The 72,089-nt window shown below is 39.8% G+C and overlaps 3 protein-coding genes across 4 annotated transcripts; 1 reads left to right on the top strand and 2 right to left on the bottom strand.

The window, feature by feature from the left end:
- Nucleotides 1-5,441: 5,441 nt before the first annotated feature.
- CGA (glycoprotein hormones, alpha polypeptide) lies at nt 5,442-12,475 on the bottom strand. Its single transcript, XM_067463201.1, has 4 exons — nt 12,271-12,475; nt 8,230-8,336; nt 6,860-7,050; nt 5,442-5,722 (listed from the first exon to the last, which is right to left on the bottom strand). The coding sequence occupies exons 2-4, from the start codon at nt 8,327-8,329 to the stop codon at nt 5,639-5,641; spliced, it is 375 nt and encodes a 124-aa protein (XP_067319302.1). The 5' UTR covers nt 8,330-8,336; nt 12,271-12,475; the 3' UTR covers nt 5,442-5,638.
- An 8,251-nt stretch (nt 12,476-20,726) lies between these two features.
- On the top strand, nt 20,727-56,247 carry ZNF292 (zinc finger protein 292). Of its 2 annotated transcripts, XM_060753001.2 has the most exons (8): nt 20,741-20,972; nt 32,815-32,969; nt 33,127-33,205; nt 35,040-35,175; nt 41,097-41,299; nt 45,921-46,057; nt 47,202-47,343; nt 48,124-56,247. In XM_060753001.2, the coding sequence occupies exons 1-8, from the start codon at nt 20,781-20,783 to the stop codon at nt 55,327-55,329; spliced, it is 8,250 nt and encodes a 2,749-aa protein (XP_060608984.2). In that variant the 5' UTR covers nt 20,741-20,780; the 3' UTR covers nt 55,330-56,247. The 2 variants fall into 2 exon arrangements, with proteins under 2 accessions (XP_060608986.2, XP_060608984.2); XM_060753003.2 differs by lacking the exons at nt 45,921-46,057; nt 47,202-47,343; nt 48,124-56,247 and adding an exon at nt 42,058-42,838 and having other exon boundaries at nt 20,727-20,972.
- A 7,168-nt stretch (nt 56,248-63,415) lies between these two features.
- On the bottom strand, nt 63,416-65,180 carry GJB7 (gap junction protein beta 7). Its single transcript, XM_060753004.2, has one exon. It carries the CDS (start codon nt 65,111-65,113, stop codon nt 64,316-64,318), a length of 798 nt encoding a protein of 265 aa, XP_060608987.1. The 5' UTR covers nt 65,114-65,180; the 3' UTR covers nt 63,416-64,315.
- Nucleotides 65,181-72,089: the final 6,909 nt, after the last annotated feature.

Here is a 72,089-nt window from a genome sequence, read left to right as displayed (position 1 = left end):
GTTGGAACATACACTTTTTTTAAAGTGTAACTCCAGTGAAAAATTTATCATTTTCACTTTAGATAGCATAGGAAAGGGTTAACACCCTTGTGGTGTTTGTTCTGCTATCTGGGCCCCTGTTCAGAAGACTTCACCTCATTTTCTATTCTTATGATAATTAGATTTTGAAAAATGTGGCTTGTTATAGAAACAAGGATTGGCGAGAAAACTTCAGTGGAGACCTCTTTTCTCCATTATGACTCTTCCGTGAGTGAATTTCCCATCCTAATGGTAGATTTCTCTCATTTTCTGTTGTCTCACCCCTGTTCTTATCTATGAGTCGCTTGTAATATGTCCTGGCCACTTCTCAATCCTACATTAACAACCATGGGCCACACCATGCAATGGAAGTGTGTACTACCTGTGATCAGGGTGCAGCGAGATGATGTTTCCAATCCCCTCCCACCAGTGATATGTAGAAGGACAATGAATTGTAATGAGGTCCTACTTCTGATGGTCACAGCCTCACTCATAGGTAGGACAGGACAGGAAATAACATCCTGCTGCACCCTGTTGGAGAGCAAAACAGACCTACATTGCACAGGGTACCTACCTGGCTGCTAAGGCAGCTTGGGAACTAGAGGGGCAATTATGAGTTCTTTTACTATGGCTGCATCTATATTGTAAAAGTCATGCAGTTTGACACCACTTGAACTACCCTGACACAATGCTGTGGAATCCTGGACTTTGTAGCCTTTGTAGCCTTCTCTGCTTTTTTTTTTTTTTTTTTTTTTTTTTGGTCGTGTCAGTAATGACTTGAGAAACTGCAAGTATCTTCTGGTGTGAGAGAACTGGCCATCTGCAAGGACATTGCCCAGGGGATGTCTGGATGTTTTGATGTTTTACCACCCTTGTGGGAGGCTTCTCTCATGTCCCCGCATGGAGCTGATGGAGGGAGCTCATCCGCACTCTCCCTGGATTCGAACCTCCGACCTGTCGGTCTTCAGTCCTGCCGGCACAGGGATTTAATCCACTGCGTCACCGGGGACCCCTAGCCTTCTCTGCTAAAAAGGGTGCTAGTGCCTCACCAAACTAGAAATCCCATAGCATTGAGCTAGGGCAGTGAAAACTATGTCAAATTGCATGACTTCTACAATGTAGAGCCAGCCTATTTAAGAAGTTACAATACATGATCCATCATATTTTTCCTATTGACTTTATATTGACTTACTTGAAACCAAATTTCATCTTAAGGGCTATGTTTTAGTATTTCAAATGCTATACGTTTTAGAGAGATGGGAAATCAAGGCTTTCTGTTGAATGTTTTGTTAGTAGGAAAAACACAAGCAACATGTTTCAACACATGGAAATATAACTTGGTGGTTTATGAATCAGAAGGGCAGATTTTCAAGGATGAACATCTGTTGGTTAGGTAGATATCCCGGGAATACTCTGAAAAAGCATGAAACCTACCTCATGAACAAGTCCTCATTTGTTCCTTCTAAAGGTCATTTCTGACGTACTCTGATACCGAGAAATCTCAAGTCACTATTCCGCCCATTAAACCCACTTTATCCCCATCTGTGAGTTATTTTTTGAATGGAACCCAAAATGAGATTATCGGAGCTTTTCTGCCTGTTCCCCACTGTCATTACACATCCACTCGGAAGAGAGTGAAGTCCCTCAAGAAAGACATGAGAAGGGCATAGAGAAGGGCACTATTGAAGTGGGAGTGGGAGACTCTGCAGGGCCACTCTATCCAAACCACTTAGTGGAAGACCCAATGCATCCTATCAGCTGTGGTCATCACTGTTATCCTTTCTACTGAACCATTGGCATCATAATGTCTCAAAGATTACTGTAGGCAAAAAGAAATGTATTCAAAGCCCAGACCTGACAGCCTAATAAATGTTATGAATAGTAATGTTCTTAGTTGATTTGAGGATGGGAAGGTTTGATACAAAAGAGAAGTAGTACACTTTTGAACGAGTAAGTTTGAAAAAGTGATGGGATATCCAGGTAGATATACCTAATGCAGAGCTGGACAAAGAGGAAGACGCCTTGAATCAAGAGAGATCTGAATGTCATCACAAACCAGGACCTAATCCCTCTTCCTAAATCCCTGACTTTTAAATGTGTGTGTATGTGTCAGGAACGACTTGAGATTACTGCAAATTGCTTCTGGTGAGAGAGAATTGGCCGTCTGCAAGGACATTGCCCAGGGGATGCCTGGATGTTTTACCATCCTGTAGGAGGCTTCTCTCATGTCCCCGTATGACAAGCTGGAGCTGACAGATGGGAGCTCATCCCACTCCCCGAATTCGAACTGCTGACCTTTCAGTCAGCAGTCCTACCAGCACAAGGGTTTAACCCACTGTGCTACGGGGGACTCCTAAATCCCTGATTAATCCAGTTAACCTAGAAAATAAAGTGATCAGTTTGTTCCAGGAAAAAAAAATCCTTCTTTTCCATGCACACACACACACACACACACACACATATATGAGTTGTGACACAAAATCAGAAAGAACAGGAACAGAAGTTGGGTTGTCATGGCCTTTAGAGGGATTATACCGGCCTTAACACCATCTTCTTTTGGATGTGGATATGTTTCTTTTCACATACTGACAGTTTTTGTCACGCTGGATGTTTCACCCCAGCACAGTAGTCTAACTGATTATGTTCTGTCTGTTGTGTTTTTAATGTATTTGGTTTTTATAATGTTTTAATGAAAATGAGTGGTTATCTTATTTTATTATTGTTAAAGACTAATCTTTGGTTGTCTTTTAACTGTTATGAGAAGGGCAGAGTAGAAATTTAATAAATAAATATAACTGCTATGTGTACACTTTGCTAGGTTTTATACCCTTCTCATATCCTGCTTTCAGAACTATATCCATTGTGAAGGTTTAGTGGAGATTCTCATGCTACTGTTTCTCTGAATGAGTTAACAAAGCAGAGTAATGATTTCAGTGATTTCTTATATACAGCTTTTTCCACCATCTGATGTTTGCTTTACAGTATCTGTTATCAATGAATTTGATATCCATGGCTTCACTTACCAACACTCCAAAAATATCCCCCCTATCAGGGATGTTGGGGGGAGGGTCGCTCTATGTGTGCTTTCAGTGTGCTTCTATGATACGCTTCTGGTCTAAAAGTTCACAATTATTAATGGTTTCAAGTATTCAGGAGAGTGTGTTAGGAATATACCCCTCATGGATACAGAGGCCAAACTGTACATGACAAATAAGTCATCCAAACAAAGTAGCAGCCATTCCTGGCATCAACAGCATTTTTTTTCATGACGACTCCAAAAAGCTAAGTGTTCCTTGTGTGTTTCCAGCCCACAGTTGTGCAAATTGCAAAATTGTTCCCTCCTTTTTGTCTTGTCTCCCAGATAATTTTCAGTTGCTGAAAGTGACCAAAGCCATTGTGGCAATAAACACCCCTATGGTTCACAATCCATGATGACCCTAAACTTCCTGCAGCCATCTAATTAACAAATGAAGTACTATATATATGTAATCACAAAATATACACATACACAATTCTTTGTGCAGGAAACAAGGTCCATTTTATCACCCTGTTCATAGCAGCATGTTGCAGAACGCATGAAGGAGTAAGATACCATGGCTAGCTGCTTTTTTCCCCTCTCTTTTTTGGAGTTTTGTAAAGATTTAGGGACTTTGTGCAAAATTAGGAGAAGTTAACAACTGCTGTTTGGTGACATTTGAAGGATGACTGGGGTCCAGAAAATCAGTTCAATTTTTTAAATGAGTGTATGGTTTTTGGAGGTTTCTCTCTCGATTCAGGGCCTTTTCATAGAACCTGTATAGCATGCAACACGATTTCAGAGTCAATTGACAGGTGAGAGTGTGACATGAGTCTTTGCTGGCAGTGGGGCAGGAATCTAGCTTTCAGACCCAGGGGTAGGCAGAAGCTAAATCTGGTTTCACTTGGTGATCTGAATTATCTGCAGCAAACTAGCAAGGATTTCTGACAATGAACTGTGCAAAAATAGCATGAACAAATATTCTTTCTTGGCTTGTCCAAGTTCCCAAGTTATGCTGCTGAAATGAGGAAAGCTTGGAGACAATCAGAAATTGAAAGTAGTGTAGACAGGCAGCACCTTCTAGCACTCAATTCCTAGGCTTGCAATTCTTTGATTGCACGTGTATCTTTAAGATTCTTACCAAAATCAATACTCATCGTGCAGACTTGGTCTAGTGTGTTTGAGCCTTCTCTAGAATTTGGGGGGGAGTAATAGGTTATGAACTTTCATGGACTTTATCCCACACTGCCTTCCCCACCCCAGTTTTGAAACACTTAGAATGCATTTATAACAGAGCCCACTTCTGTCTGCTGAAGAAAACACCCAAAAAACATGTAGGATAGGAGCTGTCAAATTTGCCTGGGTTGAATCGCTTCTGTGAGTTGAGTATGTTGAGTAAGGGGCATTGCTATGGGCAGTCTGCTATCAAGCATTGACATTTCTCCCCCAAAATCCTGCTTCATGAGCTTTGCACGGTAATTTTTTAAAGTCAGGTTTCCCCTCAAGTGATGTCTAGTTTAGGATCAGTTTAGGATCAGCTGCTTGGGTCTATTGCAGGGTTGCTGCATTGGAGAGAAAGGTCAGGTTTCCTTCCAAGTGCTGTCTGGTTTAACATCAGCTGCTCAGATCTATTACAGAGTAGCTGGATGGTAGGGAAAAGTCAGATTTCCCCTTAAGTGGGTGTGGTTTAAGATCAGCTGCTTCAGTCTACTCTACAGTAGTGGAATACAAGGGGAAAGTCAACTATCCCATAAGCTTTTCACCCAAAGGTTTTTGCTTGTTAAAATGGAGTGGGTGGGGGGACTAGACTGGCTTGTGTGATAAATCTGAAACCTAAAGAGCAAGCTAAGACAACGTGTGAAGAGGAATGAGAAATGGAAGGATGTCCTTTACAACGCTATAGGACAGTGGTTCTCAACCTGTGGGTGCCCAGGTGTTTTAGCCTACAGCTCCCAGAAATCCCAGCCAGTTTATGAGCTGTTAGGATTTCTGGGATGTGAAGGCCAAAACATCTGGGGACCCACAGGTTGAGAAGCACTGCTATAGGACATAATGCCATGACAATATAATGCTTCCCCACTCTGCCCACCCTCCACCACCACCATCACCACCGTGGGATGGATCAAGAGAAATGTAAAAAAAAATATTAGTTTCATTTAAATTAGTTTTTTTTTTTGTAAAATAAAACGAATTCTTTTCTACACTTATCACTGAAATTGTATTGTCTAATTCATGAACAGAAATAAAAGTGAATACAAACATTCTAATATATATGATTGGTATATTTGAAAGCAATCTTCATATTCCTCCTTGAAGCTGAGCATCATTTCCATCCATTATAGTGTATCTTTTCATGCAGAAGATTTATAAATCCACATCTTAAACACAAAATAAATGAGACAGGTGATTATGCATACTGCTATATTTTGTTCTTAGAAGAAATGTTAAATCATATTTAGCTGATTATCTCTATGGGTGAAGTAAAGAAGACATAAAAGAGCAGAGTATTTTTCTCAGAAAAGTCAAGATTTTACACAGTGTTGCTACAAAATCAGACAAAATAAAACTTCTTTCGGTTCCTTCTGTTGTCCCGTCATTGAGGCCTCAAGATTTATGATAGTAGCAGGTACTGCAGTGGCAATCCGTGTGATTCTCTATTTTTGTGTTTTCATGAGATGGAATAGTAGCCTTAAGGAAAATAAGCAGATATCATAAAATTATGTTCAGCTTTACTGCAACAACAAAAGCAGCACAGAGTAACTCATGCTACGCTCAAGTAGGATTACTACCGAGTACATTTGAAGAGACTTGTTAATGTGAGACAAGCATTTTATGGATAAGTGGTAAAATAGTTCACCTAGGCTAATGGTGGGGCACCTGAGGGTTATGGGCCACATTTCAATCTTCCTCAACCTAGACTCAGGCCATTTTAGCCTCTAGATAGTTAGGCTTGTGGGAATGTAAACTCCATAATCTTATGAAAGACTCTTTAGATGGTAAATGTGTCTTCTTGCTTTTGCTACTGAATGAGATCCTGAACTTCTGCTCAAAAAAGTCCCGAGTAACATCTGATAATTGGCTTTTAAATACACTATCTTAGAAATCATAAGGAAAGAGGATGGTCTCATGTTATGAGATTCAGGTTCAGCTTTTCACCAAATGCCTAAAGTGTTTTAAAGCAAAATAAAATGGAAAGACAAAATGTCTGTTACAAGTAAATAGCAGAGGTAAATCCAGAGGGGAACCAGTTTTCTAAAGCATACTGTGAAAAGAAGTTCCTGAAGATCCTGTCTGTTTATGGTCCCTTCTCTTCCTCTCCTCTCCACTCTTCAAACAGGAGAGAAACCTAGATGTAGGGCAGGCATGGGCAAACTTTGGCCTTCCAGGTGTTTTGGACTTCAACCCTCTACAATTCCTAACAGCCTCAGGCCGCTTTGTTTTACTTTCCTTTTCCGCTTAAGAACTGAGGGGGGGGGGGGGGGAGGGCCTGAGGAACTGTGGGAGTTGGAGGCCAAAACACCTGGAGGGCCAAAGTTTGCCCATGCCTGGTGTAGAGCATCTCACTTGCATTTCTCATTTTTACTGCCTGCATTACATAAAGAGTGTTGTTCTTGGGAGAGAAAGAAAATTAAACATCTAATTTTCAAAATAGTCAATGTTACCTATGTATTGGGGTGTTTGTATGGCTTCTGTAAGTTTGAGGGTTGAGAAAGGTGGGGTAGAAAGAAAGTAAATAAATAAATAAATACATTCTGGGCTAGCAGACAACTCAGTGATTCCGGCTGTGAAAGCCTTCAACAATAGACATATCCATTACCCCATTACCTCTCTGAAAGATCTTGCAACGCAGCACGTTGCTTCCGAGGTAATGTTCTTCGGAACGGGCATTGTCTTCTTTGACCTCATCGGAGTGGGATAAGCCCTTGAGAAACAACATCCTACACACTGGTAAACCGGTCGTCCTTTAAACAGGCTTGTCATACGTATATTCAGGCTTAGTCTACATTCAGGGCAACCTATCAGACAAACAAAGAAAAAAATATGCATACAAGTCCCATTATAAATTCTTGAGTATAGAAAATTTAAAATACATTGCCAGTTTTATGAATTGTTTTCATAACTGACATCGATTAGAAAAAAATGGTTTCCAGGAAATGAGATATGATATTTGATGTCTAAAAAGAGATTCGGAGTGGAGAAATACAGGTGACTATCATCAGCATAAATATTATATTGAAAATCATATGAACTGATAAGATTATAGATACCGTATAAAAGAGAAACAAAGGGATTCGAAACAGAATGATGTGGATCCCCAACCAAAGGAGGAGAAAAGGAGAAGATACATAATTCCCAGCTGCCACATTAAATGCTTGCAGAGAAATCTAGGAAAATAAGGACTGAATATATACCCTTTGAATTAGCCTGAAGGAGATTACCTGTAATTTTTAAGAGATATTTCCATAGAGTGTACTTACTGACTAGTAAGTCCCTTTCAATGTTGTTTATTTCCAAAACTACAGATTATGTCACCCTTGTAAAGTTTTCAATACAGTAGGGCCTGAACACTCTATAAAGTCACCAGACTGCATGTGATCTTGGAAGCTAAGTAGTCCAAGCTCTGGTTAGGAACTGGATGAGAGACTGACAATGAATGCCAGGCTATATTTCAGAGAAAGGAACTGGCAAACTGACCAAAGTATAGTATTCTGACTGAGAAAACCCCATTCATGGGGTTACCATTAAATTGATAGATGACTTGAAAACACATAGACATATAATATGTTCTAGCATACTCCTAAATAGAGTTTACTTGAAAAAGTCATATAGAAACAGTTTAACTTAAAATATGCTTTGCCTCTTATATCAAAGAAAAAATGGCACGTTTATTTTATTCTAATTTTAGTTTACCATGCCATCCCATGTTATCTGACAGAGCAGCTTTAAGATCATAGTATATAGATGGTGATTTCACTGGTATATTTTATTTATGAAGATTTTTTACATCTAAAATATGTATCCACTGCCTTGAAGTGTCAAAGCTCCTTACGACATCTTCTAGCATATGAATTCACTGTATATAAGCAATACTCCATTAAAAACCAGAAAACAAGCACAATCATTTTAATAACACCCTGCAATAATACTGTTCAGACTATTTTCCCCTTTAATTCCAAATATGAAAGGTATCTCACCCTGTGCCATAAAGTCTTCATCTGGCAAAGAATGGAGAATATTCAGAGATATGGACAACACGGCAAAAGTAACGGCTGCATATTTTGCATAGTAATCCATGACTCTTCTGCTAAGGACAGAAAAACAAAAACACAGAGCATGCGTACTTTAACAAAAAGGGCTATTTGTGTTAATCTTCTACAGACTGAATATACTTTACCTGGAATTCTGAAATCCAAAATCTCAAATATTGTTTCTTTGGTTCGCATATACTATTTTTACAGACACACATTTTTTTGGACAATCCAATTCCAATTCTTTTCACCCCTTCCTTTCTAAGGGCGGTTCCAAAATACTAAGGACATTTTACTCTTTCACCAAAACTCAGCTTGAAGGGGAAAATATACAAGATACCAAAGAAATTAACATAGCCAAACAATTTTAACAAAAATAGTATTACCCTTTCTTTTTCTGCGCGAGACCAGTTGATTAAAGGTCTGAAAGAAGGCTGCAGCTTGCCTGTCAGTGCAGAGATGGAATAAACCCTGTGCTTTTCTTTTATATAGGCAAAATCAGCCTATCTTCCACCTGGATTTAAGCCAGTGGATCAAGTGTAATTTCTTCTCATTGGCTAACTATTGCTTGATGTAATTAGTATTCCACCGTACTGATGTTATCTCTTCTTGACTCTTAAACAGATTCACTTTTTGCATTGTAATATTAAAGTAAGGTCAGACTGTAGGCGCATGGATCAGTGATGTTTACCATTTAGTCTTCTCTTGCATTATCAACTATAGTTTATGGCCTTTACCAGTAATTGGGGCCATTCAATAACAACAACAAATACTGGGAACACCACAACCAGATTTTCTGTCGCTTTTAAAATGAGTCAAAATTTCTCTTATTTTTTGTCGTCCTTCTCTTTTTGGTCCCTACAATCTTTCTGGTCCCTTTAATAACAGGTATCATATGAATAGAAAACTGGAAAATACAAAATAGGAAAAATAAATATCAGTAATCCAACTCATCAGCAAACAAATTATTAAAAAAAAAACAGTAGGCAAAAACAAATGGTGGACTTGTATTAGGAAAATTGTGGCACCCAGCAGAACTGATCTTGCAGTCCTCTGTGTATCCCCAAAACTATCTCTGAAGGCTGAAAAAAAAAACAATCCTGTACTTACTTTCTGGGTGATGTGGAATGCTTTGGGGAAGTGGGCTCAAATTTTCTGCCTGAAAAACTTTGGAACTTGCTCAATCGAGGTTCACGCCACTCCTTTCCTACATGCCTTATTTCTGAACCTGCAATTTTTTCTTCTCATGTTTCTTTGTGCTAGACTTTCTTTACTTTGGAATGATCTCAATTCATACCATGCTTCCCGAGGCAGAATCCATATCAAAAGGTGTTCTGCAGCATCCTTGGCACCCCACAAGAGTAAGGTGTTTCTAAATATCCGGTGGGTGATTGGAGTGATCCAATGCCTTCAAGAGCAATATTAGCAGACCCATCACTACCAACAGATCCAGAGAGCTCACCTTCTTTGTCTAGAGATGGAAAGCAAGCCATATTACAGACATAGGGATCCCAAACATCTACCTGGGTATCTACCAGGTAAAGAAGTACCAATCTGATCATGTTACTCACAATTAAAGTTGTCCCACTCAGCTTATAACTTGAAAGTTAAAAGCATCTAGTTCTGAATGAATGTTTATTAGAACACCATTATAAGTGGTTAGTGGTTATGTTCCCCAAATGTTGTTACATATTAACTGGAAGAAAGTATGAATTTATTTTTACATCTTTTATCATTTTCTCCATTTTATTTTAAAAAAAAAACCATCTGTGCGATTTAGGGTTTTATTACATATTTTGTTTCCCATGTGATAGATTTCAGTCTTCCCCTATTTGTGTATATAACATCCTGTACAAATCAGTAACAAGAACTACACAGGTAGTTTCTAATCGGAAACAGAGCAGCATGAGACTCTTCCTTGCTCTCAAGGCTTCTAGCTATTAATGAAGCAGAAAAAGCAATATATAAGGGGTGTGTGTGTCTGCTGAAAAAATAGAACAGCAGACTATGGTATTTATATGTTGTATCTGGATTTTTTGTACTTTTGCTGGATATTATATAGATGCAAGCTATTTGTTTAAAGAAAAAAAGTTAAAGACGCCTGGAAGAAAGAGATTCCATTAAAAGATAGAAGTCTGCTCCAGCTGATCATTTCCTGGCAAGTATTTATTTTAACAGGACATGGAAAACAGTAGTCCAGTAAACACATTTCTGGAATCCGAGCTCAGCATGGTATGCACGGAAGAGTATAACAATGAAAAGTGACAATCTACCCATTTTCTTACTTGATTTAAAAAAAAACCCTCAATTTCTTTCTGTCTTAAAAGTGTCTCTGCATATTTCGTATACTATCTTGTCAAGGATCTAAAGCAAAATCAAATGTGGTGTCCGCACACTGCTGCCTTGCATTCTCTGCATTGATACCGAGACCGAGAGCTGCAGGTTGGGAGAGAGCAAGCTTCACTGAGGACAGGAAAGTAGTCAGAGCAGTCAGGAATGAGGAAGACAACAGAAAAGGCAGACAGTGAGGAACAGGAAAAGATCTAGGGAAAGGAGAAAAAGAAGGAACCACAAGAAGTGAAGAGAAGAATGTTAAAAGGAGAAGCAGGAGGAAGAGAACAATTACAGATACATGCAAGCAGCCATATAAAACAATGGTGGTCGCTGTTAAGAAACCTCCAGATACTTCTCATCTCCTTCTCCATTTCTAGAAACTTTAAGAGTTTTGTTTACTTTGCATATAAAGGCAGTGTGTGCACTGATTCCAAGCCAAAAAATAAAGTGATTCCCCTTCATAAGGTTCCCTACTTCCTTCCTTTAGGCTATTTACTGGTTCTTTGTCCTCCTGTTCTTGGGAATTATTTTGTCTAGGAAATATCTTTTGACCAAAAATGGGCAACAGCAACAGCATTGTCTTTAGCCTCCAACAATTCCTCCTCTGTACATGAGGCAGAGCACAATGGACAAGCATACTGATGCAGAGTTGTCTGTTCTGCTCCACAGTCACACAAGGTATGGGATTCTTTTAGGTAGTGCCATTTTGCCAGGTTGTCTTTTGATCTGCCCACTCCACTTCTGAGTCTGCTCAGGGACTTCCAAGTTGCCCATTCTTGGTTTGCCCCGGGAGGAAGACCCTCGTGGGGGGGCCAACCAGTTTGGATTTCCTGATTTAGCTGCCCAGAGGGATACCCTTGCTGTTGCTGGGGGGATGCCAAGAGGAGTGGTAGTTCTCATAAAGCTTTTCCTTGATGTAAGTCTACTGAGAGGAGGCTGGTAGCCATGTAGTGGGTGGCTTTCACAGTGTTCAACCTTATTTCTCTCACATTTAGCAGCAACTTCCCGTCGCACATTTGGGGGGGGGGGGGGGGGGGGACGGACGCCAGCTAGCTTGTAGAGTTTATCAACAGGTGTAGGCTTAAGACACCCTCTGATGCTTCTGCATGTTTCATTCAATGCTGTGTTCACCTGCTTGTGCCAAAGAGGGCAGGCCTACTCAGCAATTGAGTAAGACCAGGCCATTTGGGGTCTGCCCCCCATGTGCTGCCAGTAAGTTTTCGCAGTGAGGCCCTCGGCTCCCCCCGAGGCAGGGATGAAGGCGGGTGGTGGTCTCCTCCATCTCCTCCTCCTCCCCCTCCTCCTCCTCTCTGCACTTGGGTTCGGAAGCCCCCTCCCTTTCTCCTCCGGCATGTGGCCAAGGCTGGCAGACAGGTAGCCTAACTCTTGCGCGTGTGCCGGGGAGGGGAAGGGAAGGGAGGGGGCGCACTGCCACGATGTCTCCCACCGCCAGCTCGTTGCAGGGGAAGGGGAGGGGGGCAGCAGCGTTGCTGATGGTGGTGGGCTGAGGGGGCGCGCGTATGGGAGGGAGGGAGCGCGCGGGTGCGCCAGTGACTGACAGGCGGGAGGACAGGCATGCGCGCAAGAGAGAGAGAGAGAGATGGCGGGAAGGAAGAAGGGAAGGGAGGGAAAGGCAGGAGGGAGCGTACCTGCCTGCCTGCGGTGCGTGGGGCTCCTTTCCTCTGCCGCCCGGTGCCTTCGCGCTCGTCCCGTTCTAGCCTCCGCACCCGTCACAGGCGTCCCTTTAAAGGAGGGAGTGGGTGGTGTGGGGCTAGGCGGCGATGTGTCCTGGTGTGTGGTTCCTGGGGCACGGGGCCGGCCCACACGTGAAAGGAACGTGCTGCTGGCGTGTGCCTCCGGGAGCTGCTGGGGGGCCCTCCCCCTCCTCCTCCCCACACCTTCTCCCCGTGCCGACCAAGCCTCCCCGCTCCCCTCGCCAAGAAGCAGCGGCAGCGCCGTGGGGACTGCCATGCTTCCTCACTGTGAAGCCACGCGGACCACCACCGGAGCCCCTTCCCACCTCTAGAGCGCCCGGATGGCCTCTCCCCCTCCCTCTCCCTGGCCAGCCAGTTGCAGATGTCATCGCTGTATTCGCACCTCCTCCTCCTCCTCCTCCTCCTCCTTCCCCCGTGGCTGGGGGGCGGGGACCCGCGAAACATCGAGTCCACAATAAGCGAACCGCGAAGTAGCAGGGGAACACTGTATATATAAAGAAAGGTTTTCATGAGATACGGGCCCATAGCCAGGATTTTGATTGGGGGGAGCTGAGTTTGATTCGGGGGGAGGGGCTGAGTCTGAGTGAAAGGGGGTCTACCCTAGCAAACCTTTTGTATTGTTACCCCCATACATATGGGATATATGGAGCATGGTGATCAGATCATGATATGAATAAACATAACAGTTTAAATAATGCACCAGTAAGGCCCTCTCGCGGGCCACCATCAGAATTTCGGGGGAGGGCTGAAGCCCCTCAAGCCCCCCCCCCCCCAAGCTACATGCCTGATGAGATAGGTTGTGTCCCCGTACACCAGTGGTTCTCAACCTTTCTAATGTCCTGACTCCTAAATAAAGTTCCTCATGTTCTGGTGACCCCCAACCATATTTTCGTTGCTACTAAATAAATAATTTTGCTACTCTTATGAATTATAATGTGCATATCTAATGCAGGATGTTTTTTCATTGTTACAAATTGAACATAATTAAAGCATAGTGATAAATCCCAAAAACAATATGTTTGAGGGAGTATGGACAGCAGCTGATGGGATTTGCAGTACCTTCAACCCATTCAGCTCTGACTTCCACAGACCACTGAGATCCCCCGCGAATTACAGACCTGGACCAAACTTGGCACACAGAACTCCCATGACCAACAGAAAATACTGGAAGAGGTTGGGAGGAATTGACAGTGATTTATGGGAGATGTAGTTCACCTACATCCAGAAAGCACTGTGAACCCAAACAACTATGGATCTGGACCAATTGTTGTTTGTTCATTCAGTCGCTTCTGACTCTTCGTGACCTCATGGACCACCATTCTGAACTCCAACAAAAATAGAATTGAACAAGCTTGGCATACAGAACTCCCATAACCACCAGAAATTACTGGAGAATTTTGGGGTTATTTTGCTGAGGGTTGTTGGGATGTATAGTTCCCCTGCCATCAAAGAGCATTCTGAACTCATGCAACCATGGAATTGATTCAAACTTGGCATACAGAACTCCCATGATCAACAGAAAATACTAGAGAGGCTTGGGGAAAATAGACCTTGACATTTGGGAGTTGCTGGGATATATAGTTTCTCTGTATCAAAGAGCATTCTGAACTCATGCAACCATGGAATTGACTCAAAATTGGCACACAGACCCCCATGGCCAGCAAAAAATACTGGAGGTATTTAGGGGAAATTTACCTTGATTTGAAGGAGTTGTAGTTGACCTACATCCAGAGAACATTGTGAACCCAAACACCAATGGATCTGAACAAAACTTGGAACACATACCTGATATGCCAACACTGGCTTACTGGAGAGCTTTGGGATGAACTGACCTTTCTTTCTGGGAGTTGTAGTTCACCCACAAACAGAGAAACTGATCTCCACCGATGATGAAGAGCTCGGCAGGGGGTGAGGGCTGGGCAGCAAAGGTTCCCCAGACTGCCTGGCCATGTGGAGCCCTCTGCCCAGTTCAGAAAGGGGCGAGGGCCAGGCAGAAAATGTCAGAAGGGCACGGGGGCCAGGCGGAGGGCTCCTCACACTGCCTTGCCTTTTGGGCAGCCTTTTCTGTCCGGCCCTCACCCCTTTCCGAGCTTAGAAGGGCACAGTGGCCAGGCGGAGGGCTCCCCACACTGCCTTGCCTTTTGGGCAGCCTTTTCTGCCTGGCCCTCGCCTCTTTCCAAGCTCAGAAGGGCGCGGGGGGCCGGGCAGAAAAGGGTGCCCAAACAGCCAGGCTGTGCAAGGAGCCCTCCGCCTGGCCCCTGTGCCCTTCTGAGCTCGGAGAGGGGCAAGAGCCGGCTGTGCAGGGAGCCTTCCACCTGGCCCCCACACCCTTCAGACTGTCTGGGGAGCCTTCAATGCCCTGCAGACCAGAATAGAAATGGTGAGCCTTCTTCCTGTGCACACCTTTTCCTCCAAGCTCCTCCTCTTGACACCCCACAGCCCTGTGAGAAGAGCAGGAGGAGGAGCTGACCAGGAGTGCAAGCTTTTTGGCTGGCATAGGGGGTCAGCAGCCATTTTGGAGGGGCGGGGCCAACCAAGGCAGCTTTGTGACCCCCAAAAATGGCCTAATGACCTCCTAGGGGTCGCAACCCCCAGGTTGAGAATCACTGCCATAGATGTTGTTTATTTATTTACGTGCCATAACTCTTATAAGGGGTTGCGGCCAAAAAAGAAAAAGTAACTTCAGAACATGGAACGTATGGACACTGATGGACAACACTGACAGTGTATGCCCCAAACGCAGAACTGGCATCATTGCAAGGGAACTGGGACACTTTAACATCTTCAGGAGACCCAGAGAGCCGGAGAGGGTCAGCTGAAGGAAGAAAAAGGAGGCTACATCTTTTTCTGGAAGGGACTGCCTGAAGAAGACCAAAGAATGCATGGAATTGGCTTTGCTATCAGAAATGACCTGGTGAAGCATCTACCAAAGCACCTACTGGCATCAATGCTCTCAACCCTCCAAATTGAACTTGCCAAAAACCAACAGGCAACCATCATAAGTGCCTATGCACCAACACTAGATGGTGACGAAGACATCAAGGAAAATTTTTACTGTCAGCTGGACACCATCCTATCGGAGATACCTAAGGAGGACAAAATCATCCTCTTGGGAGACTTTAATGCAAGAGTCGAACGAGACTTCGACCTGTGGCCAGGGACCATAGGAAAATACGGGGTTGGAAACAGCAACTCGAATGGCATCCTGCTTCTCACCAAATGTGCGGAACACAACCTTGTCATCACCAGCATGCTCTTCCTCCAGAAAAACAAGCTCAAGACATCATGGAAGCACCCCCGGTCAAAGCATAGACTACATAATCACACGTGCCAAAGACCACTGTGACATACTTCTCACAAGAGCCATGACAGGTGCTGACAACTGCTGGACAGACCACAGGCAAATCCGATCCACGATGGCTATCAAGATCGCCCCCAAGCACAGACTCCAAGGAAGAAAGACAAGGCGCAAAATGAACACCCAAGCCCTTCAGGAGCCCTCCAGACGAGCCCATCTCCAAACAGCACTCAAGAACCATCTACCCACAGAACACCCCAAAAATGTTGAGGAACACTGGAACAAACTGAAGACCTCCATCATCACAGCCTGCAAAGAAACAGATATCAAACCAAGAAACATCAAGATTGGTTTGACGAAAATGACATCGAGATCCAACAGCTAATTGACAAGAAAAAGAAAGCCTTCCAAACATGGCAGAGAGACATCAACTGTGCTGCTAAGAAAAAGATCTACGCCAGCACAAAAGCTGAGGTCCAAAGAAGGACAAGACAACTCAAGAACATCTGGTGGACAAAGAAGGCTGTAGAAATCCAACACCTGGCAGATACCCATAATGCTTAGGGATTTTTCAAAGCCACAAAGGTCATCTATAGACCAAGAAACCATGGCATACAGCCTCTACACTCATCAGATGGAACCAAACTTCTGAAGGACAAAAAATCAATTACACTACGTTGGAAAGAACACTACCAAAGCCTCCTGAATGTAGCCGAAGAGGTTCTCTCACAATGTAGCTGAAGAGGTTCTCTCACAAATCCCACAACAACAAATCAGGGATGAGCTTGCAGCACTGCCTAGTTTGAAAGAAGTCAGCAATGCCATCAGCTAACAAGAAAATAACAAAGCCAGTGGACCTGTTGGGATCCCTGCTGAAATCTTTAAAGAGGACCTGAGCTCACACAACAACTTCACCAGCTCATAGAAAAAGTGTGGGTGACCGAGAAAATCCCAGCAGATTTCAAGGATCATCACCCTCTTCAAAAAAGGGGAAAGAACAGACTGTGGAAACTATCGAGGTATCTCCCTTCTAACCTCAGCTGGGAAAATCCTCGCAAGAATCCTTGCAAATCGCCTTCTGTCCTTCTCAGAAGACACCCTCCCAGAATCCCAGAACGGCTTCCGCCCCTCCAGAGGAACTGTGGACATGATCTTCACTGCACGACAGCTCCAAGAAAAATGCAGGGAGTAAAATCAACCTCTGTATATGGCATTCATCGACCTTGCAAAGGCATTCGGCACAGTGAATCGCAGCGCTCTCTGGACCATCCTCCAGAAAATCGGGTGCCCTAACAAATTTGTAAACATCCTGCGGCTCCTCCATGATGACAACTGTCTAGGGCAGCAGTAGCTCCCAAAGTGACCCATTTAAGGTGGAATCAGGTATCAAACAGGGATGTGTTATTGCCCCAACTTTATTCTCCATCTTCATCGCTATGATACTTCACCTTGTTGACAGGAAGCTTCCCACTGGAATGGAAATCATCTATCAGACAGATGGCAAGCTATTTAACCTCAGCAGACTGAAAGCCAAAACCAAGGTCACAACAACATCTGTTATAGAACTCCAGTATGATGATGACAATTGTCGTCTGTGCACATTCAGAAAATCTACAAGCCACTTTAAACACCTTCGCAGAAGCATATGAGAAGCTCGGCCTGTCATTGAACATTGAGAAAACCAAAGTGCTCTTCCAGTGGTCACCAGCCAACTCCTTTCCAATGCCAGAGATACAGCTTAATGGTGTAACATTAGAAAATGTTGAACATTTCCGCTACCTTGGCAGCCACCTCTCCACCAAAGTCAACATTGACACCGAAATACAACACCACCTGAGCTCTGCGAGTGCAGCATTTTTTCCAAATGAATCAGAGAATGTTTGAGGATTGGGACATCCGTAGAGATACCAAGGTGCTTGTTTATAGAGCTATTGTCCTCCCAACCCTGCTATATGCCTGTGAGATGTGGACTGTCTACAGACGTCACATGCAATGCCTTGAACGATTCTATCAGAACTGCTTTCGGAAAATCCTGCAAATCTGTTGGGAAGACAGGCGGACAAATGTCAGCGTGCTGGAAGAAGCAAAGACCACCAGCACTGAAGCGATGGTCCTCCGCCATCAACTCCACTGGACTGGCCATGTTGTCCGGATGCCCGACCACCGTCTCCCGAAGCAGTTGCTCTACTCCGAACTCAAGAACGGAAAACGGAATGTTGGTGGACAGGAAAAGAGATTTAAAGATGGGCTCAAAGCCAACCTTAAAAACTCTGGCATAGACACTGAGAACTGGGAAGCCCTGGCCCTTGAGCGCTCCAGCTGGAGGTCAGCTGTGACCAGCAATGCTGCAGAATTTGAAGAGGCACGAATGGAGGGCGAAAGAGAGAAACGTGCCAAGAGGAAGGCGTATCAAGCCAACACCGACCGGGACCGCCTTCCACCTGGAAACCAATGCCCTCACTGTGAGAAACGATGCTGATCAAGAATAGGGCTCCATAGTCACCTATGGACCCACCCTGAAGGATTATCCTACTCGGATAATGAGGGATCACCTAAGTAAGTAAGTGTTTATTTATTTACTTGCCATATCCCTTATAAGGGGTTGGTTTAACCTCCTGATTTGCAAGAAAACTGAATCCATGTGTCGCAATATGATGCATGTCTAAAAAGTGTGTCACCAACATGAAATGTTTGGAAAGCTCTGGTCTAGATGGCCAGTCTAGACGGTCCATCTACACCAGGCCTTGGTAAACTTGGGCCCTCCCTCCAGATGTTTTGGACTTCAGCTCCCACAATTCCAAACAGCCTCAGGTCCCTTCCTTTCTTTCCGCTTAAGCCAGTAGTTCTCAACTTGTGGGTCCCCGGATGATTTGGCTTTCAACTCCCAGAAATCCTAACAGCTGGTCAACTGGCTGGGATTTCTGGGAGTTGTAGGCCAAATCACTTGGGGACCCACAGCTTGAGAACCATTGGCTTAAGTGGCTGAAGGGGAAAAGAAAAGGGCTTGAGGCCGTTAGGAATGGTGGGAGTTGAAGTCCAAAACACCTGGAGTGAAGGCCCAAGTTGGCCCAGGCTTGATCTGTACTGCAGAATGAATGCAGTTTGGCACCATGGAAATAGTATGATAGCTGGGTCCAGAAGCTCTGAGTGTTACGCTGTTTGCGCTTCGCTCCTTCGGGAGTGCTGTTTGCGCAACGCAAAACGGAAGACAAATATTATGGAAGGAATGTAAGAATTCTTTAATGATTAAACCCTAACCCTTACCACAACCCTAACCCTTACCCTAAGACCAGGCCCGTAGCCAGGATTTTGATTTGGGGGGGGGGGGGGGCGGGGGCTGAGTCTGAGTGAGAGAGGATCTACCCTAGCAAACCTTTTGTATCGTTATCCCAATACCCCCATGCAAATGGGATATATTGTGTTTGATTTTGCTTTATTGTCCTTGCAGTCATATGTTGTATGTATTTTACTGTGTTGTTATTGTGTTTGGTTTTACTTTATTGTAATATGCTGTTGGGCTTCGCCTCCTGTAAGTCACCCCGAGTCTCCATTGGGGAGATGGTGGCAGGGTATTAAATAAAGTTTTTTATTATTATTATTATTATTATTATTATTATTATATTGAGCATGGTGATCAGATCATGATATGAATAAACATAACAGTTTAAATCAGGGGTCCACAAACTTTTTAAACAGAGGGCCAGGTCACAGTTCCTCAAACTGTTGGAGGGACGGATTATAATTTGAAAAAAAAACACGAATGAATTCCTATGGATGCTGCACATATCTTATTTGTAGTGTAAAAACATTTTAAAACAATACAATAATTAAAATGAGGAACAATGTTAACAAATATAAACGTATTAGTATTTCAATGGGAAATGTGGGTCTGCTTTTGGTTGATGAGATAGGATTGTTGTTGTTGTTGTGTGCATTCAAGTCATTTCAGACTTAGGTAGACCCTGAGTGAGGGCCAGGTAAATGACCTTAGAGGGCTGCATCTGGGCCCCGGGCCTTAGTTTGAGGACCCCTGGTTTAAATAATGTACAAGTAAGGACTTCTCCTGGGACAGCCTGATAATTTCGGGGTGGGGGTGGGGGCTGAAGCAGCACTCTATGTGGGGGCTGCCCTTGAAGACGGCTCGGAAATTCCAATTGGTCCAGCGGGCGGCAGCCAGGCTACTTACTGGGGCGACTTACAGGGAGCGGTCAACCCCCTTGTTTAAGGAGCCCCATTGGCTGCCATTCAATTTTCCGATCCCAATTCAAGGTGCAGGTTTTGACCTACAAATCTCTTGGTTTGGGAGCCGCCTACCTGCGTCACCGCATTTCTGTGTCCAGCATTTATTTTAAAGTTTTTAACTATTACATCTGGCCCAGCCATAGGTTTTTAAATCTTTAAAATTTTGTGTGTTATTTTCTACTTGTGAGTTTATTGATTGTATTATCGCTTGTTGTTTTATTATTGCTTGTTGTTTTGATGTGTTCTTGGGCTTGGCCTCATGTAAGCCGCTCCGAGTCCCTTGGGGAGATGGTGGCGGGGTATAAATAAAAAAATATTATTATTATTATTTTTATTATAAACCAGCCCCCCCCCCCCTACATGCCTGCCTAAAACTAACTCTTAACCCAAACCCAAACCCTAACCCTTATCCTATCCCTCCCGTCTTTTCTATCCTTCCACCAAATGCAACAAGGAAGTACATATTCCCGCCCTCAGTGTGCCGCTCTCCCCTTCCCTTATTCACAACCGCCGCTGCGGAAAGTGCGTAACGCTCGGAGCTTCCGGACCAGCAATCCTACTCTCAGGCAGCGCCGATGGCTCCCCGAGCGCGCGCGCAGTATCCCGCTCACGTGACTCGCCCTCCTCCCTCCCATTAGGAGAAGTAAGCAGAAAGAGCGCCCTGTTGTTTTTTTTCCCCTTCCTTCCTTTTCGAACTGCCCTCCCTTAATCCCCCCACGTGACCCCCTCCCCGGAACGTGGCATTGTGTGGTCACGTGACCGACGTACGAGGCAAGGGGGAGGGGGGAGGGAAGTGGGGGAGAGAGAGAGAGAGTGAGCGCGCGAGGGGCACAGCGCGAGCGGGAGGGAGGGGGGCGGGGGGCGCTGCTGCTGCTGCTGCTGTGTACGCGACGGAGCTGGGTGCGAAGATGGCGGACGAGGAGGAGGCGGGCGAGCCGGGCCGCAGGAGCCCCGGCCAGGGCGGCCTTCTGGACACGCCGACCTTGAAGGCGCGGCTGGGGGAACTGGAGCGGAGGCTGGAGGAGGGCGGCAGCGGAGCGGGAGGAGAGCCGCCCCCCGGGGAAGAAGCGGCCACCGAGTACTGCCAGCAGCTCTGCCAGGTCAGGAGGAGGACGGGCCTAGTGGCTTCTCGGGGCGGGAGGGGGAGCCTGCCCTCGCTTGCTTCCTTCCTTCCTCCCTCGCGCTCTCATTGGAACTGTCTCCAGGCAAAAGCAGCCCGTTGGCCCGCCCCCCGCGGCGCCTCGCGCTCCCAGAGAGCCCTCCCTTCACTGGGGGAGGGGAAGGGCCCTCCGCCTCGGCCCCCGCCGCCTCGGGCGCTCGCTTTGTTGTGCTGCCTCCGCTCCGGAGGGGCCTTTGTTGTCTCCTGATGGCGGACCAGGCAGGAGGAGGAGGAGGAGGCGGCTGTGGCGAGGGGGCTTATGGCCTCCTCTCCTCCGGGAGAAGAGGGTGGTGATGGGGGCTACGTGCAGCATCACATCTGCCTCCCCCGCCCCTCCATGGCCGCAGGGATGCCATAGGACACTCCTGGCGGGAGGGGGGCAGGCTCCTCTCCTCACTCTCCTGTGCTTCCTTCACCCCCAAGAAGGAAATAGTACACATCTGCCCAGTAGCAGAGTAAGGGGGAGCAGGGGCTTCCAGGAGACCCCCTATGCAAAACCTCAAAGACGGGAAATCCCTTCATCCATTATACTTCACCTAGACACCTCTTCATAAAACCTCAAAGATGTAAAATCCATTCATCATCATCATTATTATAGTTGTTTACCTGGACAATTCCATGCCACTTCTGAATGGAATAACAGCATATTGAGTAAAGGACGTCATGAACTTCCAGGAGACCCCCTTCTTAAAATCCCAAAGACAGGAAATCCTTTGATCCATTATTGTTATGGTTGTAGTTCACCTAGGCACATTCACGCAACTTCTGAATGGAATAACAGCATATTGAGTAAAGGAGGTCACGAACTTCCAGGAGACCCCCTTCATAAAACCCCCAAAACAGGAAACACTTTGATCCATTATTGTTGTGGTTGTAGTTTACCTGGACAAGTCCATGCCACTTCTGAATAACAGCATATTGAGTAAAGGAGGTCATGAACTTCCAGGAGACCCCCTTCATAAAAACCCCAAAACAGGAAATACTTTGATCCATTATTGTTATGGTTGTAGTTCACCTAGGCACATCCACGCAACTTCTGAATGGAATAACAGCATATTGAGTAAAGGAGGTCATGAACTTCCAGGAGACTCCATCATAAAACCCTAAAGACAGGAAACACTTTGATCCATTATTGTTGTGGTTGTAGTTTACCTGGACAAGTCCATGCCACTTCTGAATGGAATAACAGCATATTGAGTAAAGGAGGTCATGAACTTCCAGGAGACCCCCTTCATAAAACCCCCAAAACAGGAAATACTTCGATCCATTATTGTTGTGCTTGTGGTTTCCCTGGACACGTCCATGCCACTTCTGAATGGAATAACAGCATATTGAGTAAAGGAGGTCATGGACTTCCAGAAGACTCCCCCCCTTAATGAAATCCCAAAGATGTAAAATAAGTTCATTGTTGTTGTTGTTAGTTTGTCTGCACATATATGTCCACAAAACTTCTGAATGGAATAAAAACACGATAGAGTAAAGGAGGACAGCTGCCCACGCACTATTAAACCACACTTACTAGAAACAGTTCAAACCAGGCTGCAGTCCTTATTGTTTTGATTTTAGGTTGCCTGAAAGCAACCATACCATTTCTGAATGGAATAACAGCATGATGGAGTAAACGAGAACCTGGACTTCCAGGAGACCTCCTTCGTATAATCCCAAAAATGTAAAATCAGTTCATTCATTATTGCTATGGTTGTAATTTGCCTGGACACATCCACACAACTTCTGAACACATCCATGCCACTTCTGAATGGCATAATGGAGTAATGGAGCAATGGACTTCCAGGAGAAGCCCTTCATAAAACTCCAAAGATGAAAAATCTGTTCATTCATTATTGTTATTAAGTTGTAGTTCACCTGGACACATCCACTCAACTTCTGAATGGAATAGCAACATAATGGAGTAAAGGAAGACAGGGACTTCCAGGAGACCCCCTTTATAAAATCCCAAAGAAGTAAAATCCATTCATCCATTATTGTTATGGTTACAGTTCGCCTAGATATGTCCACACCACTTCTGAATGAAATAACAACATAATGAAGTAAAAGAGGATATGGACTTCCAGTAGACCCCCTTCAAAAAAACCCCCAAAGATGTAAAATCCAATCAGTATCCTTATAGTTGCAATTTGCTTGGACACATCCACACAACTTCTGAATGGAATAACAGCAAAATTGTGGAAAGGAGGACATGGACTTCCAGGAGCCCCCCCCCCCCCCCCCTTCATTAAACCACACTTACTAGAATCAGTTCAAGTCAGGCTACAGTCCTTATTTTGATTTTAGGTTGCCTGAAAGTGTCCATACAACTTCTGAATGGAATGACCTTTCTTGATTTCTGAACTTAGTTGGATCTATCAATTTGTGTTGTCAAAGAATCAGATCTGTACATGATAACCTGTCAGGGTATATACTAGTGTGCTTTGTGCTGGTTCAGATGTGAGGATTTACACATGGGCACTTTAGCCTCCAATCATAACTCATTTCCTTAAACACTGCAAGACTTCTACCTGTTCACTTTTGTGCAAAAGCAGTTTGCAAAGCTTTCATAAATAACATTTCAGGTTGTACAGATTTGAGCATCCTCTTATTCAAAATGCTTGGGGGAAAGTGTTTTGGATTTTGGGATATCAGTATTTGCATATACATACAAAAACACATACACATGTGTTTGTAAATGAGAAATCTTGAAGTTGGGACCCATGTCTGAACACAAAATGCATTTATATTTTATATATACCTTACACATATAGCCCAAAGATAATTTCATACATTTTTTGCATGGCATAATGTTTATTGAACCATCAGAAAGCAAAAATGTCACTATCTGAGCCAGCCATGTTAACAATTTCTAATTTTAGAGTAGTGATATCTTGGATTTCTGGATAGGGGATGCTCAATCTATATCAATCAAGGTAAATAAAGTGTTGACAAAAATGAGAGTCATGGTTTCTTCATCATCTCATTCCACTGACAATATACAAATGTAGGGTTTATAATATCTGTCATTGCTAAAGAGAGTATGAATTATATTAAATACTTTTGAGCATATGTCCAAACATTTAGCAGGGCAATGTGTTTAAACCTTTAAATTGAAAATTGATACAAATCTGGAACTGAATCTGTTAGATTCAAATTCATAGCCATAAACACACTAAGTATAGGTTGAGCATCCCTTGTCTGGAATATCAGAGATTTTAAGTGGCTATGATAGTGACATCTTTGCATTTCTATGGTTTAGTGTATCGTAGGACAAAATTATTTCAAATATTGTATAGAATTACCTTCTGGTCCTATCTTCGAGTATTTCATTGTGTATTCATATGAACATAAGTGTTTAAAAGAATCCTAGATCCAAAACACTTTTGATTTCAAATAAGGGATACTCAACCTATATTTGTGAAAGATGAATATTTATTTATTTATTTATGACATTTATATGCTGCATTCTCACCCCGAAGGGGAATCTGCTCTGCAAAAATTGTAGAACATGGGCAAATCTCTGGTAACAGATCTGGAAATTCAGATCTTATTTAGCATTGGAGATTTAGAAAACAATAAAAACATAGCACAAAGGTATGATGTTGGGGGAAAGGTCCATGCTTTTTCAAGCAAGGAGGCACATAAAATGCTATAGCTGATTGCAGCGATCAGCATTCAGTGTTAGTTTCAACTAAAGTAACGTTGAAATTAATTTCTTAATCACCATTTATGTATACCCATTGATTTTGTTAGGTCTGCTACAAAGGTAGCTAACATGCTACAATTTAATTTGATAAGTTCCATAGCAAATGGAGCTGAGCCCGTCTTTTGTCCAGGAGACAATATGTCTTTATTTAAAATATTGAACCCTGTATTTTAAAATGTAATGCAAAAATAGTTTTTAAAGGAGAATTTGAATAAATATGTATATTTTGTAGTATTGTCCTTCAGCAATTGTTTTGTTGAATTTTCAGAACATAAATGTTTGCACTGGAAATAAATTGTTTTAAACAAGGATCAGATTGTATGCTTGGAATAAGAGTATTGGTGTATGATTGTGCTAAAAATGATCTATTGGTCCATAGGACTTTATCACACGATAGGTTTGTTGCATGATTGCACTGGCTTAGTTCTGTTTTGATTTCTTGTTGCATGGCATCATGACTCTCCTGTTGTTGCATTGCATTTCTATTGTTATTGGATCACATTTTTTTCATTAGTGGGGAAAAACCCATTCAGGTCTTCAATATTGCTGCTGTTCAGCTATTGTTGACCATTTTGTTCCACTACAGTTCTGATATTGCTGTGATCATATGGTAGGAGTGGCAGTGGTTCTCCTTTCTCCCCTTTCTATCCACAGGCAGGATAAGGTCACTCTACTACCAAGTGTCTGGACAAAGACATTGTGGTACCCAGGAACAGTGTTACCTTTACTCCGTTTCCTGTTTCTTATTCATTTTGTTTTGCTGTAATGTTGTAAATGTAGCATGCCACAATTACAATAGGGGCTTCCATTTGGGAAAAGTGTCATAACAGTGAAGTTGCAGAATTCAAACAGAACTATTCAGTAGGGTGCATGTACTACCTAGGACGAACATTGGCAAGAAGGCAGGTTCAAGGAAGGCAGAACAAGTCTAATTGCAGGAACATTCTTCACCAAAGTGGCACCATAGCAGTCTTAGAGAGAAAGTATGAAAGTGATTATTTCCATACTTAAACATTACAATTGGCATGAGAACAGGCCAGTATGATAAAGCCCATGTCTTAATGTTACTAAAAATGGCACTTTTAATTGCAGATAGTTTGTTTTGAAGGGATACTATGCATTATTTAGCTTCATGATAATGAAATGCGCTGTTCATCATGCACCATGCCACATTGGTGGATTTCAGTAGTGTGATGATTCAACTGACTATATGAACCATAGTAGAATATTGTAACATAAGTGGATTCGTAAAAAAAATAAATCTCCAGACACACATGTAGCATTGAATTTTTGCCATGTTGTATGCTGCTCTGAGTCCCCCCCCCCACGCCCCCCCCACCCCCAGGGGTGAGAAAAGCAGTATAGCAATGCAATGCAATAAATAAATAAATAAATAGTCTTAAGAACTGATGCATATGTTCCATACAATACAGCTCTAGTATCTGTGAGACTGACAATTTCATTTCCCACATCTGACAAATAATGTCACCTCTAAGCATTTCCTAGGTCCTCCAGCATGACTTTAGGGTATCCTTACTCCAGTGGTCCATTATTTCAATATCCATGGTTAATATCCATGAAAAGTCCAGGAATATATCTACCATGCAAATGGGGGTCATACTGTATACCAGTGTTTCTCAACCTGTGGGTCCCCAGGTGTTTTGGCCTACAACTCCCAGGAATCCCAGCCAGTTTACCAGCTGTTAGGATTTCTGGGAGTTGAAGACCAAAACATTTGGGGACCCACAGATTGAGAACCATTGCTGTATACAGACCTCACATTTTCCTGAGTAAAGCATCACTTTAAAAGTAGTGCACTCATTCCTAAAGAGAAAATACCTCAGTGAAGGTTATATTTTATGTTCTATGAAATTTAGAATTTTGCTAATAGAAAAACTGAAAAAATGTTTTAGACTGAAGAAAAATCTCAACCATGAATGATACTACATAGCTCACATGAGACTTCCATAAGTAGGAACAAACTCAAGAATCCAGCCATTGTAGGGAAAATTAATAAGATAAAATAATTTTACTTTACGCATAGAGCAAGAAACATGAAAAGTGATTGGATAGGTCACAAAGGGAAAAAAAAGCTCATGTTTGATTACAGAAAATTCCCCCAAAGCTGAGCCTGCATGTTAAAGTAGATCTCAAGTATCATCCTGAAGTCTCTGAAATAAGGAGTCAATATAAATCAGATATATATATGCCCGTTTTCTCTTAAGAGGCAGCCTGGTCTGGGACGTCTTGGTTTATAAAGCTGAGAACAAGTGTTGGGAGAAAGCAATCCTCATCCCAAGGAAACATCATGCATTTTTCTAATATTTATTTCTTTGCTGGTAAATCCCAAAGAAATCACATCCCAAAGAATTCATTTGAAAAATTAATATAATCACTGTAGCAAGAAAGACAACTTGTGGGGTATTGGGACTCAAGAGATGGGAGGGAGTAATTCTCCAGAAATAAATAAGAAATGACCTCTGCTTAACTTTTTCACAATATTTTACAATCTAGTCCATTGAGGCCTTATCAGACTGTATGGTTTCCAATCCATACGGTTAGAGGATTTCATCTATTTTCACATCTGTCATATTAGTCTGCATAAGCAACTTCAAAGCTACTGAAAGATCCAGTTGGTTTACCAAACATGCCTGGATCAATAGCCTGTTTATGTGGGTGTTTTGGGACACATTTAAGAGGATTATAGTTAATCTCTTTGACAAGTTCAATATGGAGTTGCAGTATATACTCACGTATAAGTCAAGAGCAGGTTTGGGGACCAACATTAAGAATTTTGATATGATCCATAGATTAATCAAAGGAAAAGCACCAATGTTTACTCAGAGGCAGCAACTCCTGGTCACTGCCACCATTCCACACACAGCCCACACTGCCAAGCATTCAAAAAGACTACAGGCAGTGTCAAAGCAGATAGAGTAGAGGGGATTGGTGCTTCTTTAGGTTCTTCCAATGACAGACTAAACTCTTTTGACACTCTATTCAAAGAATGAGAAAAGGTCCTTTTTTACAAGAGTTAAGGTATGGTTCTCACATTGATCTGTGAATAAATTGACCCAGGTTTTGGAGATTGATTTTTTTGACTAACATTTCTAGATCTATACACGAGTTTGTAGGGTAAATGACTCTTTAAACCTAAGCAGTAGAATATTCTGGATTGTTTGGAAACTATAGGGTTTTTTTTCCCCCTGCAAATCGCTATAGCCATAATTGTTTCTCAGATTACCTGATGTAGGGATCTGGCAGTTTTGCCCCCAATGAGACAGGAATTGGTTGGTCTGTTTGTGTTCATTGTTATTGGAAGCTCTCAAAGGTTTTACAGCAGATTGCTTGGGGACAATCACCCAGTCCACAGACCAGCACTTTGGACAGCACTTTGTTCAGTGTTACTGCTAAAGAAAAGAGATCACATCCCATATTTACATGTTGTAGAGCTGCATATTTGTAAGCCCCTTTTTATTTTGCTTAGTTCAGTCCTAGAAACTTCAACATTACATTTCAAAATGTAATCATGGTTTAGTTAATTATACCAAGAGGGAAAGGTCTCAAACACAATTCATACGATACATGTATTTATTACCAGTGGTAATAAATAAACCACAGGAAAAAAATGTTATATATGTACCCGTTGTATGCCTGATGGCAAAATGACTATACTCTGGAACTTGTGGGGTCATTTGATTGATCTGCATGAAATTATTTTCAATACTGAACATTTAAGTTCCCAATAGTGCTAGAACAGTGCTTCCAAAAGTGTGCAGTATTGCTGCCTGAGGGATACTGGAGCAATCCAGGGGAACAGTAGTAACCTGTGAGGCAATAGAGGGGCATTCACCAAAAAAAAAGGGTGGTGGTGAAGAGAACGTTTTGTTTTTTAAAAAAAATCCATACATGTTTTATCTGTTTTGTAACATAAGATTAAAGTTATAGTGATTATAGGCAGTCCCCAAGTTACAAACAAGATAGGTTCTTTAGGTTTGTTCTTAATTTGAATTTGTTAGCATGTCAGAACAGGTTCATTTTTAAATTTAACTCTAGCCAAAAATACATCTTTTTTCCCCTTCGGATGTGATAGTGAAGAGTTAACATCCCTGTGGTGTTGGTTTTTCTGTCTGTGCCACTGTTCAGAAGTTTTTATCTCACTTTTTGTCCCTGTAATAATTGGATTTTGGAAAATTTGGCTTGTTTTGGAAACAATGAAAAGTTTCAGTGGAGATCTCTCTTCGCCATGATAACTTTTTCAGGAGTGAATTTCCCTTCCTAGGGGCAGATTTCTCTCACTTCCCTGTTTTCTCACCCCCATTCTTAACTATGAGTCATGTGTAAGTTGGATGCTTGTAACTTGGGGACCGCCTGTACTTTATTTTCCAAATGGACAAATAAAATGCAGATTATAATTGATCAGTGGCCAAGTCCACCAACAAGTCCTAATAAGCAAGTGTTGGTAGGTGAGCATGTCATACATGGCTGGAAAATCCAGCATGCATTTACAGGAATATGTGTGTGTAATGACTTGTTTACAATGCGATACTTTAAATAGGTGACATGTCTGAAATCTAATTTAGATTGCTTCTTAATTGTGTGACAAATAGTTAATAGTAAGGCAGGTGCAATAAGTATTTTTAAAAATTAATTCATGCTACTGACAAAAATAGAACCAAATATTAATAAATTGATGGCAGCACACCATGTTCATCCTTTTCACTTAGGAGTATTTTTAAAGTTATTCATAATGTTTATTTTAATATTATTGTTTTCTTAATTTTCTTTGTGTAATGAAAATGTTAATATGGTTGGTGTTAATGATTTCATAATTTTAATCTTCAAGGGGTGTCATGTAAAACCACACTTTAATTTTCCATCTTGTAGGACATGTGTAGAAATATAGATTCATAAAAGAATTTGTCACTGCATTTTTATGTTTGTTTGCTTAAAGTAGGTAGGATTCCATGGAGGCACTTAGTACTTTTTTTAAAAGGGGGTGGTATGCCAAATAAGTAACTTCTGTTCTAACGGAACCCAGTACTTTAGTGTGTTTTTAAGGCTAAGTGTAATACTGTGTTGATATCAGACCCTGCTGTTATCACCATTATGGCACCAGTAGACATAAGTCAACTAGGTAGGATGAGAGACCTGCCCCAACCTTTCTGCTCTTCACTCTTCCACTGTAATATGATTGCTGGAGCAGGTCACAGCAATTCCCATAAATGATCTTGTCATTTGCTGTTCAGCTTGCTGTCAGTTGTTTGAATAGAATATTGTTTTTGTTTTGCAAACAAATGTTGCCTTCCACAATGCCTTCCTTGAGACAGAATATTAGATATAGCCATAAAAACTGAAAAGATACAAAAGGGGAAGAATGATTTCAGGCAATTAAATGTTTGGAGGGAGTTTAACTGTCAGAATGCATATGGGCATTTATGTTTAGTTGAAGTTGTGTTGATCTTTCTTCGTTTGTTTTCTTGTATGGATAGAAGTAATGTAGTATCCAGCGGCCACTAGTCCTTTGGGGTGTTGCAAAGTTTAATGGATTCTTCTCTTACAGTGTCAGGGAATCTAGAAATGTATTCAAGGTCCTTATTGTGCATTTGAACTTAGCAGCGTTGGACTAGGTTATTTCTAAGCTCCTGTTTTCTTCCTAATTAAGACCACTGTTGAAAGACACAATTCCCTGTAACAATTTTCATAAGACTTTTGTACCACAGGAAAACGGCAATTCTGTAAAATGAGGCAATTCTGTGAGTTAATTAAGTAACAGAATATTCTAATTTACCTAGTCGAAATTTACATGATAGTTGAATTGACTACATGCAGTACTTTGAGACAAACCTATGTTGCATTATTCTTGTAATAAAAGGCTTCAGAAACCTAGAGTGGTATCCAGTCCATCACTCCTGCCAATAGAACTTGAACAAAGTTTAGCAATGTGAGACTTCATTTTTGTGTCCTTGCGAGTACTCTCCACTGAACTATGTTTACCTATACAAATTTCTCAGTTTTTTTTTAAATATAAGAAGGAAGAGCTTATTTTCATCATTTACTTAATGCCTGGAAAATCTCAGAAACTAGAAAAGGTTGGACAGTCATGGAGTAAAAATCAGTATACAGTATTTATGTTTCATTGTATCCCATTGAGTTAGACTTGGGGTTCACATCCAGACTTTCTTACAGGTACTCAGGCTGCAAAATTTGCACTTCAGTATCACACTTCCAGTTGTCTAACAGAAACCAAATAGGAAAATATTTGGAAAAAAATGTACAGATGTATTTTAAGATAGCATTTACAAATATTGTTTCTCTTTTACATTGACCTGATCAGTGAAACAGACTTTCCTGCAAAAAGAAACAAGGTACTTTGTAGTGTTGCAACTTTCCTCTCTGTTTTTTCATGCAGTTAGCTTATGTGGATCCACAGGAAATTCCTCCACTGAATCTGCACTAGTCTGTTCTTCTTGTCTTATGGAGATCTTAGAAAAGAGGAGTGATCTGACATTGTTTTAGGTGTGAAAGAATATGTACTACTTAGCCTATTCCTCTTTTTCGGGCTAGTTCTGCTTATTAAAGGATTCATATCTCAAAGAAGCTAGGACTTGAATGTTTTATCTTTCATTGTTTAAATCAGGGGTTCTCAAACCTTTTAAACAGAGGGCCAGTTTACAGTCTTCAGATTGTTGGAGGGGGAGGGGCTATGCACACATCTTAATTGTAGTGCAAAAAACATGAAAGATCAATACAGTATTTAAAATGAAGAACAATTTTAACCAACATAAACTTACCAATATTTCAGTGAGAAGTGTGGGCCCTCTTTTGTCTGATGTGATAATCAAGTTAATTTAGGATTGTTGTGTGCCTTTGAGTCATTTCAGACTTAAGGTGGCCCCAAGTCTAAAGTTTAGGACAGGGGCCGGGTAAATTGCCTGGGAGGGCTGCATCCCTCCTGGGGGTCTTAGTTTGGGATCCCCTGGTTTTAATGATCACTTACCTACAAACTGGCATGTCAATATTTCTGAACTTTCAAAAAAGTGTTCTACAAAAATATCTTCCAAACTTTCAATTTTTACTAACCTGTATTATGGCTAATACCACATTTTCATTCTCCTTATCAAGAAATAATAGCTTTGAAGTACTTCACCAAATCCCAATCTTTCAGGTCTTTATATTTTTGTGAATTTTTCAGAGTGCTGTCAGTTCAGTTATTTTGCATAATTCCATAATTTCTTCCAACATCTGGATCCTTTTGCTGCTTTTTCTACTTTTACACATTGAATTTTAACAATAACAGTATAGAATACTCATATTTGCATATAGAATTATTGCTACATTTAGAGTACTTAAATAAAATTATATTCGGCTCCATTGACAAATTAATCTGAATGTTTTAATGTTGTGAAACACTGTTCTCCATTGCCATCTCATATTTCCACTAAATGTAGAAAAATGGAAAAAAAGTTGATCATTTTCTATTCCTCTCCTACTTGCATTTCCCCTCAGTTATTCAGTCAGTATCTTTTTTCATTCTTACATAAAAGTATGGTCCTTTATAGGACAGGCACTATAATTCATTGTTTGAAATTTCTCCTTATATCTTTCTTGCTTGTTAAACATTACATGCAGATGTGCTGTCCTTCAGCACTACAACTATGGCTGGTAATCAAGAAATAGCACAGTCCAACCGTGGTGGAGCAATTGACACAGCTACCTAACAGGAAACTACATACATGCATGCAGCTTTTTCTTTTGGCTGTTCAGACTGCTTCTCTTGGTTACTATAGCATTTGTGATTGCTGCACAGCTGCTCCATTGTGTGGTGTCACAACCACATGTATGTTTGAATACATTTTCTTGTTTCATTGGAATACTACTTAACAGTTACACAGAATTGCATCATCAAAACATGTTATCTCCAGATATCTACACAGTTTGCTACAACTATAGAGGAAAAGTGCCAGACTATATCATTCTCATAAAATAATGTCTGGTGTGCTGTATCTTGTATCATTACATTAAATGGAAAAGCAGAAATACAGTTTACATTTACTTTAGTAATCTATATTTTGTGTTTACTAAACAGACACTTCTTGAATATGCAGAAAAGTGGAAGGCATCTGAAGATCCCCTACCTTTGTTGGAAGTATATACAGAGGCTATCCAGAGTTACATTAAAGCACAACCATACCTTACCTCTGAGAGTGAAAATGTAGCCCTTGTGCTTGAACGCTTAGCCCTGTGAGTGTTTTTTTATAAGTTTTACATACATTTGATTTTTATTTTAAAGATACTTATTTTGTGTGTGTGTGTGTTTTAATTATTTTACTGGCAAAGCAATTGTTTATGGAACCTTTGACTTCCTTGTTGATGTTTGTAATATTTTTTGCATTTCCAGAAGCTATGTTGAAATTCTGCTGTGTTTGCCTCTTGAACTACCTGAAAATAAATGGAAAGAGATTCAGTCTTTTATTCAGGTAGGTGTCTGATTTTGTAACTACCCTACACATTTAAGGTCATAGTTGATCCTAAATGATACAAAAATGTACATAATGTGTGTACTATCTTGTGCTGTTTAGTACTCAGTGTATTCTGTTGCATCTCAGTGCCTCCTTGGATATGTATTTGTGTAATGTGTACCAGAGTTTTCTAAATCCATAAAATCCAGAATGTTCATATTTGGCTTTTGGTGAAGTATTTCCTCTATTTCGATATTAGATAAATTCGAAAAAGAAAAATCTATGCTATCAGTCATCTGTGAGTGCTATTTCTGGTTTCTTGAGGGGAAAATAATTAAGCCTAGAGCTGTAGAAGCTTTTGCATGGCTTAAAAGCCTTCCAGTATATATGAATATATAGACGAGCAGGGATTCAGCCAGTGCTGGATGGGGTTACACTTTCCCTGAATCTCAGATTCGCAATTCAGGTGTAGTCCTGGATTTGGAATAGAGCCTGGATGCTCAAGTTTCAGCAGTGGCCAGGATAGCTTTTAAACCGTTAAAACTAGCATACCACCTGTGTCTTTTTCCTGAAAAGTCTTATCTGGCTACAATTATACATGCCTTGATTACATTCTCTTTGGACTAATGTAACATGCTATAGATGGAGCTGCCTTTGAAAACTTTAGTAAGTCCAAAATGCAGCAGCCAGGCAATTGACTAGTTGATTATGGGGATTATGTAACTCCCCAGTTGAAACGGCATTACTGACTATTGATCTGTTTCTGGGCAGAATTCAAAGTACTGTTTTTGACTTTGAAGCTCCACACAACTTGGATCCAGATTATCTGAAAGACCAGATTTTCTTAAACAACACAGTTTGAATTTTAAGATCTTCAGAAGAGAGCTTTCTCTCTTTCCCACAACCTTTGCAGGCCTGTTTGGTGAGGAGTTAGGAGAGAGCCTTCCCAGTGACTGTTCCCAAGTTGTGGAACTCCTGTGGGAGTTTCGGTAATGTTTTTGACGGTTTTTCAGCATGTTTTAAAAATAATATTATGACTGAATTTCTTTTTATTTTTTCTAAATTAATATTATAGCTTGATCTTATTAAAACCATCATATACCACCTTGAATCCCAACTTAGGAAAAAGGCAAGATATATATTTATTAAGTAAATAGGTTGTTGTCCATATTTCATCTCCCCACCTTAGGCACATATGGAGACCTTTAAGTAGAAATATTGCATCAAGGAGATATTTGAAAAGTTCCATACAAACCTGACTTGTATTTCTAACCAGAATTGTCCACATTTGGAGCAAGACTCCTGGAAATATATAGAAATTGGAAATACCTGCAAGTTCTTGTGTCCTCAAAACTACAAATGGATCCTACAAAAGGATTGTTAAAGGACACTAAATAAACAAAATACTTAAAAAGCTAGTAACTAACTATCGGTTCCCAAAGAAATTGGGAACTGAGGGCTCCTTGAAGGTGAAGATACTCTAAGACGATGACTTGGGAAACAGCCTAATTATTTGAAAATTTGGAATTCAAAAACTAATTCAAAGATTGGATATTTCCCTTCAATTTTAATTAAGTTCTGCTATATGAGTGTCACAATGATTTCTAATATCCATCTTAATTTCTAATGATATTTTTGATAAATTTTATTTTTCTCTTCACATAGCAGTGTAGATGGCTTTCTTTGTCTTCCCCACTTCACTGTTCTGGCTATAGTCTGTTTACTGGTGCTGCCATATGTGCCAATACAGTTAAATTAGCCAACAGGACTTCAGTCTTAGTGTTGGCAAAGCTAGTATGACAAAAAAAATCATAAACATATCTGCTATAATTGTTTCTTTACTTTCCCCCAGACAGCACATGAAAAGTTGATGCAAAGTGGCAACAGTCAATTTCAGTTTTTATCTCTTCTTGCCCAAGAGAATGGGGCCTGGAAGAATCCAGTTCTTTGCGGTATTCTTTCTCAAGAGCTACAGGATCAAGATAAAGGTAAGTTTACATTGATCATATGAGACATTAGATACCACCAGTTTCACAAAATAGTTTTTGAAGAGAAAGCCAATGTTAGTAGTGTATTCACTTTGTATGACCTTCCCACAACCCAATCCAGTTACTGATTCCTTAGTGAACTTGCAGAGATAGTTTAATAGGTAACAGTTCCAATCATACCCTGGTGATGGTTTGTGATAAAGAAGAGAGTAAAATGGATGTTTTCAATTACCATTCTTCTGCATTAACGTCATTTTGTGAAAATACTCCATGTGGCAAAATTTTTATGTAACATTCACATTCTCCCCCTTGAAGAGCAAGCTCATGATAGTGTTTCTTCAAATGTTTAAGGGGGGGGGGGGCTGCCTCTGCTTATGGTGATCCTATGAATGAGAGACTTCCAAGCCACTCTGTCATCAACCATCTTATTCAGATCTTGCAAATTTTGGGCTGTGGCTTCCTTGAGTGTAGTCATCCGGAATGTAGTCATCCTCTTTTTCTGCTGCCTTCTGTCTTACCAAGCATTATTGTCTTTTCTAGCAAGTTATGTCTTCTAATATGGCCCAAGTACACCAGTCACTGTGATTTGTAGGGAGAGTTTGGGCTTGATTTGCTCTAGGATCCATTTGTATTTGTCTTTTTAACAGTCTCCAATATCTCCAGAACCCTTCTCCAGCATCTAATTTCAAATGAGTTCTATTCTTATCCACTTCCTTCACTGTCCAGTTTTCAGAAACAAACATGGAAAAGGAAAATAAGATGACCTAACTTTAGTGTCTGGTGATTTAGCTTTACACTTTAAGATCTTGTCAAATTCTCTGTTTCTACTTTATACATAAAACTATATGATTGAGAGATAGATAGATAGATAGATAGATAGATAGATAGATAGATAGATAGATAGATGTATGTATGTATGTATGTATGTATGTATGTATGGGGTGTCTTTTTAATTTGGGGGTGTCAGATCTCTGTTACATTCTAGATAGTGGTTGGTTCTAAGAAAGTCTTTGGAATTAAACATTTAACTGTATGAAAAACTATAAAAAGTTAACCTGCAGTGCAGTCTTAATGGTTTGCTGCCTAGTATATCAAGCATCCAGGTGACAAAATACAAAGCTGTGGTAGCAGCACCTTTTGTCTGCTCTGGGTTTAAGCACTATTGTAATTTACTGCTAGGAGGTAAAGATGGTTCTAGGCCATGCATTTAGTCATATTTCTCTTAGATTTGCACACCTGCCTCTCCCAGATTAATTTTCATGTATTTAAAAGTATAAACAAAGAGACACAGAGAAGACTGTTACATCAAACTGCCATCTGTTTATTGGCAGATTGGGTTGCTGGTATTGTTTCCAGTTCCTCTGACATACTTGTATCTATTTCAGTAAAATGGGAATAGATTTAAGATAGTAAGTTTTTTTTTGTATTGAGTGTAAATTGAAACAATATATTCAGTGCTATTATATTTCTCATAATACTATGGAATTTGTAATAAGGTAACATATTTGATGTTATAGGATACAATTTTCTTCAGTTTCCCAAGAGCCTTTCCATTCGTATTGCTCTAGTAAGAATGATTTTATTCTCATAGAAATCTCACATTCTCTGGTTTGTTTCCATTTTGCATATTGATTTTTAAAACATGCCTAAATTTGAGTACAGCAGAAAAGAAAGTAATGAGAATATTTATGGAATTAATTTAGTTTTCCATCTCCTTAAACCACCCTCAGTTTTCAATATAGTCTGTAGCAGGCATGGGCAAACTTTGGCTCTCTCGGTGTTCTGGACTTCAACTCTCACAATTCCTAAAAGCTAGTAATTTGCCCATGCTTGGTCTATAGGGTTGCCTACCACTTTCAATGTTTGGGTTTTTTTGTTTTTGTTTGTTTTTTGGTCAATTTGGGGCTGAAAGAGAAGCCTCTGTGTATAGTTTGTTTAGCACTGAGCTGTACGGATACATGGAGGAATATCAGAACTGTTCATTGTCATGTCAATCTGCACTCATTGCCTTCTTTTCAGGGATGTGAAAACTACAATTATGCATTGCAGAGACATAAGGCCAACCTCTACATTCTTGAATCTAGTCAGAGCAATGGTTATATAGCCATTATTGTTCTTATTTTCCACAAAAGGAAGGCATGCAGACAATAATTTACAAATAAGTGAGCACATGATAACAAACATACATACAGGTGTTCATACACACAGACCTCTCTCAGACACGGGAATCATGCAAGTCCAGGAAAAGTGGCGAGACAAGTTTGTGGAATGCATAGATATTTGGAGGTGCAAGGGAAGGCCAGCATAGATATGGTCTCCCTGATATTTTCAAAGTTAGTTGTGCTTTCCTGATAGTTACTCATCTATTATTTATCTGCAGTATGTATTAATTCCAATTTTCATTTACCTATACATTCCAAACTATGCCGTTAATATATAAATTATGTACAGTTTTGTCTTTAAGCCACCATTAACTTGTATTTACATATTCTGAAAGTTCTCTTCACAGATAATGGTTTGAGTTTGGATACAAAAGAACTGTAATAAGGACATTAGAAGCCTAATTAAAACATATTTAAACAGCAAAAAATAGGTGAAATAAAATAATTCCTAAATGGAAAATTAATTATTTCAAGGCTTATCCCATTTCTTTAAAGACAGTTGATTGCTGGGAGGATTTTTATAGAGATAAATGCAATGTTCCTGGTCTAAAGATCTGAAGGCCAAACTGAGCAAAATTTATAGTACCATAATATTTATTTTGGTCTCAGGTGTCAGTTTTTCAGACATATACCATGGAAATTGAGATTGCAGTGCATTTGTAAGAGGAAATTAAACCTTGACATTAAAACTTTAAATGTTAATAATATTGATGTAGTAGTTTCCATTAAAATCTCAAGGCCTTTCTGTATCAGATTTCACTGATAGCAAATGTTCCTCTGTTACAAGACAAACTACATGAAATGGTAAACACTGTGGTTGAAAGGATTATTTAGGCTTGTGGGCGGAAGAGCAAGGCTGAAAGAAACAAATGTAATTATTCACTGGATAATTATGAAAGTGGTTGTTTTTGATTAGATAGAGAAAGAGAATATTGGATGAAATCAACATTTTGTTTTAACAATGAAAACCCTACTACATTTAGAACTTTATTAAATTGAAGTGTTTACTTCTAGTTAACATGATGACTATCTGTCAGCATTTATAGTGGCTTTTCTAAGTACAATAACACCTGAGCAAACTACTGTTCTTTCATGAAATATACATGTTGCACATTGGCGGTTTTCAGAAATAAAATACTCTGAAATTACTGTCACTTATTTCTGTGGCTACATCCTTACTCAGACACCTTTGTAAAGTTAATTTAATTTACCGTATATACCGAATACAAGGTGACGGGGGATATAAGATGACCCCCAACATTGAGTTAAGGGGATCTCATTTGGGGTTGGGACCCACAGTTTAAAAAGCAGTGATCTAAATCAAGTCTTCTTACAGTATTTCAGCTGAAGGCATCAGGTAAAACACTTCAGAAATACCAGCTCAGTACATTTTATTGAACAATTTTTGTCAAGCCTTTTCCACAGACAGGCAACCCCATTTTCCATTTATAAGCACACCTCTGGTTTCATGTAGAGTTTTCTTTCTTAAAAGAACATTCCCTTCCCAGTCAACAATCTATACACATAATGCAACTTGTTTAAATCAGTATATTGATCCAGAAAAAAAGTGGTAAATTCTTTAGTCAGCTACTTTTGTAAATCATGTTTTTCATCTCTCAACTCAGATGAGATTGTCACCAATTAATCATATAATGGATTTTTTAAAATTGGTAACAATGCCAGACCTGCTCCATTCATCCCATTTCATCACCTTGCTCTCTGAAAGGTAATTAAAGCAATTAATTTACCTGAAATATTATCTGCTTTAGTATTACATATAAAACTACTTAATCCAGGAAGTCCAGAGGAAGTCTGTACTGGCATTGATTAGAATTTACTTTCTTAATCTTTTAAATAAATTTAATTAATTTTAGCATCTTAGCCTTGTTGATATAAGTAAAGTTTTGTCTGTGACATCTCTTTCATGTTGTAACTTTATGTTTAGAATCGTCTGGGTTCTTCTCTGGTTTCTTATTCAGTCTTCCTCCTGAAGGCCAGCTTCAACACTTGATTCTTATATATTACAGTGTTCATTTGCTCAAAGCAACATTTACAGTGATTTTACATTTTGGTGTTTAGTTTCTAATTTAAAATCTAATTTAAATTCTTTCTCTTGCGCTCTCATTAATTCACTAATTATCACTTTCTCTAGTGGCCAGCGCACCATGTATCAAAGTAGGATAGGCTTTCTCACTTCTGTCGTGATGCAGCTAAGTAAAACATTTCCCTAAGTTCTCACAGATACGGTTAGCAAGGACTCATGTACACAGGTAAAAATAAAATTGTATAGCTTGATTTCCATTTCTTGGCTCAAAATCACAGTTTGGTAGATTCTTGGGAACAAGCTTTTAGAAATACTGATGGATGATCTTAACAATCTTTTAGTTATGTCGTTCTGTTATAATGTTTCTACTGAAGTATTTCATGACAGAATCCAAAACAGTTCATTTCAACTTTCTTCTCTTTCTAATTTATGCCTTTTTGAATAATAGTTATGTTTAAACACAGGGATGTTTGTGCAGAAAACAGTAGCACTATTTATTTTCCATATATAGCTTCAAACTAGTTGATATAACTGGGGGCCAGTTTGAAAATTGGTTCAGAGAAAATACTGGGTGTAAGTTTAGGTTTATATGCTGTCTTTTTCAATCTTTGCATGGATTTTCTCTCCTCACAGGAAGATGTGAACAAATCAACTAGATGGTCCTATATTTATTTTTCTATATTCCTATACTGAGAGTGGCTGTATAGTGGAATGAAATCATATTCAGTCTTTACATGTTTTGGAGGGTATCCATGTAATTCAGGGGCGTCAGACCCATTTTCATTTCAGGCAATGTTAATCCTATGGTTGCTTTCAGGGGGCCATTGAATCCATGACTGGAGCATCTATGGATAGACAACCAACTATAATTTAAATACATATTGACTGGTGCTCTTTTTACCCAATTGGGGTTCCCAGTTGCTATTGAATGACAACTTCCATCACCATTGATTTTCTGCCATGTGGACTGGGGATAATGGGAATTTCAATCCAACAACCTTGTGGCTCTGAGGTTGAGGAAAAGTTAAAGAACATTATAAAGTTAGACATCATACCCACAAACCTCGTATTTAAATGCAAACCCCTCTAAAAGAACAAACTGCAGACTTCCAGGTGTATCACAACTCCCATCAGCTCTAGTCACTATATCTAAGGATGAAAAATAAAGGCAGTATAGTACAGCATCTGGTGGACCACATGAAATGACATAGTGAGCCAGATTTGGCCTGCAGGTCACATGTCAAAGCTAACTAACACATGGCAAGAATTGTCTTAATTCCTGTGCATTGGTAAATATTTAATTGGTATATTCCAAATTCATCTCTTCTAGGTGGGCAGGCACACAACTAGTTGCCCTGCTCAGCTTTGAGGTCCTAGTATTTGTGTGAGACTGTCCAGTTCTAGGAATGGTTTCAGTTTGTATTCAACTGAAAAAACTACACATATCAAGATAGCGAATAATGGAGCTCTTTCTACTTCATCACTACTTCATTTTGAAGCCGTTTAACTGTTGTCTTATCCATTTGGCTTATTGTACTTTCTATCATTAAATTATCTTATCATGAAAAAGAGAGACATGGTTTTCTGCTCAAAGTGGGTTTCTCACAGATATTTGAGCTATTTGGCATGTTTACTTTTAATTATCAAATACTCTAGATTAATGTTATGTGACTTGCATGAAGAAATGAGAATATGTTTAATTATCTGTCTTTCAGTGAATGAATTTTTAGCCTTTGAAGGCTCTGTGCTACTGGATATGCGCATTAAGCATTTGATGAAATCAAAGCAATTAACTCAAGCAACTGCCTTAGCAAAGGTGTGTTCTGACCACCCAGAAATCAGCAGCAAAGGTAGTTTTAAGCAAACCTACCTAGTCTGTCTTTGTTCTGGATCACCAAATGAAAAGCTAATGCAGGAGGTGAGTATGCTTTATATTGAGTTCATTTTTAAAAGCATCAATGTTGGAAGTCCTTTCAAGAGTATAATAATACATGGTTTAAGGGTGTGTGTATAGTGTGCACATATACACAGTTAATTTTGAATCATACAGTGTAAGAGAAAACACTAAGAGGTATTATAGAGATGTTTTCCATTATATAGCATTGTAACACAACTCTCACTCTACTCTTTAATTCTCCCTTTGCTTTCCTGACAAAGCTTGTAACCTGAGTACAGCTTGCTATACCAGACTGGACCAAACATAGCATGTTTCTCTTGTGTCTTATGCCTTTTTCCCCCACCCAACTTCCTGGAGACTTTTTATCATGTCAGAAGTGACTTGAGAACATACTGTAAGTCGTTTCTGATGTGAGAGAATTGGCTGTCTACAGAGACATTGCCTAGGGGATGCCCAGATGTGCTATCATCCTGCTGGGAGGCTTCTCTAATGTCCCCATAAGCTAGAGCTAACAGATGAGAGCTCACCCCGTCTCGCAGATTTGAACCACCTACCTTCAGGTCAGCAGCCCAGCCAGCACAAAGGTTTAACCAGTTGTGTCACTGCAGACTGGGAGCAGGGCAGAGGAGACTATCCTCACATTCATGTTGGGACACAAATATGAAAAGAGTCCTCCATAGCTTGAAGAAATTTATTTTTTGGACTACCACTAATATAGCCAGTGGCCATGCTGGCTGGAGGATTCTGGGAGTTGTAGTCTAAAACATACATTTTTCCAGGTTTTGCAACATGCCTGGTAATCCAACCATCAGAAGTGAGTGCTTCAATTTGTGAGCTCAAGAAGCCAATTATTTCCTCTTGTTTCATTTTATTCCTCACTTGATGCTATCCAGAATAAGCAAGGTATGTATGTTTGTGTATGGACCATATACATCTTGACTTCTCACGTCAGCCACTGCTCCCACTGCTAAACCCCCCTCTTCGTATTTCATCAACACATTTCTAGAAGAAGAGCCTAGAAAAGTTACTTTTTTAAAATTGTTTGAAGTTTTGCCCTTATGAGATAACTTTTTTGTCTGCTTTGACTCAACCCTTTAAAAAACAAATGCTATATTTATTAAACCGCAGACTTTTGAATTATATAAAACAACATCTAGAGAGAATGTTATAAATTATGACATTACTAAACTACAATTAACAAAACTACATACTACATTACAAAAATGTAAACAACACTAAAGATGGATAAAAGACAAATTACTTCCAACTTACCAAGTCAACCTTTCCAGCAAGTATCTCTTGTGCAAGCCAATGTGGTGTAATGGTTTGGACATTGAACTATGATTCTGGAAACCAGAGTTTGAATCTTCTCAGTCATGGAAACATGCTGGATAACCTTGGGCAAGTTGTATTCTCTTGGCCTCAGAGGAAGGCAAACAACCCCTCCCTGCCAAACAAATCTTGCCAAGAAAACCCTGTGATAGATTCATAAGTTGAAACTATTTGAAGACATTTACCACTTCATCACACTAGAGAAAAAATCCACTTAAAATCCAGTTTCTGCCTCCTGCAGAATTCTGGGGTTTGTAGTTTTGTGATGCTGTTAAAGGCTCCTCCCTAAATTACAAACCCCAGAATTCTGCAGGAGGCAGAAACCGGATTTTAAGTAGATTTTTCTCTAGTGTGATGAGGCCAGAAATAACAAATCCCAGTAATGTGGAATAAGGTGCTGGATGTATTGTAGTTCTCTAATTTTTAGGATCTCTAGGCTTCATAATATATCTCTTCTCCCTTGAACCCTTCCCTAAATTATGCCACTGAAATTAAACAAGGTAGAAGTAAACCTAGACTGGATTTTTGTGTTCAAAAATATCACTGTATTCAGAGTTAGTACTCAAAATGTACTCCTCACTTACTCTTTGACTTTTCAATTTCTTTATGTTACAATCTGGAGTTGAAATTGATTTAACTGGAATTATTTCAACAGTTACAGTGTTGAGTACTGTTTACATATTAAGTGATAACAATGCCAATTCTATTCAGATTGGTTTCAGGTAATACAACAAAACGTGTGGGTGAATACTTAATTGTGGCACTGTATAGTGTAATTAAAGCATTGAAATCTCGATCTGATCCTCTGAGTCATATCACCTTTAGATTGCTGAAATTGTTTCTCTCAGAAAACGAGGAAAACGGGGCACACAGAAGACTAGAATGGCAGGGATGAAGGTGCTGACCTAGCCTTCTCCATTTATATATGGAAGGATTTTTTTAATAGAAGAACACTTAATCCTGAGTCTCCCATCTGTGTAATGAAGTAGTATTGCTCTGGCAGATAACTTAATCAGAGATGAAACATTTTTAGTATTTTAAAACAAATTAGTTATTACTGATTTGTAGCCCACTTTTCAATCTTTAAAATGTTCAGTATTTATTTTCTTATTCTCACAACTACACTGAGGGGCCTTCCAGACAGGCCCTATATCCCAGGATCTGATCCCAGGTTTTCTGCTTTAAACTGGATTATATGAGTCTACACTGCCAAATAATCTGGGGTAAACAGAAAACCTGGGATCAGATCTTGGGATATAGGTCCTGTCTGGAAGAGCCCTGAGAGGGAGGGGAAAGTGTTTACTTGTTAGTAATATGTCTGTGCCATCAAGGGAGTATGGAACAGCCATAAACATTTATTGGGTAACACTGGAGTGCAGATCTTTTAAAATACCCATAGCTGCTCTTCAGCCAACATAGGTGTGGCAAATGGAACCTTGAATTTCAAACTTAGGGCCTGAGCAATTTTGTTTGTGCCTTCTTCCCTTTAGAGCATGTACAAAATTAATTGTTGTGTCCTGTAATGTATTTGACCGTCATTTCCATCCGCTCCAATACTGAGTGATGACAGAAACTTACATTTAAAATAGCTAACTAGTACTTAGTTGGAAAAACCTGGCTTACAAGTTGTTGCTAGATAGCTACCTAAATCCTATCAATGTCATCTTTATTCTTTACTTTAACACTTATTATAAAAAGGTCAGGTAAAGGTTTCCCCTTGACATTAAGTCTAGTCATGTCTGACTCTGGAGGATGGTGCTCATCTCCATTTCTAAGCAGAAGAGCCAGCCTTGTCTGTAGACACCTCCTAGGTCATGTGGCCAGCATGACTGCATGGAGCGCCATGCAGTACCACCGGAGCGGTACCTATTGATCTACTCATATTTGCATGTTTTCGAACTGCTAGGTTGTCAGTAGCTGGGACTAACAGCGGGAGTTCACTTCGCTCCTGGATACAAACTGCCAACCTTTTGATCAGCAAGTTCAGCAACTCAGCGGTTTAACGCACTGCACCACCAAGGGCTCCCATATATTATAATGGTTATTAATAATTGATAGTGGATTATAATTTATCATATTCTTTAAAATATATTATTATTATTTTATTATGGCTCTTGCTATTGGAATAGTGCCACTCATATTTCCATATGAAAATTACTTTGTATTGTACAAGACTAGAAAGATGGGGAAGTACATTATGATTCCCTTTAATGCTTTTGCTATGACATTTTAAAATAAACTCACAGGATGGGGAAATAAAAACAAGCTCTAAATATAAAATGGGTTTTCACATCTCACTTCTATAAATTCTTTCTGTCCCTTTTGTTAGGAGCACAAGTAAGAAGTACAACTAATTTGTATCTCCTCTCCCTTTTTGCCTGGTTTACTCTAAAATGTAATACCTATTAGTGTGAGGGGAGTGTACTGTATCCTTTTATTGTTTATTTATTTATTTACCCTATTTATATCCTGCCTTTCTCAACCCCGAAGGGGACTCAAGGCGGCTTACATAAAAGCAGTTATTCAATGCCTTAGCAACATACAATTCCAATGAACATTAAAATTAAAATTAAAACATATTAAACATTTTAAAACACTACATTAAATATTAAAACCACACCATCCACTATAGGATGCCAGTCCGTAAAGCAGGGACAAGTAACCTTTTTCAGCCCAGAGACCATAATCATCTTCAGGGGACACACCATTAGTAGGACAAAATATCCCATTGGCTCCTGCCAGTCTTCTTCTCCAGAGCTTTAAAACTACCTTCAAACCTTGGTTTAAAGCTGACTATTTTTAGAATTAACCTCCATACAATGTAGTATTATAGCATGATGTGAAAAGACTAAGAAGTATAAATCGGAGGGGAAAGAGAAGGAAGAAAGACTGTACAAGTCCAAGGTCTCCTAATGGTACATCTGCATAGTGCAGTTACACCTTTATTTCAAGCCCTTTTCTTCAGGTATTAAGACAAAGTCTTCTGGGTCTCATAATCCTTTCAATTATATGTTGAACTTTCATGTTTGTAATTTTGGGGATAACTTTTACAAATAGTTACATACCATGAGTGTTATAAAAGTACATGGAAACTGGTTTTTTCTGTTAACTGTACTTAAAATTTGATTAGTATTGATACACCGCATACAGCTATTTGTTCTCTCTTTTACTTTAAAAAAACAGTCCAGATTTTAGGATTGAAATATTAAGGTATTGGGTACTTTGTTTCTTACATTTCATGTTATCTGATTATTTATTATTTGAAAACAAATTTGATTCTTCCGTGCTTTCCATTTTTATGTCTCTTCAGATTGCAGACATAGACTGCAAAGATGCTTTAGAAATGATCTGCAATCTAGAATCTGAAGGAGATGAGAAGAGTGCTCTGATTTTATGTGCAGCATTTTTATCTCGACAACTGCAACTAGGAGAGATGTATTGTGCTTGGTAGGTTGGAATATCTTTCCATTTGAGTATCCCAGATTATGACAAATATTCAGAGTTATTAAAGAAAGTAGTGTAGTAGAAAATGCATTTTTAGTCATAATAATAGATAACTTCTTCATGAAGGTTCATGTGACAGATCGGACATTGCAAATGACAATATGAATGTGTTTCTAACAACAGCAACAGCAGAAATTAGAGATAATTTTAAGCATATAAAATTTTTGGTTTATTGGTAATTTGGGGCCTAGTAAAATATCTCCTTATTTCATAGGTAATGAGTTTGAGATGTTTCCTGTTGTTGCTTTGTAATGTTTGATGTGTTACATCAGCATTCCTGAGAAAGATGGCTGCTTGGTACAAGTTATGAGAAAGGAGCAGTTCACAAGAATGTGAGTTATCCCTTTTATTGCCCAATCCAGGCAGGAATCTCATAGATAAGAATGGCTTTACCTTCAGCATTTAGAAGTGCTAAACCAGGATTGGAAATTGAAAACATGTTTTAATCAGGGGTCGCTCTACATTTATAATTGGTCCACCTAAATATGGTGAAGACCCCAGATCTCATCTGATCTCAGGATCTAAGCTGTTTCAGCTTTGGTTTAATACTTGGCTGTCATAAAATAGCAGGTGCTATAAGGGGAATTAATTGGCTCACCATAAAACAACAGATTTGAAGGCACATGCATTCCATTATTAAAAGAAAGCTTCAGGTATAAGTTCAGAAACTATGATTGTTAATCACTTGTAGTTTTGCCTTGTTCAAAATTTTCAGATTAATTAGATAACACAATTTTCCCTCATGTAGCGATCTTTTGATATATGCAGCCTTGATTAAATCTAGGTTAGACATTTCTCTAAACAAAATGGTGCCATTTGTAGAAGTTACTCTGACAAAAGGTAAGATACACACATTCTGCCTTTACTGTGCTGTATTTTTTCTGGTTACAGATTCTTATAAAGCATAGAATTTGCATTGAGCATATAAGAAAGTTCATATTAATGTATATTATAAAGTTAGAACATGTAAATTAGCATCCCTCTTCTTAAACCTCCTCATTCCCCAGCTCATCAACTGAAAACTAATTATAGTGACAGTAGTATTTCTGCATTAGCGTTTTTTAACTTTGCGGAACTTTGTTTTCAGGGAACTGACTCTCTTCTGGAGTAAACTGCAACAGAGGGTAGAGCCTTCTGTACAAACTTATCTGGAGCGATGTCGTCAACTGTCTGTATTAACAAAGACAGTGTACCACATTTTCTTCCTAATTAAAGTAATAAATTCAGAGGTAAGGCTATGCTGCACTATTACTTTCAAGATGATATGAATTGAAAATAAAATCTGGGTTGAAAAATAACTCCACAAGTCACTGAATGCTATCTACCAAGTGCAGTCATCTTACAGAAAGAAATGTAGCTCTGCATAGTCCTTCAAATGATATCTGCCTGCAAAAGCCAAAAGTCACAACTTTCTAGAAATCGTACTTGTTCCTGTCCACAAAAAGTACTTTGCACAATTGTATACAAATATAGTATTTATATACTATACTATAGGTATAGAATATAGAATAATAAAAGTTGGAATGAACTGCAAGTTACATACAAAATTGAAGGGTTTTTTTTCCCAGCAAAGTGTTGATTACTGTTGCCGGTTGGATTACATTAACAGATCAGATTTGATACAGTATTTGTATTCACAGTCAGCATCTCCTTATAATGCTTCACAATTCAGTCAAACACCAGAGTGCTCCCTTTCCCCATGCTATCCTCTGCCTGCTATTATTAATGTATATGTGGATCATATTTATGTTCTTAAATTAACAGCATTCATTTCCAAATTCTAACTGGGCTTCATATAGGAATTTTGGGTGTCTGTCAGAATGAGCTACAATAGCAAGTGAGTTGAATACTGAATTCTACCATTTGACTTTCTAGAATAATTAACTTATTTAAAATCTAATTTTAACTGATGTCTGTAAAGAGCAAGGAAGAAAGAAAGTGTGAAGTAGGCTTGCATAGCATTTGTAAACACAGAGCCTTTATTCTTTAATCTGTCCTTTGCTTTACAGATTGATGCTGCTGGACTTGCAACTTGTATTGAACTTTGTGTAAAGGCATTGCGTTTAGAAGCTAGTGAAAATACAGAAGTCAAGATTTCGATTTGCAAGACTATATCTTGCTTATTGCCTGAAGATTTGGAGGTTAAACGTGCTTGTCAACTAAGCGAATTTCTACTTGAGCCTACTGTCGATGCTTACTATGCTGTAGAAATGCTGTACAATCAACCTGACCAGAAATATGATGAAGAAAACCTTCCAGTACCAAATTCATTACGCTGTGAGCTTCTACTTGTATTAAAAATGCAGTGGCCTTTTGATCCAGAATTTTGGGACTGGAAAATGTTAAAACGCCAATGCCTTGCTTTGATGGGAGAGGAGGCATCAATTGTATCTTCCATAGATGAACTGAATGACACTGAAATGCATGAAAAGATTGAGGACTGCCAAGATGAGAACAAAGATATATCCATGAATGGGCTTTCCGGATGTTTTGATGAAGCTACAAATTTGCTTAGAAGCATTCGAGACAGAAAACAGAAAAACAGAGAAATAAAAAAATTGAGAGAGCGAGGATTTATATCTGCTAGGTTCAGGAACTGGCAAGCATACATGCAGTATTGTGTGCTGTGTGACAAAGAATTTCTTGGACACAGAATAGTTAGGCATGCACAAAAGCACTATAAAGATGGAATTTATAGTTGTCCTATATGTGCGCAGAATTTCAATTCTAAAGAAACTTTTGTTCCTCATGTAACACTGCATGTTAAGAAGTCTAGTAAAGAGAGGTTGGCCGCCATGAAACCACTGAGGAAATTGGGAAGGCCACCAAAAGCAACACCCACTAGTGTGAACAAAAGGAACAACACTGTAGTTAAACAAGAACAACGTCACATAAAAAAGAACAACCTTTATGGTGCAGATTTCATTGTTTTTAATGATAATGATGGCTCTGATGATGAAAATTATGAAAAAGACAAATCATACATTCCAGAGATAACACCAGTCCAAAAGCCATTGCCTGTTAATGAATTTACTTGCCCTGTTACCCTATGTAAAAAAGGCTTTAAGTACTTTAAAAATTTGATTGCACATGCAAAAGGTCATAAAGACAATGAAGAAGCTAAACGCTTTCTTGAAATGCAAAGCAAAAAAGTAATTTGCCAGTACTGTAGAAGACATTTTGTAAGTGTTACTCACCTTAATGATCATTTACAAATGCACTGTGGCAGCAAACCCTATATCTGTATTCAGATGAAATGCAAGGCTAGCTTTAACAGTTATGCAGAACTTCTTGGTCACAGAAAAGAACACCCAGTCTTCCGGGCAAAGTGCATGTTTCCTAAATGTGGAAGGATTTTCTCAGAAGCATATTTGCTTTACGATCATGAAGCACAGCATTATAATACATTCACTTGCAAGTTTGCAGATTGTGGAAAAGTTTACCGTTCTCAAATGGAATTAGACAAACATATTGAAGATCACACTAAATCTGAAAAAATGCTACAGTCTGCTGGTGAAACTATTGTTCCTCAGCCTCTAAAAGGTAATGATGATGAAGAGTGTATTTTCCCTCAGCCTTTGGAAAATAATGAGAGCACTGAAGAAATCCATCCAGAAGAAGCATTGATGCTGCTCCCTGAAAATAGCTTAAATAATTGTGTCAAATCAGAAGAATATGTTGCAGAGGAGATTAAAGATATATCGCTTTTGGCTAAAAGAACAAAAATGTCAGCAAGTGAACCAGAACAGATTAATCCAATTACCACTGGAAGTGCAGAGCAACACATAAATGCTCCAGCAAAGCCAGAACAAGTAGTTCTCACCAGCAGTGCTTTAATGCCTCTCTTGGGCCAGAAAATACGAGAAAATATGGCAAGAAAGGGCAAGCTGCTTCCTGAAAGTATTAAAACTGATGGCAGTGCATCTGTTATCCAGCAGTTATGCTCAACAGTAGAAGATACTTGTAATGATCTTCCAATTTCCCAAGAAGCCAAGGAAGATGGCAGCATTAGTGAATCCCATACAATTTCCATGGATTCAGTTAAGCTTGAGCCCCAAGTCCTTTCAACAAAAAGTCCTGAAGAAGAGAGAAGCCATTTACCGCTCATGCAGCACGAGATAGATTATCAAAATTTGTCTCCTTCAAAACCTCAACTTGAAGAAAACATGAAGACTTCTACTAATCTCTACAATCTCCCTATGAAAACTTTAGAAGGAATTACACTTGCTCCAGCCCAGAACAACTTAGGCACACCTTTTGTTCCAGTCTTACCATTGGCAACTCCAGTTCAGAAGTTCACCTGCCAAGTTGAGGGATGTACTCGGATCTACAATTCTTGTCAGAGCATTGGCAAACATATGAAAACAGCACATCCTGATCAATATGCTACATATAAGATGCAGCGCAAGAACAAAAGAAGTAGAAAAACAGACAATTTGCAAAATCTGCCAAGTGATAGTAAAATTGTTTATTTCTTGCCACCACAAGTGTCTACTACTAGTAGTGATGTTTTTCCCCAACAAGTGAAAAACAGTTTGAATTCTACTTGTACAAGTCAACTACAGCAGTTATCTAATGTTCTTTTTCCAACACGTTTGGAAGGTATGACTAATTCATTATTACCTCATGAAAATGGTATGAATGCAGGTCTGTCTTCCCATATTAAAAGTGAGACAGAGACTACACTAGACTCCCATATGAGAAGTCTATCTAATGCAACATTACCTTCTCAGTTGGATGAGCTGGAAAAACAAGGCATGCCGCTCAACATTGACAGTGGTTCAGATCCTTTTCTTCCTTTACCTGCAGAAAATGGTCCAATTTCTCTTTTTTCTTCCCCAGCAGATAACTGTCCACCTTCTGTGTTTTCACAAATGGAAAATAATATCAATCATTTTTCCTCCCAGCTAGAAGGAAACACTAATTCTTTTCCAAAAGATGAAAGTGTTGATGTCCTTTTCCCTTCACAAGTGAATAATGAGAACTTCAGTGAAACCTCTCCACAACTCCTGGTAGCAGAAAAAGCTAGAAAGGATAATAGACGAGGTCCAGATGGAAAAGACAAAAAACCAAAGCATAATAAACGGGCAAAATGGCCAGCAATTATCAGAGATGGCAAATTTATTTGTAGTAGATGCTACAGGGTTTTTTCCAATCCCAGGTCACTTGGTGGTCATCTTTCTAAACGATCCTACTGTAAGCCCCTGGATGAATCAGAACTTTCTCCAGAAGCTCTACAGCTGAATGGGCAATCTTCTCTGCTTGCTAGTATGATTCTTTCTTCAAATGCTTTAAGTTTACAGCAACAACAGGAGTCAGCTTTTAATCCAGAAGTATGTTTTAAAGAGCCATCGTTCCTACAGCTGCTTGCAACTGAAAATCGGTCACCTGCTTTTTTGCAGAATTTGTTTCCACGGCCCAACATGACTAGCCTCAATACAAGTGAAAATGATGAAGGAAGTGAAATTATTAAACAGGCCTTGGAAACAGCTGGCATTCCAAGTACTTTTGACACTACAGAGATGCTACCGCATATAATGACCCCCAGTTGTATCACCAGCAGTTCGCAAATAAATGCAACAATTTTGCCAAGTCCTGGTGTGTCTCCCTTGTTACCAACAGTTTGCAACCCAACTACCTTGCTAACAGACCAAAATAGAACATTTAATGCCAAAATTTCATCAGTAGAAGAATGTAGCAGCTTTCCAGTATTTCCAGATGATTTAATACTCAAGACTATTGAAAATGGCTTGGGTTCCAATATGGTTTCTGATTGTGCTGCCCCAGCTCATAATTTTGGAAACAACAGTTCTCGGGTTTCAGTCATCAGCAGTATCAAAGGTTCGGAAATTTGTAGCTTGAATAAAAAGGGGGCCAGTAGTTCAAAGAAAAAGAAGAAAACAACTTCTTCCTTACTTGTGCCTAACATTTCACAAAAATTAGAAATTAATGATTTGACATCATTGGAACTTCTACCCAGAAATGTTGAAGACAATGTGCAAATTCCTGCAGAAAACTTCCGGTCAAATATACTGGCAAACTGTGAGGCTGAAGTGTTAATAGAGAACCTTACACAAAAAATGAGTAGTGTGGACAATGAATTAACTGCTAGTGTTAAAGAGAATTTCAAAACTGGTAATGAAACTTGTACAGAAATAGCTCCTTTGTTAGTAAAAGATCTTAATAGTAACTCTCAAGTCACTCTGGGCTCCTGCATTGAAGAAAATTCGAATTTAGATCCTTCAGAGGATAATATTATTCAAAATTTTCAAAAAACCCTTGAAATAATTAAAACAGCAATGAACTCCCAGATTGTTGAAATTAAAACAGAAGTCCAGGATGTGTCAGTTGAACCATCAGAAAGACTACAAATTAGAAATGTTGAGTGTGCTTTGGAAAACTTTTCCCAAAATCTTCAACCAGCTGAACCCAGTGAACAAATAGTACACACGCAGAATACTGTTCTTGCCAAAACTAATCTTTCTCAGTCAGAAACCTCTCTGAAAGATGATAGCCAAATCATGGAAATTTTAGAAGGTTTGAAAAAGCTGAAATTGGAAAGTGAAACACCAAGTCAGATATTTGACAATATAATTCATTGTCTTCCCACAGATGCGCTGTTGCCACAAATTCTTGTTCCTGTCATAACAGCTGAGAGCACATCTCTTGTCCAGCCATCTTCAGAAACACGTCTTCCCATTGTTGAAAAAGTCCATAAGCCGTTTACATGTCAGGCTCCTGGTTGTAATTACAGCGCTATGACAAAAGATGCATTATTTAAACACTACAGCAAAATACATCAATACACTGCAGAAATGATACTAGAAATCAAAAAACACCAATTGAAATATGCTCCATTCAAGTGTGTTGTAGCTTCCTGTCCAAAAACATTTACTAGAAATTCTAACCTCCGGGCCCATTGTCAACTAGTGCATCACTTTACAACAGAGGAAATGGTAAAATTAAAACTAAAAAGGCCTTATGGAAGAAGACCCCAGAATAAAGCAGCAAGCATAACACCAAGGACTGTTGAACTGCAACACATTGAACTAAAAAAACATGTGTTAATGGAATGCAAAAATCAGTCTCATTTGGCTGAGGAACCTGAAGTAAAAGAAAGAATGTATATAGAATCTGAGAAACTTCCAGAAAAAGTGGTGCCAGAAATATTGGTGCCAGAAAGTATTCCTGCTGCTCTTGAAAAATTAGAAAAGCCTCCCCAAGTAGTTCCAATTCCCCTAGAATTTCATAATGCTGCCACACCTACTACTATTACACAAATTCAGCCAAAAGTACGTAAGATTAGAAGGCATAGGAAGGAAAAGGAAGAGAGAAGAAGCAAGAAAACAGTTCAGAAATCTTTGGAAAACCCTACTACGTATAGTCCATACAGACCTTACAGATGTGTGCATCAAGGCTGTTTTGCAGCTTTTACAATACAGCAGAATTTGATTCTTCATTATCAGGCTGTCCATAAATCTGATTTGCCATCATTCTCTCCAGAGGCAGAAGAAGAAAGTGAGCCAAGCAAAGAAGAGGATATTAGAAAAGAAGAGGATTGTGATGAAACTGAAAACACAGTAAAAGAATTCAGATGTGAAATGAGAAATTGCTCAAGGATATTTCAGGAAGTCACTAGTCTTATTCAGCACTATATGAAGCTTCATGAGATGACTCCTGAGGAAATTGGGAGCCTGAGGTCATCTCTGGGTGTTGCCAGATTCCCTTGTGATCAGTCTGAATGTAAATCATCCTTTACAGAATATGTGAATTATATTATACACCTTGAGACCCATCATGGAATAAAGATAAAGCAGAACAAAACCGATGATGGCATGTACAAGTGTGACTGTGAAGGCTGCGATCGTATTTATGCAACAAGGTCTAATCTCTTACGGCATATTTTTAATAAGCATAATGAGAGACATAAAGAGCATCTAATAAGGCCTAGAAAGTTCTTGACGCCAGGTCAGGAAAATATTTCAAGCAAAGCTAATCAGGAAAAGAATACGAAAATTAAACATAAAGCGTTAAAATACAGAGCAGGAAAGCATGGAAACAAAATAATCAGGATGAGACGAAAGAGAGTTATTGCCTTAGAAAACAAGAACTTAAAAATAAGTCAGGACCCTGAGAGCAAGGCATATTCTTTGAAATGCGGCAAGTATGTATATTCAATAAAGACTCGAGAGGAGGCTTTATCTGAATGCCCAAACAAATTTGTAATGCAGTACCCCTGTATGATAAAAGGCTGCTCATCCGTTGTCACAAGTGAAAATAATATAATTCGGCATTACAAATGTCACAAGCTGTCTAAAGCATTTACTTCACAACATAAGCACCTCTTAGTTGTCTCAAACAAGTATTCAGATTCGGCAGAAAAGGAAGCACCTTCACTGAAAGAAGCAAGTTCTGACAAAAACTGTGATTTAAAAGACTTGGAGCCACAAATGTCGGAGGCAGCCTCTGCAGATGTGGAATCCGCACCACCTGTGGCACAGAAAGAGCCTGAAAAGGATGAGAAGGATGAGGTGGATGAGCTTGCAGAACTGTTCATTACTAAACTTGTAAATGAAGACCTCACAAATGCAGAGAACCCTGCAAAACCCTCTCCTGATGTAAATAGTGACTGTCAAGAAACTAGCTCTTCCATTTCAGAAAAGCACAGTGCAAGCAGCAATTTAAAAAGGGCAAGCAAAGAAAAAGATCCAACACAAAAGAAAAAGAAAAAAGTTGAGAAGCAGGAAGAAACTGTGGCTGTTGAGTTAAATAGTGTGCACAGAGAGACGGAGACAGCAGTAGCTGTTCAAACTACTGAAGACGCGTCTTCAGCTTTTGACTGGAGTACATTTAAGCCGATGGGGTTTGAAGTGTCTTTTCTCAAGTTCCTTGAAGAGTCTGCAGTGAAGCAAAAGAAAAATCCAGAGCGGAGCTATAATCACTGTGGAACTAGGAAAGGGTCTCATTCAAACTCAAGGAGATCTAATGACAGAAACTCTTTTGCAAAAACACGATCGTGTTCGGAAAATGCGACATATGTACAGTTTACTAATCCCTCACAATTTCAGTGTAGTGGTACTGTAAAAATAGTTTTAGATAAGACTTTTAGAGATTGCACTGAGCTTGTGTTGAACCAGCTTCAGAAAATGAAACCTATTGTCAGTCTGGTAAGACTTGATGGACATGGAGAGGCAAATGCAAGGGTTACAAAATGATCGGGTAATATGAGTAGACTCCTTGTTCCAACAATTGGTGTCTAAATGTGACCTGTACTGCATTTTTAAAAGTAGGAAGCCATTGATCGTGATACTGTTTCTTAAGGTTTTCTTTTGAAGTGATTTAACCTTGCAAAATCATGACAATTGTCATGTAAATTTATTTGTTTTTATCCCTATGGGACTTGGAACAGAATCATTGTTTCAGTTTTGTAAATAGTTTATCAAAACCTCAATTTTTTTATCAAATGTCCTTTTTCCATGACTGAAATCTTTGTGAAATTGTCTGTGGTATCTTTCACCGGTCACTGCTCATATATAACAGTACTTTTTATTTGTAGATACATTTTTGTATATATTTATTATTGTAAATCATTTGCTGCAGCCAGCAGTCTGTATGTCTGAAATATTAAATGACACATTTATATTCAGAATTTTAATTTGTAATTAAGTGATCATGTTTTTTTAAAAAAAATGTTCTTTTAAACTTAAAACTTTTTGAAGTAAAGACTAGATAAGTCTACCATATCCAGTTTATTTTGCATAAGGTGTGTGTACAGGACAGAAACTTGATCAGATCACACATGGGTAAAATACATACTGACACAGTTGTATTTGTAACTTGAAACATCCAATGTCTTTGGGTGGCATTCAACTATAGTTCTCAGACATTTTCATACAACTGCACTTGCATAGCTTTTAAGTGGGTCTAAAACTTTTCCACTTCCATAATATAATGGAAATGTAAATTTAAATAGTTTGCTGACATTGAAAATTTAAACATTTTGGTATTGAATAACCCATCGTGAATGTGATAGAAAATTAGTAGTGTGGAGCACTGTATATATTTGAGGTGGTGATTTGTGAAGTAGCCCAGTATTGCCTTAAATAAAATCACATTTCAATTCTTGTTTTATACATGTTATCTTACAAGGATCTTTATTTTCACTGTTCCTCTAAGGGAATTTTAATAACATTTCAGTGCTGAAAGTAAACATTTCTTGATAGCCATAAGAAGAACATTCTAGTTGAGTATCCTCTGTTGAAAATAATATACTACTTATAGATTAGGTTTCATTCTCTATTTGTACAATATGCCTTTCCCCCCACAGTTCCATTTGGATTTTTATTATCATTAAGGCACTGTTATACTAGGATTCTTTCTCAACCTGGGGCCTCCCAGATGTTTTGGAACACAAAACCCATCATTTCTGAACATCGGTCATGGTGGCTCAAGCTGAAAGTAATTGAATTTTAAGACATCTGCACATTGTAGAAGCCTGAGGCCTTTCCACACTCTAAAACTGTAAAGTGTTACTGTAACATAATAATAATAATAATAATAATAATAATAATAATAATAATTTATTTCTTACCTTCCTCTTCTTATAGCTCAAGACAGGTTTCAGCATCGATAAAACAAAATCAACAATCATCTAAAAACTTTGTGTAAAATGCACATATTAAAACATTTCTACAAAATACATATTAAGACTCAGAACAAAGATAAAACATAAGCCGCAAGTTTAAAATCCATGTTTAAAACTGGCTGGGTAGGCCTGCCAGAAGAGATAGGTCTTTAGATGGCTTTTAAATTCTGACAGCTCATTCCGGCAGGCTGTTCCACAGTCTTGGGGCAGCTGATGAAAAGGTCCGCTGGGTGACAGTGCCTGTCAGGTTCTGGCAGGCTGGAGTAATACAGACACACCCAGAGGACCTAACTGTTTGTGGCGGATTGTACGGGAGAAGAAGATCCTGTAGGCAACCTGGACCCAAACCATGTAGGGCTTTAAAGGTCAAAACCAACACTTTGTATTTTGCCCGGAAACTAATTGGCAGCCAGTGGAGTTACTTTAGTATAAATGTAATATGTTCACTCCTATAACAGATCAGTAGCACTCCCAGGCTGCAAACACATTCTTTCGGGGTGGGGTGGGGGGTGTAACCCCATCCAGAATTGGTTGACACATCTCCATCACGATTAAGACACTTGATGGCAAGCACCTCTGCTTTGTCTGGATTCAGTTTAAATTCGTTTTTCCTCATTCAGCCCATTACCTGCTCCAGGCATTCATTCAGAGAAGACACACTAACCTTAGCTGAGGCTGTTTTTAAAGGCATGGAGAAATGCCTTTGGGTGTCATCAGTATACCAATAACAACCCACCTCAAGGGTTCGAATGATCTCTTCCAGTGGTTTCATGTAAATATGGAGATAGAATGGCACATTGTCAGATGCCATATAACAGCTCTTTTTTGAGTAGCAGCTGTTCCCAAGCATCGCCATCTGGAGCCTGCCTTTAAGGTATGACTGGAACCACTGCAACACAGTTCCTCCCAATTCCCACCCCCCAAGGTGTTCCAGAAAGATACCTTGGTCAATGGTATCAAAAGCTGCTGAGAGGCCTAGAAGCACCAACAGGGACACACTCCCCCTGTCTGTTGAGACTGAGATCATCCACTAAGGCAACCATAACAGTCTCAACTCCTGCTCTAAAGCCAGTTTGAAATGGGTCATGGAAGTGTGTGTCATCCAAGACTCTCTGAAATTGGAAGGCAACTACCTTCTGAGTCACCTTTCCTTAAAAAAGGAAGATTAGAGACTGGTCTGTAATTATTAAGGTACAGGAGATCCAGGGTGGGATTTTGCAGCAGTAGTCTTAACTAATAAACAGGATGGAAAATTCCCCTCCCTAAGAGATATGTCAATAATTTGTTGTATTTGAGATCAAATTGCATCTTCTCCCTGGACAACCAGCCAAGATAGACAGGGATCAAGAAAGTAGATTATCTTCCTGCCCCTACAGCTTGTCCACATCAACAGTACTCGCCAATTGAAACTGATCCAGTGTAATCCCACTCACAGAATTGCTGGACATCTTGTTGGCTTCTGCTCTAATGACTGCGAATAAATCTGCTCCTAGGTGAGAGATGGCTGTTAAAAGCATTCCAGTGAGCTACTGAAGGTTCTAATAATGGGTTAAGAGGGGAGGGTACCTGAGTTAAGCCTCTCACTATGAACAGCTCAGTTGGATGTGATTCTGCAGGCACAATGTGTGCAGAGGAGAGCGTTTTTCACTGTGTGTATTGTCAACTTACAGGAACAGAGGTGCCCTCTATATCGTGTTTTGTCACATAAAAGACGGGTTTTCCACCATCTGCACTCTAGTCAGCATCCTTCACATTTCATCTCCCTGAGGGTCTTTGTATACCATAACAGTTTGAAGAGGGCATTTGGGGGCAATTGTAGCAATAGCCCTGGTTAGATTTTGATTCCTTTTATTGACCAGATATGCAACAGGATTGTTGATGATGCCAACAATAGAACCCTCTAAAGTCTCCTGGAATCTCAAAGGATCCATTTGTCATCAGGGATGGACCATTTTAATAGGTCCCCCACGCCTGCAGGGATACGATGTAGCTGTGATACTAGCCCTGACCAGAAAGCGATCTGTCCATAACAATTCAGAGGTATTGATACCTCCACCCCCAGAGCCATATGTTCCGAGCTGAAAATCATATCAAATGTATGACATTTAAGTGTCATAGAAAATTGCATCAAGTGTATGACAAATAATAGCTTTTATTATAAATGATGATTGATTTTTTTTTTACAACAACATCTGTTAATATTTGTCTAGAACCAGCCTCTGCTTTCTGTACATACCACCAACTGGAAATGCCTAACAACACCTCAGGTTAATCCAGTTTAACATGGAGTAAACCTGGATTTTGCGGTTTACTACAGGTTAAAAAAATACTGGGAAGTTGCGGACTTTCCAGGAAAGTTCACACCTTCCCAGGTACGGGGACTGTGGGAATTGACTCTTGGATTACCTTCCACAATCCTGGTCATCAATCTCCACAGCCATCACAGTTATTTTGGCTCCAGGAGCCTGAAGAACCAGGATGACACTGCCACCCTCCCCTCCTAGACCCCTGTTTTCCCAGTAAATTTACTGGAAAGGCCTGCCTCCATCTGCAGGCCTCTAGGAGTAAGCTTATCTCATGTCCAGGAGTAAGCTTCTGATAGGCTGATCAACCCAGGAGGATATAGATGTTCCCTCACCAAACTGTGTGGTCTGGAACCACAATGTGGCCTAAAACTCAATAGAAACCTGCATTTTTTTCTTCATACTTAGGTCTTGTATATCTGTTTTCCAAAATCAAATCAGCGAGCCTTGGTCTCCACGGGCTTTGGTCCTTGGACTTCCTGTGGATACCAATATTTATGCAAAATATATACAATTTGCAAAAAAAATGCATTTTATATAATACGATAAAATTAAGATTTAGATTTGGGAGGGTTTAAAAAATACTTTCAAACAGCAGTTGGTCGAATCTGTAGATACAGAATCTGTGGAGATGGAGGGACAACCATAAGGGCATGCTGCATGGAACTCAGAAAGATGCATAAAAAGAATATTTCCATAAATATTTTTTTCTAATAGCCACAGCAGTTCCTGCACCTTTAATTCATGTTGGCTGCTTTTAACATCACAGGCCTTCGTACTTCCTGGAGTAAAATAGTGATCAAGAAATGTCATTGTACTGTTGGTGTTAGGAAAATACTGGATTTGGGATCAATATAACCTTTTGAAGGGTGAAAGATTTCCTTCACCTTCAGGAAAGGAAAACGGCCTGGCCAACAAATTCCTACCCAGTCATCCCAGAAAATGAGTTCCTGGCTAATACAGTATCTTGTGAGGAGCAGACAAGATCAGAAAAGTGTCCTGCTGTGTCTCCTTTGGTAGACATAAAATGTCTCCTTATGGTAGACATAAAATGATTCCAAGAATGCTAAGATATCCAGAAGGCCTTGGCAGCTCTCCACACTAATGCAATCATTTTGTATCTGGTTATAGGGCTCAGCCCGACATTTCTCCAACTTTTAATTATCCCAAAAAGTCAGGGAATGGATATGGGGAAGGGGCTTCAGGGGCTATATGGTAAGTCAAGGGGTAGTATATATGATGCAGGCTAGCAGAGGTCTGCAAGCAAAACTATTACTATGTATGAAGTACGTCAGTTTGCGATGAGTATTGAATATGGCTGCAACAAACATTATTTCAGATCAGGTGTCTGAGTATCCAGAACCGGGATATTGTATCTAGGTGGTTGCATTAGCAAGTTATGGTTTATGTAACTGATACATTATCTTCCTCTACAGACCTGATATCAGTTAACAATGAGGTTAATGTTTATGGTTGAATTCAGGAGTGGACAATCTGGTGCCATCCAGATATTGGACTGCAACTCTTAGAATTCCTGTCTATTGCCCATGATGAGTAGGTCTGATAGGACTTCTTGTCCCAAACAGCTGGAAAGCACAAAGTTGCCTAGTGAAACATGCCATGACATTAAAGCACAGTTCAAAACTGGCTGTTTTTACTGAATTACAGTACAACGAATGCTAACTCATAATGTAGGCATAACGACCAACTGCTATCAGCTGAAAATGGAAAAGAAAAATTCAAGTCTCCTCCATACTATCTCTTCCACTCAAGAGAAGACATGAGCCTCATTTTGAGGGTAATGATTTGTTTGTTTGTTTGTTTGTTTTTTAAGAAACAGACTTGCAGTTTCTCAAGAGTCAGGAGCGACTTGAGAAACTACAAGTCACTTCTGGTGTGATAGAATTGGCCGTCTGCAAGGACGTTGCCCAGGGGATGCCCGGATGTTTTGATGTTTTACCATCCTTGTGGGAGACTTCTCTCATGGCCCCGCATGGGGAGCTGGAGCTGACAGAGGGAGCTCATCTGCACTCTCCCCGGATTCGAACCTGTGACCTGTCAGTCTTCAGTCCTGCCAGCACAAGGGTTTGACCTACTGCACCACCGGGGCTCCAGGGTAATGCTAAACTGGTTTAATACTTTATATGAGCCAGACAAAATATAAATGTAAGCAGAGAAAGGGGTACTGGAAGAGGTAGTAATGGCAAAATTCTGAAGTTAAATGAGTTTTTTTTTACTGAACTGGAGTAAGGAATTAAGCTGATGGCCTCAGGGAGGAGATAGTGAGCTGAGGTTTGAGGCATACAGCTATCTGACTGTTGGCTTTACATTTGGTAGGATGTAGCAACAAGCCATCTTAGTTCTGATTTCATCAATTTCGAAACCAGTAGGAGACATTTCTCTTACTATATTTTTGCTGCTTCTCTTTTCACAGCAGCTCAACAAAATAATCAAAATAATTTTAAAATCCAATAAAATGTTAGAAAATGCAAAACAACCAACCAGCAATTTTTTAGAAATTGCAAAATTGTAACAGAAGATGACATTTACAATATAAATGAAGAAGGGACTAAGCAAAATTTAAAAAACCACATTGAAATCAGGTGCTTTTAACAAGCCCCATGAGTGTTAACAGAAATACAAAACTTGAGAAAGGAAAACCAAACCTCAGACAACACTTGGAGATAAAACTGCCTTCTCTGAAGATCTTAATAAACAGAATCACATGCAAGGAGACATTCCTTTAAATCTGTGGTTCTCAACCTGTGGGTCCCCAGATGTTTTGGCCTTCAACTTCCAGTAATCCTAACAGTAGTAAACTGGCTGGGATTTCTGGGAGTTGTAGGTCAAAGCTCCTGGGGACCCACAGGTTGAGAACCACTGCTTTAAATGCTTTGGACCCAAACAATATAGGCTTTGAAAGATAGTAGCCAGAATTGAAATTTGGGCCCAGAACCAGTGCAGATGAGTAAAAATATACTACATTTAGAGAATGCCAGCAGCCTTCTGTGCCAATTGCCATTTCCAAACACTCCCAAAGGCATCCGCACAAACAGTACTGACTATAAATACTTGACCATAATTGAATCTGTCCCCGTTGAAAACAGCTTTGGTGAAAACTGTTATAGGTTGACGATGCGTGCAGAACAGCCGAAGCTGTATTTTCATATGTGCAACGCAAGTAGAAGAGGGAAAATTTTACTTTATGCAGCAAGAGTTCAAAAACCAGCAACTTCAACACAAACTTGCAGAATTGCATGAGTACATTCACAGTCCCTCTGGAGTAGCACACTCACGTATAGTCCTTGCATTTAACTCATACCGTTCTTTCCACAGAAAATATGTCTCTTCCAATACTCCTTTCTTCGATATGGAGACAAGTAGAGAAGATAAACTTGCCTGCATCAAATAGGCAGCAAATCAGGAGCTAATGCTGAGTAAGCTCAGGAGCAAATATTCTGTTAGCCCATAGTTGAATTACAAACACTTCGGGAGTGGCCCATACTTACTGACCTTAATTATCCCATTCACCCAGCCTTTGTATTGTAATTAATCAGGGTGAGTCTTTTTCTCTTAACACACACACACTTGATATTGATCCCACTAAAACTTAGCCAGTTTCTTACATATACCGTAATAAAAACTGCCCTGGCAGCAACTACGGCATTCATAGGTCATTAGCAAAACTGGGGCTCCAGATAGCCTCTACACTTATTCTTTCAGATGTGCTGCTGCCCCATTTCTAACAGGCTGAACACCCATTCTTTTGTCAGCTTTCTTACCAGGCTGGATCTTATCCCTTGTCCAGGAGCTTTAGCACAGCTGGTAAAATCACCAGCAATTATAAGATCTACCAACCAAAAGGTTACAAGTTCGAAGTCCCGGGTCGGCGTGAGCACCCGACTATCAGCCCTGCTCACTGTTTACCTAAGCAGTTCAAAAACACCTTACAGCTGTGATTAGAGAAATTAGGTACCACTAATGCGGGGAGGTATTTTACGACACCATAAAGGAAAAAAGATCACAGAATACCGGTGACCAAAAGGAAGGAGGAAGTCCTGGTGATTCTTGATCATAGAGGATGGAGCGACAGCACCCCCCTGTGGCTGGCAACTCCCAAAGGTGCCGACAAGCTGGATGTTCAACTGGATGTCAACACAACACAATATACCTACTTTCTGTTCTGTCTGTCTCTGTCCCATCCAAAAATAGCATTGAATGTTTGCCATGTATGTGTACTGTAATCCACCCTGAGTCCCCTTCAGGTGAGAAGGACAGAATATAAATAAACTATTTATTGTTATTATTATTATTATTATTATTATTATTATTATCCCTATAAATATACTGTTATACATTATAAGTACTAATAACAAACATCAAATGGGTATATAATGTTTGCATCTTCTAAAAGAGCGTCCCAGTAATTCCTTCTGGGAAATGCAAAGGATTACCACTGCAAACACACTGGTGTGGGACAGGTGGTTGTGTAGGACCTTCTGCCCCTTTAGTAATGCCCCTCGAGGAGAGAAGTGGGTTCCTTTACCATCCAATAAAGCTTGCACGTACAGTGCTATACACTTCTCTTAAAGAACGTATCAGGAACCCCTGACATTTGTAGTAAGAGGAGAATGCAGGAGCTTCCATTGCAAAAATTTGGAGACCCCTGAGTGTCACAGAGAAGGCCCCAACTCATGATGTGGAAGCCAATGGTCCACCAGCAGGAACTGACAGCTTTCTATTCCTGGAGAAAAAAGAGAGGAAATCTCAATAGGGTGGCTTCTTAAACCTTTTAAGACAAGAGAACTCTTTGAAATGGAAGCAGATGCCTAAATTACTGGCCTTTTCAATGTTTTTATCATATGCATCAAATGTTTACACATTGATTTAGGGGAATCACTACTTCTGCTGTGTGTTTTCAAGACATTTCCAACTGATAGTGACCTTATCACAAAGTTTTCCCAGCAAGATATATTGGGAGGGGTTGCTTTTGCCTTCCTCTGAGGCTGAGAGTGTGTGCCTTGGCCAAGGTCACCCAATAGTTTTCAGTGGTTGAGCAGGAATCAACCCTCATCCAGTGTCCTACTCCAGTGCTCAAACTACTACATCACACTGGCTCCTTAATATTGTGAACCTTAAATAACTTCATTTGTAGGGGGAATAGCCTACAGCTTAAAGTCCTCAAGCTGTCATGGTATTTTCTCAGTGTTCATTTTTAAAGTCATCAACATGTTTTCTTTTTTTCATGTGCATTTATTCTTCATGTTGGCTGCTGGGCTGGGTTTTTACTTCTGTTCCATGGATATCAAAGACGGTGTCCAAATCACTCCCAAAATACAAGACTGTCCCATTGTGATCTGTAGAATTCAACTTCTTCTGCTCACTTTTGGAGTCTTGAGCCTTCTTGATATAATTCTTGAAGCAACATTTGATGGAATATTTGAAAATCAAATAGCTGAACTCAATGACATTTAAGACGATGCACAAGCAAGAAGTCACCACCACAATATAGAGGAAGACTTTCTTCTCAGTGGGCTTGGATATGTAACAGTCAACAGTGTTGGGACATGGGCTCATGTTACATTTCACAAGGCGGGGGACATTGAACCCACCATAGAGCTTGTAGAACAAAAAGAGGAAACCAATTTCAAATCCTGTTTTGGAAAGGAGGCTGATGAGATAGGTGCATAGCAATCCGCCATCCATACTCCCTGGGTCCTTATAGAGTTTTGTTCTGTGTCTCTTTTCCCTATTTTCACGATAAGCAACATGGAGAACGACAAGAAGAGATGGGGTGGAGACCATGATCAGTTGCAAGGCCCAAAGCCTGACTTGGGAAACGGGGAAAAAGTGATCAAAGCAGACATTTTCGCAGCCAGGTTGCTTGATGTTGCACTCAAACTCCTTCTGTTCGTCCTTCCAGACATGTTCTGCAGCCACAACATAGACAAGGAGACGGAATATGAACACAATCGCCAGCCAAATTCTGCCGATTCCCGTTGAATATTTATTCACCCCACTTAGAATATCGCGGAGAAATCCCCAGCTCATTTCTTCTACTTCAGGAGAGACAAGACGCTGTAACAAAACAAATAAGACACATGAGAATGTCCTTTGAAAAAAAACAAAATCGGGAACATCCAAACTAAATTAGATTGCTCATTGGATCAGAAGGGAACAAACCAATCTTACCATAAGTGGATTGCCTGAGGGAAAATAGAAAAAAAATTAGTATATTGTCGAATGCTTTTATGGCCAGAATCAGACCTCACAACCTCTGAGGATGCTTGCCATAGATGCAGGCGAAACATGAGGAGAGAATGCTTCTAGAACATGGCTATACAGCCCAAACACCTACAACAACCCAGAGAATTTTAGCTTTTAAAAAAACTGATTAGTCTTCCTATTTGTAAACTGGAAATAACAGAACTTTCTGTTTAGTACTTCCAGGCGTCTTAGGACCTTTCTACATTGCCAAATAAGATCCAGATTATCTGCTCTGAACTGGATTATTTAGCAGTGTAGACTCATATAATCCAGTCCAAAGCAGATAATGTGGATTATCTGCCTTGATAATCTTGATTGGAACCCCCGGTGGCGCAGTGGGTTAAACCCTTGTGCCGGCAGGACTGTTGACCGACAGGTCTGAAGTTAGAATCTGGAGAGAGCGGGTTAAGCTCCTTCTGTCAGCTCCAGCTCCCCATGCAGGGACATGAGAAAAGCCTTCCACAAGGATGGTAAAACATCAAACATCTGGGTGTACACTGTGCACCCAGACGGCCTATTCTCTCACACCACAAGCGACTTGCAGTTTCTCAAGTTGCTCCTGACAATAATAATAATAATAATAATAATAATAATAATAATAATAATCTGGATAATATAGCAGTGTAGAAGGAGCCTTAGAATTCGATACAAAAGGTTATTAACAAGAACTAGGGATAATAAACTTTCATTTACTATTAGAAAGCATTAATAACAAAATGCTTGAGATAGTTTGTACACAATATGTTACAACTTGTTGCAACAAGCAACTGACTGGTCTGTTTCTATACTGTAATAAGTTTAATTTGTCAACTGCTTTGAATCTGAATTCTGAAAAGATTGTGAAGTGTAAATAAAGTGGAAAAGGAGACAAGTAAGTTATGAGGAGTTCTTCAACTGGTCTGCTGTTCCATACCATTTCTATAACGTTGTAGCATTGATGTTTCTGGCATAGGTAAAGATCTGCTTTGTAAGATCTTCATGGATGATTTAATCCTGGAAAATTCATTTGTGCTGAGTTGGGATGGAGCCAGTGAACCACAAAGTACATGTACAAAATAGTCCTGTATGAGATGGACAGGGTTTTTTTTTATTTGGGGGGGGGGGGGGCTTCAGGTTTTCATTCAGAATAAAAGCTATTCTTTGTTTCTAAAAATAATTGCTATATAACCTCTGTTTAAAGGCCTCCAAGGAAGGAAAATCCATCAGCCTTTGAAACAATCCATTCCACTGCCAAAATCATAAATAATATTTATACATTAATGTATCATCCAGTACACAGAGGTCTCTGAATTCATCTGAATGCATACATGCCAATGTCTTAAATGCCCTAAATCATTTCCTTTTTCACTAGGTTCAAATTACAGAAAAGAGATTCCACTTCAACATAAGAAGAACGTGTAATTGTAAGAGCTGTTCAGCAGTGGAACTCTCTGCCTCTGAGTCTGGTGGAGGCTCATTCATTGGAGGCTTGTAAACAGAGGCTGGATAGCCTTCTGTCCAGGGTGCTTTGACTGTACATTTCCTGCATGGTGGGGAGTTGGATTAGATGGCCCATGTGGTCTCTTCTAACTCTATGATTCTATGTAATGAGTACAGATTAAAATATTCCAATGTATTTAGTAAAATTATTCTCTAGAATACAATTTAAATGGAATGTATATTACTTGGGAACATCTCCGTCATGGAGTATAACATTTCCATAGATGCCCAATAGCTTCCTAAGATTCCAATCCAATACAAAATTTACTTGTAGTAAATGCCATTCAACTCATTTGAATGACTATCTGCAAAGCCTGCAAAGTATAACACTTTCAGTTCTACCTTTCTGTTGTTAGGTGGCAGTCTCTCCTTGCTAAATGCCTGTGTGTGCATGTGTGCCTTCAAATTGCTAGTTGGTTTGATCACTGTTTTATATTTTGTTATAATGTTGTTGTTCTTATTTTCTGCTTTGTTTCATATTGTTGTTTTACATTTTAATGTGTTATGTTTTAACTGTATTGTTGGGCATGGCCCCATTTAAGCTGCCCTGAGCCCCTGTAGGGAGATGGAGGTGGGGTATACGAATAAAGTTATTATTATATTATTATAATAATAAATATTTGCCGCTATATGCTGTTAACCGCCTTGAGTCCCCATTGGGGATATAGGGTGGGATAAAAATAAATAAGATGATGATGATAATGATGATGATGATGATGATGATGATGATGATGATTGGCCTGTGTTTGTGTTTTGCCAAGCTAAGGTAGAACTATTATATTTGCTATTATTATTATTATTATTTCTATCCCATCTTTTTCTTGTTTCAGGACTCAAAGGAGCTTACAAGTTAAAAAAAACACATTGCTAAAACTGCACAGGATACAAAAGTTAAAACAAGATTTAACAAAATCTACAACATATACATGTTATTTTCATTACAGGAGAATAGGGAAGGCTGAGTGAAGGAAGATAGATGCTTTTGAACTGTGGTGCTGGAGGAAAGTTCTGAGAGTGCCGTGGACTGCGAGAAGATCCAACCAGTCCATACTTCAAGAAATAAAGCCCAACTGCTCATTGGAGAGAAGGATAGTAGAGGCCAAGATGAAGTACTTTGGCCACATCATGAGAAGAAAGGAAAGCTTAGAGAAGACAATGATGCTGGGGAAAATGGAAGGAAAAAGGAAGAAGGGCCGACCAAGGGCAAGATGGATGGATGGCATCCTTGAAGTGACTGGACTGACCTTGAAGGAGCTGGGGGTGGTGACAGCCAACAGGGAGCTCTGGCGTGGGCTGGTCTATGAGGTCACGAAGAATCGGAGACGACTGAATGAATGAACAACAACAACACAACATATATAATTAGACACACAGGCCACATCTACACTGTCATATAATGCAGTTTGAAACTGCATTATATAGTCAGTGTAGATTCATATAATGCAGTTCAGTGCAGTTAAACTTATCCTATGAGTGTTGTTTATTCGTTCAGTCGCTAGGCCAAGCTCAGGGATTCCTTTCCCTACATTCCTATGCATGTTTTCCTAAAGGGCTTTGTCTTTCCCTGTACTACTAGCCACTGTCTTCTCCTCCTTTGATGACGTAGTAATGGAAGTCTGTGAAGGAACTTTCTTTTATGTTTAAATTGCTCCAGGAAGGCCATGTGGTCTCCACCATATTGCTTCTGCTTTTCTTTCTCCCTGTGAGGATGTACTTTGCATCTCTGTAGACAAAATGTAGCTGCATGGACTTTTTATCTTTTATCGTCTTTAGACGATGAGGTTTAGCAAGTTAGTTAGCTCCAAGACTTTTCTATCAGAAATGTATTTCTTTTTACTTTAATAAATCTTTTGAACCTAAAGTTTGACTCTGCAATCCTCAGCCATCCTAAAGATTAAGAGGCTGTTCCTTCTCAACACATGTAAGTTTCTGCTGGTTATGGAGTTAAGTCCTGGTAATCCGTTATATTTTGGTGAAGTTATCCTAACTGAGGGTTATTTTTGAGCCTAACAGCTCAGATTCCCCAACACTAACACATCATTTTCAAGCGTCAGGAATATTCTACGGAGGGGCCTGTGCTGCTGGCAGGCTCCTCTGGTAAGTTTAGGGGGAAATGGGGAGCTGGGGGGGAGGTGTTATCTTAACCCACTTCCTCCCAAGTTTTAGGTAAATGTAGAAGGGTCCATTGCTGAATTTCATTCCTTTAGTCTCAACTCAATTTTCTAGTTTATCAAGGCCGTTTTCAATTCTGTTCCTAACTTTCAATATATTAACTATCCTTTCTAGCTTTGTATCATCTGCAACTTTGTATCATCTGCGCCCTACACCACTGGAGAAATTACACTGTCTAGCCGGTATTGCACCACCTGACATCTGCGAGGAAGTAGCAGCCAATAGTGAAAAGACCAAGGGAGTGACATCTCCGGCTCATCCCGTTTGGATATCAGCCAGCACGTCAGTGACTTAAATCAAGAAATAGTTTTCTAAGATCTACAGAGACACTTGCTGGAACATCTCAGCAAGCGAGAGTCCAAAAGTGGCAGGCTCAAACCCAGAACATCAATCAATGGCTGATACCAGATGGGAGACTCCCCCCTGGGCACACAGAAGACTGGGCGACTTGGAAGGCGCTGAACAGACTGCACTCTGGTACCCCGAGATGAAGAGCCAACCTTAAGAAATGTGGCTACAAAGTGGAATCCATGACATGCGAGTGTGGAGAAGACCACCTGCTGCAATGCAACCTGAGCCCTGCCACATGCACAATGGAGGACCTTCTTGCAGCAATACCAGAGGCACTCCAAGTGGCCAGATACTGGTCAAAGGACATTTAATCAACTACCAAGCTTGCAAACTTTGTGTTTTGTTTGTTTGTTTGTTTGTTTAAAAATGCAATGCAACTGTTTGGTCTGCCCCTGACACGATAAATATATCTGCAACTTGATATGGATTTCCTCTACCTCATTATTTGAATAATTGATAGAAATGTTGAAGACCGATAGCTGCAGGACACAACCCTGTTCCACTCTGCTCAATATTTCCATTTAGTTTGAAGCACAGAATTACTTGTTGTGTGACTTCAAGTAATTTCCAGCTTTCAGTGACTAAGGATGCTATCACACTTCTTCTGGAAAAAAATAGTTCAAATAGAGTTTGTTACTTCCTTCCTGGGTGCATCTACATTGTAGAAAAAATACAGTTTGATACCCTTGTAGTTTTACAAGGTCTTTAGCCTTCTCTGCAAAAGAGTGTCGGTGCCTCAGCAAACTAAAACTCTCATAATTCCATAGCATTGAGCCATGGCAGTTCAAGTGATGTCACCTTTCCTTTCTGGTGATTCAGTAGACATTATTTTTAAAATACATTATATAAACTATATTTAAACTGTGCATAAAGTGTATATGAAACATAAATGCATTTCATGTTTAAACTGGGATACCATCTGTATCATACAATATCTCACTATGCATACACACATTTTCCTATTATTATTATTATTATTATTATTATTATTATTATTATTATTATTATTTTAAAAAAACACCTTTGGTTCCAAGCATTTTGGATAAGGGATACACAACCTGTACTAGTAACTCATGCCCTCACGCCATTCCAGGCAGTCCTGGCCAGTCACACACTGTGCAGTCATTTCCTTGATCAAAACATAGTGATATAAGTTATAGAACCATAGAGCTGAAAGAGACCTCGTGGGCCATCCAGTCCAACCTCTGCCAAAAAGCAGGAAAATCACATTCAAAGCACCCCCCACAGATGGCCATCCAGCCTCTGTTTAAAAGCTCCAAAGAAGGAGCCTCTACCACACTCCAGGGCAGAGAGTTCCACTACTGAACAGCTCTCAGCATGAGGAAGTTCTACCAAATGTTCAGTGGAATCTCCTTTCCTGTAGTTTAAAGCCATTGTTCTGCATCCTAGTCTCCAGGGCAGCAGAAAACAAGCCTGCTTCCTCGTCCCTATGACTTTCCCTCACATATTTATACATGTTTAAATAGGTTAAACAATAAAGAGTAACCAAGCATTAGAAAAAAAGATGTTGCAATACCAAGAGACATAAAACCGAAAGCACAAGGATGCCCTTGCATGAATAGAGGAGAAACTTATTACACAGTAAACATAATGTTGAACTGGAGAATGAATATCTAACCAACCAAGAGCCGTTTAAGAACACAATTAAGCTTAAGAACCGTGTTTCTTATGGTTACTCAATAGGTTAAACATTACAAGTAATACAAGCTCTCCTAGTTATGCATACTTTTAAAAAGTATGTAGGAGATGCTTGTCTGAAAGCGTCAGCAAAACTGGCCAAAATTCAAAGTGCCAACATTTTCACCTCTTCCTCTCAATATCTCAATACTTCTCCCTAAAGCGGTTAGTGAGAATTGAGAAACTGTTCTTGAGGATGCAGCAGCAAAAGACATTGGCTTATTTTTGCTCAAGGTTGATTGGATTCCAGGAAGCAATTCCATATTACAGTGGTTCTCAGCCTGTGGGTCCCTAAGTGTTTTGGTCTACAAATCCCAGAAATCCCAACCCAGTTTACCAGCTGTTAGGATTTCTGGGAGTTGAAGGCCAAAACATCTGGGGACCCACAGGTTGAGAACCACTGCCATATTAGAACCTAGTCATTCTACTTCTAGAGCAGACATTCATATTTTACATCAGACAATGGCAAATCATACTTGCCAGACAGCAACAAGATGTTGCCAGTTCTCATTGTGGGGGGTTGTAGATATAAATAAACAGATGCTTTACCACAGTTTCTGAACCAAGATATACCCCATAGTATAATAAAGTGTCACTCGGGCTTGTGTAACAAGTAACAGTATCTTTACTTCCATTCAAAAGATCGAACAGGGCAACAGTATATACAGCATTCTCTTTGAATTCACACAGAGAACAGAGAATAATAATAATAATAATAATAATAATAATAACAACAACACTTTATTTATACCCTGCTACCATCTCCCCAGGGGACTCAGTGCGGCTTACATGAGGCCGAGCCCAATACAACAATACAAGCAATAAATAGTCCTTTTAAACAGTCCATGCCTTAGAAATAATCAGGCTTCAGAGAGTTGGCAGCCATTTTCTTCCTGGATGTTTCCTGTCAGCCCTCTCTTCACTCTCCAAAAAGAAAGTGGCAGTTAAATCTGTTTGTCTCAGCAGCAAGCCAGAGACAGCAACCAATCAGAACTCCAGCTCCTGGCATGCTCAGCCAACAGCTGCCACACATCTCTTTCCAGTCAACCCATTTATATCA

This window comes from Anolis sagrei, chromosome 1 (assembly GCF_037176765.1).
Source record: "Anolis sagrei isolate rAnoSag1 chromosome 1, rAnoSag1.mat, whole genome shotgun sequence".
Classification (NCBI taxonomy): Eukaryota; Metazoa; Chordata; class Lepidosauria; order Squamata; family Dactyloidae; genus Anolis; species Anolis sagrei.
Note: the sequence above shows the minus strand (reverse complement) of the source record. Positions and strands in the feature narration are given on the sequence as shown.

Excerpts from the sequence above, each read along its gene's own strand:
- GJB7 (XM_060753004.2), bottom strand. The coding sequence starts at position 65,113 with ATGAGCTGGGGATTTCTCCGCGATATTCTAAGTGGGGTGAATAAATAT.
- CGA (XM_067463201.1), bottom strand. The coding sequence starts at position 8,329 with ATGGATTACTATGCAAAATATGCAGCCGTTACTTTTGCCGTGTTGTCC. Across the intron at positions 7,051-8,229 it reads TGAAGACTTTATGGCACAGG|GTTGCCCTGAATGTAGACTA; the intron begins GTGAGATACCTT and ends TTTGTCTGATAG. Across the intron at positions 5,723-6,859 it reads TTGCAAGATCTTTCAGAGAG|GCTACTATTCCATCTCATGA; the intron begins GTAATGGGGTAA and ends ATTTTCCTTAAG.
- ZNF292 (XM_060753001.2), top strand. The coding sequence starts at position 20,781 with ATGGCGGACGAGGAGGAGGCGGGCGAGCCGGGCCGCAGGAGCCCCGGC. Across the intron at positions 20,973-32,814 it reads ACTGCCAGCAGCTCTGCCAG|ACACTTCTTGAATATGCAGA; the intron begins GTCAGGAGGAGG and ends TTTACTAAACAG. Across the intron at positions 32,970-33,126 it reads GTGCTTGAACGCTTAGCCCT|AAGCTATGTTGAAATTCTGC; the intron begins GTGAGTGTTTTT and ends TTGCATTTCCAG.